We start from the raw sequence: 70,870 nt of genomic DNA on the forward strand, positions 1-70,870 counted from the left end.
GTGTGCCCAACGTGGATACTGAGCCTGGATTTGGGCTATAGTGGTGCTGGCCACTCACAGTCAGCACAAGACAGAAAACGTCCACTGTATGGAAGGACTGAGTGAAGACCCAGACAGAAATATCATCCCCCTGCCTGACATTGTGCCAAATGCACTTACCAATGAGGGACCAGTAAAGAGCTGGTGGAAAGGGGAGAAAGAGGGAAGGAGAAAGGAAAAGAAGAAGAGGAGGGCAGAGGGAGTGAGACAGGATCGCTGAGACTTGTGGGTTCAAGGCACTGTTCGCCACAGAACTCAACCTGAGGCCACTTGAGTAAGAGACCTGGGGCCTGTGGTGGACACATGTGCAGGTGGCAATGGTGGCAGTGGTTTGAGCTATTCATTCCTCCTCCGATTCAGCAAATATTGATGCAGCCATGACCATGGGCCACTGGCATGGTACCCCTGCAACGCTCATTCAATGTGAGAAGATCCTTCTTACCAGCCTATGGGCTATGCCCATCTGAACAGCTTAACACAGGTTGCCTGGGGGAAAGCCCAGCCCAAGCCACCGAGCCACCATTGTTGGTTGTTGGTAAGTAATCAGGTACTTGGAAAATACACTGAGGATGATAAAAGTGTATGGGCTGATGCTGGGGCTAGCCTAGGATTTCTTCCGGCTGAGATTGGTGGTTCCAAGTTCCCTAAGGAAGCCTGAGTCATGGGCTATAAGCCCAGCCAGGTTCCAGGGGCTATGAGCCGTGTACCTTGGCATGTATAATAGCAAAAGACGCACTTATTCATAGAAAAGGAAAATATCTTCTCCTGCCACCCTCCTCCCTCAGAAAACAAACTTTGGGTTTATCTCTCCCTGGGGCATGGGAACCAGCACTGGGTGGAGAATGCATTCATCGGACAAAGGACAGACTGGCTCAGATCAAGAACACAGAATGAGAACAGCACCTGCCAGTAAGTTTGACCAGATAACTCTGCAGCCATGCTCAGGCCCCACTTCAGGCCAACAGGAAAGGTAAGGGGATGGCAGAGGACAGTAGAAGACCCACACTGATGGACACTCTTCGAAATAACACCAGAACCAGCTATGAGGCCTCCACAATCCAATACCTTCCTGAAGTGGATTCCAGAGGAAATGTGACTCGACTTCTGTCCTTTACCTCTGGAGAGTCTTAGGTCTCTTCTGAACCCATGAGAGAATGATGGACCAGACATAGGGTCATTCTCTGCTGTTTCCTGAACTAGAGACCAATGGCTCTGCTTAATTGCCTGAGGACATCTGGTATCATTAACACCTTCCTGACCCTAAAGACATGCTACAGTGCTAGGACCATGCCTGGAGCTTGGGGTGCAGGTATGAGAGAGGGGCCAGCCCTCAGTTCACAGGAGGGGACAGCCAGCACATCTAGTGACCACACAAGGTGAGGAGTGTGTAAGTAAAACTGATGGTGGAGGGGGATTTTCTGGCCCTTGGAGGTGGAGGGTATAACTTAGCTACCATGGGTAAAAGAAGGCGGCCAAATGACAGCAGGAAATATGGGGCAGCTGAGAAAACAGAGTAGGGGCAAGTCCTGAGCCATGGGCAGCATCTTCCCTCGGGGCTCTGACTAGGAGCATGTCAAAAGCTGCATGAGCTGAGGGTTTATAACTGGCCCATATTTAGTTCCACAGTCCCCACAGTATCCCAACAGTCCCCACAGTACTCCCACAGTCCCCACAGTACTCCCACAGTCCCACAGTACTCCCACAGTCCCCACAGTACTCACACAGTCCCCACAGTACTCCCACAGTCCCCACAGTACTCCCACAGTCCCCACAGTACTCCCACAGTCCCACAGTACTCCTACAGTCCCCACAGTACTCACACAGTCCCCACAGTACTCCTACAGTCCCCACAGTACTCCCACAGTCCCCACAGTACTCCCACAGTCCCCCACAGTTCTCCCACAGCCCCACAGTACTCCCACAGTCCCCACAGTACTCCCACAGCCCCACAGTACTCCCACAGTCCCCACAGTCCTCCCACAGTCCCACAGTACTCCTACAGTCCCCACAGTACTCCTACAGTCCCCACAGTACTCCCACAGTCCCCACAGTACTCCCACAGTCCCACAGTACTCCCACAGTCCCACAGTACTCCCACAGTCCCACAGTACTCCTACAGTCCCACAGTACTCCCACAGTCCCACAGTACTCCTACAGTCCCACAGTACTCCCACAGTCCCACAGTACTCCTACAGTCCCCACAGTACTCCCACAGTCCCCACAGTACTCCCACAGTCCCCACAATACTCCTACAGTCCCCACAGTACTCCCACAGTCCCCACAGTACTCCCACAGTCCCACAGTATTCCTACAGTCCCCACAGTACTCCCACAGTCCCCACAGTACTCCCACAGTCCCACAGTACTCCTACAGTCCCCACAGTATTCCCACAGTCCCCATAGTACTCCCACAGTCCCACAGTACTCCCACAGTCCCACCGTACTCCTACAGTCCCCACAGTACTCCCACAGTCCCACAGTACTCCTACAGTCCCCACAGTATTCCCACAGTCCCCACAGTACTCCCACAGTCCCACCGTACTCCTACAGTCCCCACAGTACTCCCACAGTCCCCACAGTACTCCCACAGTCCCCACAATACTCCTACAGTCACCACAGTACTCCCACAGTCCCACAGTACTCCCACAGTCCCACAGTATTCCTACAGTCCCCACAGTACTCCCACAGTCCCCACAGTACTCCCACAGTCCCACAGTACTCCTACAGTCCCACAGTACTCCCACAGTCCCACAGTACTCCTACAGTCCCCACAGTATTCCCACAGTCCCCACAGTACTCCCACAGTCCCCATAGTACTCCCACAGTCCCACAGTACTCCCACAGTCCCACCGTACTCCTACAGTCCCCACAGTATTCCCACAGTCCCCACAGTACTCCCACAGTCCCCATAGTACTCCCACAGTCCCACAGTACTCCCACAGTCCCACCGTACTCCTACAGTCCCCACAGTACTCCCACAGTCCCACAGTACTCCTACAGTCCCCACAGTATTCCCACAGTCCCCACAGTACTCCCACAGTCCCACCGTACTCCTACAGTCCCCACAGTACTCCCACAGTCCCCACAGTACTCCCACAGTCCCCACAATACTCCTACAGTCCCCACAGTACTCCTACAGGCCCCACAGTACTCCCACAGTCCCACAGTACTCCTACAGGCCCCACAGTACTCTCACAGTCCCACAGTACTCCCACAGTCCCCACAGTACTCCTACAGGCCCCACAGTACTCCCACAGTCCCACAGTACTCCCACAGTCCCACAGTACTCCCACAGTCCCACAGTACTCCCACAGTCCCCACAGTACTCACACAGTCCCACAGTACTCCCACTGTCCCACAGTACTCCTACAGTCCCCACAGTACTCCCACAGTCCCACAGTACTCCCACAGTCCCCACAGTACTCCCACAGTCCCCACAGTACTCCCACAGTCCCCACAGTACTCCCACAGTCCCACCGTACTCCTACAGTCCCCACAGTACTCCCACAGTCCCACAGTACTCCTACAGTCCCCACAGTATTCCCACAGTCCCCACAGTACTCCCACAGTCCCACCGTACTCCTACAGTCCCCACAGTACTCCCACAGTCCCCACAGTACTCCCACAGTCCCCACAATACTCCTACAGTCACCACAGTACCCCCACAGTCCCACAGTACTCCCACAGTCCCACAGTATTCCTACAGTCCCCACAGTACTCCCACAGTCCCCACAGTACTCCCACAGTCCCACAGTACTCCTACAGTCCCACAGTACTCCCACAGTCCCACAGTACTCCTACAGTCCCCACAGTATTCCCACAGTCCCCACAGTACTCCCACAGTCCCCATAGTACTCCCACAGTCCCACAGTACTCCCACAGTCCCACCGTACTCCTACAGTCCCCACAGTACTCCCACAGTCCCACAGTACTCCTACAGTCCCCACAGTATTCCCACAGTCCCCACAGTACTCCCACAGTCCCACCGTACTCCTACAGTCCCCACAGTACTCCCACAGTCCCCACAGTACTCCCACAGTCCCCACAATACTCCTACAGTCCCCACAGTACTCCTACAGGCCCCACAGTACTCCCACAGTCCCACAGTACTCCTACAGGCCCCACAGTACTCTCACAGTCCCACAGTACTCCCACAGTCCCCACAGTACTCCCACAGTCCCACAGTACTCCTACAGTCCCCACAGTACTCCCACAGTCCCCACAGTACTCCCACAGTCCCACAGTACTCCTACAGTCCCCACAGTATTCCCACAGTCCCCACAGTACTCCCACAGTCCCACAGTACTCCCACAGTCCCACAGTACTCCCACAGTCCCCACAGTACTCACACAGTCCCACAGTACTCCCACTGTCCCACAGTACTCCTACAGTCCCCACAGTACTCCCACAGTCCCACAGTACTCCCACAGTCCCCACAGTACTCCCACAGTCCCCACAGTACTCCCACAGTCTCCACAGTACTCCCACAGTCCCCACAGTATTCCCACAGTCCCACAGTACTCCCACAGTCCCACAGTACTCCCACAGTCCCACAGTACTCCCACAGTCCCACAGTACTCCCACAGTCCCACAGTACTCCTACAGTCCCCACAGTACTCCTACAGTCCCCACAGTACTCCCACAGTCCCACAGTACTCCTACAGTCCCACAGTACTCACACAGTCCCCACAGTACTCCTACAGTCCCCACAGTACTCACACAGTCCCACAGTACTCCTACAGTCCCCACAGTACTCCTACAGTCCCCACAGTACTCCTACAGTCCCCACAGTACTCCCACAGTCCCACAGTACTCCTACAGTCCCACAGTACTCACACAGTCCCCACAGTACTCCTACAGTCCGCACAGTACTCCCACAGTCCCACAGTACTCCTACAGTCCCCACAGTACTCCCACAGTCCCACAGTACTTCTACAGTCCCCACAGTATTCCCACAGTCCCCACAGTACTCCCACAGTCCCACAGTACTCCTACAGTCCCACAGTACTCACACAGTCCCCACAGTACTCACACAGTGTCACAGTACTCCCACAGTCCCACAGTACTCCTACAGTCCCCACAGTACTCCCACAGTCCCACAGTACTCCCACAGTCCCCACAGTACTCCCACAGTCCCCCACAGTACTCACACAGTCCCCACAGTACTCCCACAGTCCCCACAGTTCTCCCAGCATCCCACAATACTTCCCTGGTGCCTATGGTACTCCCATGGCCTCTTGCACAACACACCATACCTGCCTTAGAATTCAATGTGGATGCCATAAATCCATCTCCTCAGGCAGTGGTCCACTCATACCTTGCTACCTATCACTCTGTATGGCTGCCACACCATTAATTCAAGCTGCTGATGTGTGCACTCTGCATTCCACAACCAAACAGGAGCAGAGTCACAAGCAGAAGACAGGACTCCTGACAGCCATGGCCAAGGCCCCAACCAAGGACCCAATACCACAGTGCAGGTCTGGAGTAGGTCAGCCTGATGTGGGGTCCCCAGACACATCCTCTTTGGGGACCCTTAAGGCCCAAGCCCAGTCCCCTCCTGTGGCTGTCCTGCATTCTCCTCAATGAGAGCAGCTATGAACTGGCTCTTGGGTACACTGTCACTCTTCTGGTCTGAGAGGACTCTCAGAACTAAGCCGTGTCAGGATGTGGCTTGAAGAGAAAGTGCCAGAGCTCTAGGTACTGAGACAGTCAAGGAAAGAGAGGAGAATCTCTGTTCCCACAAACAATGGGGTAAGGTTGCCGGATGTATCATGTTTGTACTCAGGGTAAACCAGCGGCCTTATGTAAAATTTGTTGGGTTTAGCCAGGTATGGTGGCACACGCCTTTAATCCCAGCACTTGGGAAGCAGAGACAAGTGGATCACTGTGAGTTCGAGGCCAGTCTGGTCTACAAAGTGAGTCCAGGACAGCCAAGGCTACACAGAGAAACTCTGTCTTGAAAAACCAAAAATACAAACAAAACAAAACAAAACAAAAGATTGGGTTTTAATTAAGCCATGTCTGGTGGTGCCCTCCCCATTAGATGCTCAGCATGGTGGGACATGATCCCATGTTCCCTGGAAACTCCAAGTGCCCAGCAAGCCTCCTCGCCTCCAGATTCTAGCCCTCTAGAACCAAGGTCTGAGCTCACAGACTACTAGCAGGTCCCCTAAGTGCTTAGTCTACTTAAAAGAGCCTTTCAAAGTTCCAAGTATCTAGCGCTCTCCTCCTGCCACCCCCTACCACAACTCTATCTATCTTCTCTCAGCCAAGATCCTTCCAGAAACACGGCCTCCGCCTTCCGCTTCCACTTCACTGATAGACCCTTCATTTGACCTAGCCCAGCTGGACAGCCAGTGGCCCTCACCCTGACACCCATCCCCCTCCTCCGGTGAACCTTTTCACCACTCTCATCCACCAATCTCATCCCTATGCTCGTCTGACAAGGTCTGCCCCAGGTCCAGACCTCCCTGTTCCTCCTGGGCCTCTGCGTCACCAGGCTTGCCCACCTAAGGAGACTACAGGACTCTGATCAAGAACAGTGATGAGAGTAGGCTGGAAGCCTTGCTTCTCAGACACCAAACATCCTTATCTTCCGGCCAGACCCACTGGCCAGGGAGTGGTTAGGCTGTGTGGGCTGATCTGGGGTGAGCTTAGAAAAGGGGTTCCCCGTGAAGTGTCTATAAAAGACAAGTAATAGGCTGGAGACAGTCATCTGTGCCTAGGTTACGCCTGTGTCCAGGTTATTCCCTCACAAGGCAAGAGGGAGAGTCAGCTGGACCTAAAGGCAGGTTACCCCCTTCACACTTGGCATTGAGGGGACCCTGTGGCACATCTGACATCCTGTCCATTCCTAAACTTTTACCATCCAGAAGAGCACATAGCAGTAGGGCAGCCCAGGAATGGGGGACTCCTGTGTGGGCCATGCAGGTATCATCCTGGTGGCTCCCTTGAATGTGATCACACTGTTCGTCTTTTCCATAGCTCAGGGTAGATATTAGTGTGAGGTAGCAGACAGCTGATTTTCACCCTGGCAGCACCTGCACCTGAGAGGTCAGAGCAGCTACCAGAGCCTACAGTGTGCCTCACCCCAGAAATCCAAACACTCAAGGCTCTGTGTGGTGGTGGAGAGGCTGTCTGTGTGGAGAGGCTGTCTGTGTGGAGAGGCTGTCTGTGTGGAGAGGCTGTCTGTGTGGTGGTGGAGAGGCTGTCTGTCTGTGTGGAGAGGCTGTCTGTCTGTGTGGAGAGGCTGTCTGTGTGGTGGTGGAGAGGCTGTCTGTGTGGTGGTGGAGAGGCTGTCTGTCTGTGTGGAGAGGCTGTCTGTGTGGTGGTGGAGAGGCTGTCTGTGTGGAGAGGCTGTCTGTGTGGAGAGGCTGTCTGTGTGGTGGTGGAGAGGCTGTCTGTGTGGAGAGGCTGTCTGTGTGGAGAGGCTGTCTGTGTGGTGGTGGAGAGGCTGTCTGTGTGGAGAGGCTGTCTGTGTGGTGGTGGAGAGGCTGTCTGTCTGTGTGGCTTTGGAGAGGCTGTCTGTCTGTGTGGTAGTGGAGAGGCTGTCTAGCTAGCTCTGATTCCAGAGGAACCCACAGGACCCTGCAGGTGGTTGATGAATGACAATCCCATGTGGGCTCCCACACCAAGGGGCTTAATTCCTCCAAGGTTAAGAAGACAGGCTTCCTGACCCCACCACATCCTCTGTCAGCCCCAGCAGGACAAAGAAGCAAGTCTAAACCTGTTTGTATCTAGGCCCCAGGGAAGAAGGGCTTTAAGACCCTAGGGCCAAGGTGGAGCCTTCTGGTACCCCAGGAACCAGAGCTGCTTAGCTACAGTGATCTGCAGAGACCGTGGCTCCCAGTCGGCAGCCCACTCTAGGGTTCCAGAACGGGCTGGGGCCCAGGATCATACAAGGAGGGCAGGCAGGGCACACCCACAACTCAGTAGTCACAATGAGGGCTCCCTCAAGGAAGCTGAGTCCTAAAGCCTGAAGCTAGGCCTGGTGAGACCAGGGGGAAAACATGGAAGAACACCCTTGACCCTCCACCATGCCTACGCTGCAGAAAGAAGTGGTGTGGGGAAAGACAAACACCAGGAGTGAGATAGACAGGAACACACAGACAGGCAGAAATACGACACAGTGGAAGAGATGGAAACAAAACAGAGACAGGGATACAGGGAGGCACAGAGATGATGATGATGATGATGATGATGATGATGATGATGATGATGATGAAGAAGAAGAACAAAAACAACAACACAGCAACAGAGACGAAAGACACAGAGATCGAAAGCTAAGGAGACATAGAAGGAGAGTAGCACAGACAGAGAGACGGACAGACATAAGGAGAGACACAAACGGAGACATATAGAAAAATAAAGAGACAGAGATAGTTGTGAGGATCTAGAGTCAGAGAGACAAGAGGAAAGAGAGAGACACAGAGGCTGAAAAGTAAAGAGGGCCACGGAGAACTGGGAGCAGACAGACAAAAGCAGGCAAAGTCAAAGAAAGGGGAGATGCAGAGATTGTGCAGCGGGTCCCCAGCATTCACACTGACATCACTGGCTGAGGCCGGAAGGTGGTGGTGAGGGCGGCAGGAGGAACCAATGCAGAGAAGACCTGCGTCTCTCCTGGAGTTCTGCTAGACAAGCAGGGTTCTGGGGAAGATGTGTTGGCCTCACACAACATGGCTGCCCCAAACAGTTGCATTGGGAGCGTCTGTTGCATGTTTTACCACCGTTTCAAGTTGTCCAGTTTTAATGGAGTAGAAAACGTTAAAGTCATAACGGAGATGGTTTCCCCAAGGGCAAAGGGGGCTCCAATGAGGGCTTGAGAAAGGTAAGCAGGAAAGATGCCCATGCATGACACCACATTGAGACTCTGGGAGCCAGTCTGAGGAGCTTCTACCAGCACCCCAGACTGTGTTATGTGTGTCCAAATATGTGGGCACAGCTCTTCATAAAAGCATTTGGCCTACATAGGACCCTACCCCACACTCTCAGTTTCCTTGAGCAAGCAGTCCAACCCACTCGAACCACATGTGTGGACATTATAGCCACCACGCCCCTAACAACCAAGAACTATGCATGTCGGCCTGCCAGCCCATGGGACACAGTGCCTCAGACCCACGCCTTCAACCACAGAAACAGGTAGTCTCAGGTGGCAAGCAGGATCCTGAGCTCCAGGTGGGGTGGCTGGTCCTTCCCAGGCTGTGAAGGAATATGTCCGGCCACGCAAGCTCCTGGTCATGGAACCATGAACTGCCTCTGCCTTTCCCCTTTCATGGCACCTTCCCTGACCATGACTTTCTATGACGATGGCGGTCTGTCTTAAGGTTCCTGTTGCTGTACTCACACACCATGACCAAAAGCAACATAGGGAGGAAGGGTAGTCTCCATTTTACAGATTGTAGTCTGCCGTCCAGGGAAGTAAGGACAGAGACTCAGGCCAGGAGCCTGGAGGCAAGAGCTGATGCAGAGGTCACGGAGGAGTGCTCACTGAGTTGTTTGTTTTGTTACACACCCAAGGACCACTTACCCTCGGATGACACCACCCGTAATGGCCTAGGCCCTCCCATATCAATCACTAATTAAAATGCCCCAGAAGCTTGCCTACATCCGATCTTATGGAGGCATTTTCTCAGCCGTGTTTTCCTCTTCTCAGATGACTTTAGCTTGGGACAAGTTGACAAGTGTAAATATCACACAGACAGACTGGGTTAGGACTCACCCTCCTGGCCTTATTTTAATATATTGACCTCTACAAAGATCTATCTCCAAGTAAAGTGCCATTCTGAGGTTCCCGAGGATTCCCACACCAACATATGAATGTAGGGAGAGGAGACAGCTTGAGCACCACAGTGGGAATAACAAAAATAACAACAGTAGAAAGAATAAATCACTATGATAGGAGCATACAGTGTGATACCAATGGGGTCTGCACTTACGATTTAGAAAACAGGAAACATACAAAAGGGGAGAGAACCAGGGTGGCTTCAGCAGATGTCTGGGTTCTCGGACTGTTCTGGATCTCACCTGGACTTGGTCACATATGTGCACCTGTGCAGATGCTCACACCACGCCATGCATCTCAGATGCCTGTGAATTACAAGGCTCAATTCAATTCATTGCTTCATTTCTGTTGCTGTGATAAAAAAAAAAAACGCTTTAGGAGATACAATGGTTCATTTCAGCTTTTCACTTCAAATTACAGTCCACAATTGAGAAACAATCAAAGCAGGAACTTAAAACAGCTGGCCATATCACACCCGCAGCCAAGAGTCATGAATTCGTGTGTGCTCAGCTCCATTTCCCCACTCATACATTTCATAATCCTCTGATAAAAGAATGGTGCTGCCCACAGTGGGCTGAATTGTCCCACATTGATTAACTTAGTTAAGACACGCCCCCCAACAGACCTGCCCATAGGCCAACCAAATTTAGACAGTTTTTTGGGGTTTTTTATTTTTTGTTGTTTGTTTGTTTGTTTGTTTTTTGGTTTTTTGAGACAGGGTTTCTCTGTGGTGTAGCCTTGGCTGTCCTATACTCACTTTGTAGACCAGGCTGGCCTCGAACTCACAGTGCTCCGCCTGCCTCTGCTGCTGGAATTAAAGGTGTGAGCCACAGCACCTGCCTAGACAATCCCTCTTAAAACTCTTTTCCCAGATGATTCTATGCTGTTTGGTTGACAGTAAAAGCCAGCCACCAGAGAGACCTATCAACATGATCAACTCAAGTGCCTATAGTCTGGAGAGACAAGAGGAAACGTTTTTCAAGTACTGAAACAAAGAAATTGATAACAGCATTCTAAAGTCAGATGAATTGTTTCTTTTTCTCATTGCTATGGCAAAATACCTGATGGAAGCAAGTTAAAGGAAGAGGAAGATTTTGTTTTCTGTTTTTTGTTTTCTGTTTTTTGAGACAGGGTTTCTCTTTACACACAGCCTTGGCTGTCCTGGACTCCTGTAGATCAGGCTGGCCTCGAACTCACAGAGATCAGCCTGCCTCTGCCTCCCGAGGGCTGGTATTAGAAGTGTGTGCCACCACACCTGGCTTGAGGAGGGTTTTTAATCACAGACTCGAAGCTACAGCTCATCACAGGAGGGAAGCATGGTAACTAGGATAGCTCATCCGTGGGAGAAGGCGTTTACAAACCAACTTGTTTGCCTCTTGAGTAAGCAGAGAGCTTAGAGACCAGAAGAGGCTCCACCGTTAACACCCACCCTCAGTGACTCACTTATGGTCCAAAAAGTGCCATAACCTCCTAGAATAGAGCCATAAACTAAGGACCGCTTGTCAAAACACACAAGCCTGTGGGGGCCATTTCACATTCGACACACATCAGCCTAACGGTGTTCACAAAAGACACAAGACACAAAACTGGCCCCTCGTCTCTGAGGCCGAGGAGGGTTTGGCAGAGGGCTGAAAGGCCATGAGGCGAAGCATACCCTAACGCCTTGCAGATGTGTAACAGGCAGAGTGGAGAAGATGCCTCCCCAATTGGCTACCATTTCCTCTGAAAAGGGAGACCTCGGAGAGCTGACTCCAGAACTCATGATGCATCCATCAGCCTCTCAGAGGCACTAAGGGTGGGTCAAAGGTCAGAGGCAGTAAGAGTGGGTCAAAGGGCTTGGAAACACTTCTTCCAAGGAAAGAAAGCAATGTGCTGTCCCCAGACTTCCTTGGCTGCTGCTACTGGAACCCATGTCCAGCCCTTAGGATTCCCCACCTGCTCTGTATGTAAAGGTACCCCTGGGGTTCTGGGCAGCACAGCCACATGGTCATCTGTGGAGTTAGCTTGGCCACATTGGAATAAGTGGCAGCCACACCTCTCTCAAGTCGGAAGGGTGTGACTGGCCCTAGGAGAGGGCCTTGTGGGCTCCAAGAGTGAACCCAGCACCCCGAGTCCTTCCTGTGGACTCTGACCTAGCTTATCACTAGGCTCTACCACAAGAGGGGGGGACAGAAAGCCCTCTCTGTTCCTAGATAAATTTCTGTGGCCTGGAGCATGGCCCACTACACACACACACACACACACACACACACACACACACACGCACGCACCTGGCCAGCGCTCTGAGGTCCTGTGATATGGTTGAGCTCTGCTGTTTTAAGTCTGTGTTCAATTTAGCCTCTGATCTCATGGACAGGAGCATCTGGGAATGCTGCTGTTCCAGTACAGCATGTGCCTCCTTTGCCTGGCACCTGTGACCTAGTCTCAGCAAGGAGGAGCACATACCTTATCCAGAGCACAACATGAAGGAGAGCCACAGCGCAGCCCCTGCAAACAGACTCAAGCTCAGTTTGCCCTGGAGCCCTCTGTCCTGACCGTGGGGAGTCCAGGCAGCATAAGCTTGCTGACCAGGCCACATTCCAGGTTTCCCTAGGGCTTTCTGTGAAATGGAAGCCCCATCTAAGCTGAAGCCACTACACAGAAGCAGGGTGGCCAGTAGAGCACCAGTGTATCCAGCAGTGTCCCGTGCAAGGCAGGCAGGGAACCACAGCAAACCAGAGAGGCCAAAGGGAAGACTCTGTATTCCTTCCGATAACCCGGCAGAAACTGGTCTCCGGTCCCCTCCTGTAGGACTGGCCATACACTCATCCTGTGAATGCGTTTCCTGGTGTCCGTGTGGGGAGCCTGCTGCAGGGACACTGTGCTGACCAAAACTGGCTGATGCTAAATCAACTGAGTCAGCAGTGGTGGGAGGGGCCCTAGTTACAACTGCCTTAGCTCGGGATCAAACCACGGGGCCCAGGATCAAGGGGTCAGATGACTTCAGAACCCTGTCTCTCTCTGGAGAGCAAAGATCACGGGTGCAGAGTGACAACCAAGCTCTCTGCATCCCTGGGGCTAGCAGGGACCCCCTTCATCTGCACAGTGAGTGTGAAGACAGTTCGGTGACTCATGGACCTTGGAAACTGCCAAGTCCTGATAAGCAGCATTTTGTGTCCTGGGGACAGCCCCTGAGATGAGAGGAGGCCCCCAGGCTTGCAACCGAAAGGACACCTTTCAACAATGGGCAAGGGGAGCCATCTTGTCGGGGACTTCTTGGACAAGCCCGTGGAGAGAAGGAGGCTGTGTGAGAGTGCCTGAATTGCTAGGATCACGCCAGGGTCAGACTTGGCTTTGGGCCTGAAATAGTCAAGTGACCCCCAGATTCATGAGGTGGACATGGTCCTGATCACAACCCCATCTATGCGGTGGGGTACAGCTGGATCAGCCTGAAGCTATGAGCAATGAAATGACACCTCCAGCTTCCTCGTGCGCAGTGGAATAAGACCATAGGCTTCCACAGCACACCCAGGCTTTCGAGGACCATCAGGCGTCTGGGAACAATAGTGACCCCTGAAGCAGGGTGGCCAAGCAGTCCCTGCCATCTTCCAGCCCAATGCCAGGGTATCATGGGGTTGCTGGTCCATCCATCCAGTCTTGTATCTGTGACAACCCCCCTGGACACTGCTGAGAAGGCAGTGAACACTTTGAGTATTGCGTCCTCAGCATGGGATCTGGATACAGTCCCCCCCTTTTAAAGACCACTCCCATTGTCTCTTCTAGCTCCTCAGGGGGTACAGTTTCCCCCATAGGAGTCCTTATGGCATCGAGTCAGCTCAGGGACCTGTGGTAAAGCTGCAGCCAGGGTGGCATCACAGGGCTGGCTCTTCCTGAGGCCTCACTCCTTGTCTTAGAGTGTCCTTGTGTGGTCATACTGTGTGTCCGTGTTCTGAACCTCCTTAATCAGTTAGATTAGGCCCCATCATAATGGCTTCATTGTGATTTATCTCTTTAAAGACCATTAAACGGTTCCTGCAGAGGAGCAGGGGTTCAGTTCCCATCCCACACATGGTGTCCAGTTCAGGGGACTCCAGTGTCCTCTTCTGACATCGGAGAGCACAGGGCATGCAAAAAGTGCACATACGTACACTCAGGCAAAACACTCATACACAAAAAACTAAAAAATAAACACGGTCATGTGGAGAGTGGGGACTGACTCTGACATGAACTCTGGTGCCCCATATTTAACCACTTCCTCTTGGTGGGGAGGCCTGGTGACACTCAGAAAAAGAACAGGAAGGCTACCTAGATGAGACTTGACAGGCTGTGACCATATGGTGGGGGAGGAGGTCCCCTCTGTCACAGACCTAGGGGAGGGGAATAGGGTGTAAGAGGGAGGGAGGGAGGAATGGGAGGAGACAAGCAAGGGGATAACAACTGAGATGTAATCTGAATAAATTAATTTTTAAAGAAAGACCTTCTTTCTAAACCACCACTCAGAGGTGTTAGAAGTTCAATGCATTTCCACATATCCAATTCGTACAGTTCAGCCTAAAGTGGACATGAGCCAAAGCAAGAAACGGCCTGAAGTCACAGGGAAAACCTGTGTCTCTCAGGGCCTCAGAAAGAGGATGGGCTGCTGGTGTGGCTGACAGAACCCTGCACAGACTAGGTCTGACTGGACCTCATTCCTTCTGCAGTTTGGGGGGTTCTCTCCATGGTCTGGCAGCAGCGTGAAGTTTTCAAAGCCTATTTCTACCACACGGGTCCCTACTTATCTCGGTGTCTGGTCATCCGTGTTTGACTCAGTCTGGGCAGCTCAGGCCATGGAGGAGTTATCCATAGAGGCAAAAAAGACTAGAGTGACAAGACCTTGCCAAGCAGAGAAGAAAGGCAAAGGGCTGGAGACCACGTGGCCTCAGGATCACCTGCTGGTGGCCCAGTACACACTCACTGGCTCCTCAGCTGGCTTATTTGGTTTGGTTTGGGTTAGGTTGGGTTGGTTTTTTGTTTTTTGTGTTTTTTGTTTTTGTTTTTGTTTTTTGTTTTGTTTTGTTTTGTTGAGACAGGACTTCTCTACATAGCCCTGGTTGTCCTGGACTCACTTTGTAGACCGGGCTGGCCTTGACTCTGTGAGAGTGCTGGGATTAAAGGTGTGCGCCAACCCCCACCCGGCTCCCCCAGCTGTTTTTATGAAGAGATACTTTAAACCTCACCACCCCCTCAGATTAGCATGTAGTCAGTTTTACTTTCAAATGTTCTTCCAGTAGGGAACACGACGTCACAGTCTGTCACACGGACGTCAATCCTGCCGCAGATGCAGCCATGGTCCTGAATGTAGTGTTTCTCAAGTTTTCATCACATTTATTTGTCTGCGTGTTTGTTTCCGTGTGTGTGTGTGTGTGTGTGTGTGTGTGTGTGTGTGTGTGTGTGTGTGTGTGTGTGTGTACACAGGCGTGCATATGTGCCACAACACACGTTTCAAGCTCACAGGACAATGCCTAGAGGTCAGTGCTCTCCTTCCACTATGTGGGTCCCAGGGAGGTAATCACAGGCTGTCAGGCTTGGTGGCAACTGACTTTACTCCCTGAGACATCTTTTTTGTTTTGTTGTGTTTTGTTTATTTGTTTGTTTGTTTGAGGGGATTTTGTTGTTGTTTTTCAAGACAGGTTTCTCCGTGCAGGCTTTGTTCTGGACTCACTTTGTAGATCAGGCTGGCCTCAGACTCAAAGAGATCTACTTGCCTCTGCTTTCCTGAGCGCTGGGACTACAGGCGTGTGCCACCCGTGCCTGGCTTGCCCTGAGCCATTTTACTGAACCTCAAGTGTTTTGTGTTTGTTGCATTTGCAAATCATCAAGTAATGTGCTACTGTTTTACCTTTGTAGAAGCTAACAGACACCGCCACCATCGGAGAGGTGGCTCAGTCAGTAAAGCTTGTATACCAAGCATGAGGACCTTTACTTGATCCCCAGAACACATGTACAAAAAGCGGGGAAACAGAGAAGGAAGATCCCTGAAATCCGCTGCCCAGCTAGCCTAGCCCCATCAGTTCAGTGAAGAGACTCTGCCTCAAACATAAGGTGGACACCACCTAAAGAATGACACTCAATCTGGGCGCAGTGGCACATGCCTGTACTCCCAGCATTTGGGGAGGCAGAGGCAGGTGGATCTCTGTGAGTTCGAGGCCAACCTAGTCTATGGAGTGAGTTCCGGACAGCCAAGGCTACACAGAGAAACCTTGTTTAGAAAAACAAAAACAAAAACAAACAAACAAACAAAAAGAATAACACCAAAGACTGACCTCTGCCCTCCATGTGCACCCACACATGTGTACACACACATACACACAACACAAACACAGACACATATATACAACTATCTGTAATTCCTGCTCCAAGAAATTTAATACTCCCGTCTTGTCTCTGTACAAACACACACACACACACACACACACACACACACACACACACACACACACACACACACACACACACACACACACACACACACACACTTTCTTTTCTTGAAAGAAAAGGTTTGATTTTTCTTGCATCCAAGAGGCAGCACTGGAATCACTGGACAGCCACCAAGTGTCTCTGGCTCCCCCAGCTGTCCAATGGTGGTATTACAATCTCAGCACCCAATGTGTGCTGAGTGGGGCCAGTTGAGTGAAGGGTGGATTCTGAGAAGACCCCCTAGGCTGGCTTTAGCCACCGCAACAGAAGAGACCTTGGAGATGAGAGCTTCCCTACCATCCCAGGTTCTAGGCATCTCAAGCATGCAGTCTGATGCCAGCCAAGCTGCAGCAATCAGGAAGTGTGAAAGAGGATGGGCCGCACGCTGTTGTAAGCCTCCGACGCTTGCCAGTTTTTGTCATTGCTGCATGACAGAGTCCATCCTGACCAACACACATTTAAATTTTTCCTGTAGATAAACCATATTCATGATCATTGGGACTCTGGATAGGAGACGGAGCTTCATAGCATCATCCCTGCGCCCCTCGGTATTTGAACCAATACAAGCGCAAGCTAAGGGAGTTGACATATTCCCAAAGGCCCACATAAGCTCATGCTGGTAGATCCATGTGGTTTGAAAACTCTGTCCAGCAGTCTTTGAGAAGCCATGTTATGGTTTGTGTATGGAATACGCCACCCCCCCCCCAAAAAAGGGCGTACAGATTGAAAGGATGTTATTTGGGGAGGCTCAGAAACCTCAGAGGTGAGACCTGGCTAAAGGCCCTGAAGGGCTGAGTCCTTGGAGGATCCCTGGCCTTTTCCAGGCATGCTCAGTCAGATTCCTGCCAGCCATGCTGGGAGCAGCTTGTCTCTGTCCCATGTCCCTGCTTTGGTCCGCTTCTTAAATGCATGGGGTCAAGCAATCAGGGCTTGAGCCCTCAAAACCCTGAGCAGTGTTTCTAATCAGGTATATTTATCACAGTGACACGGATGCAAACAACCCAGTTTTCCTATTGTTTCAGTTTGCAGCAGAAGCCAATGCCCTGGCCCCTGTCTGCAGCCTGAGACAGTCTCAGGGACATGCTCACACCTCACAGGCATAGACCCACGGTAACACACCCGTGTACTCACACCTGCACACACTCACACTGTCCACATAGCACTTGGACAAAGTTCTCTCCCACAGCAGAGAACTCTGGGGAGGAACTTGCGGGCCTTTTCCCTCATGGTGATGAGGGGGCTTCACCCAGCCAGGGCTCTGAACAGACAGAGTCTGTTGATGGCAGAGTCACATTGTGTCTGGTCTCCAAAATCCAGTAACTGCACCCCGGGGGTCCCTGAAGAACCCTGTCCAAACGATCTGGCCCAATTCCCAGAAGCCATCCACATACATAGTGGCCAGCTCAGACTACTGCCGAACCGATTTAAACCACAGCACCAGAATGGCTATGCCTGAGTTTATTATGAGAAAGCAAAAGAGGAAAACAGAAACACTGAAAATAAATATCTTCAGAGCAGAAGGCAAACTAGGGTGGAGAAAGCTCAGAGAGTTAGCAGGATGGTGCAGGCTCTACATGCACAGTAGAAACCATTCACTTCCTTCCCGGGAGCCGGGGACTAGAACGCCTGACGCGGCCTTGCTGGACCTGTGGGAGCCCGCAGACGGAGTCCTGGCACAGACAGCTATCAATGTGTGTGTAGGTATGGATCAGTTCGCTGCCATCTGGGCATTCCAGGGTCACCTTGCGTTCACTGGTCCTCTCCTCTTTACAGCAAGAACACCTGTGATCCAGATCCTGGGCCTGGGCAGAGTACCTGGGGACGACGGGAAGGGCAGAATATGAGTGCCAGCCTCCCTGGGACCAGCATCAGTGTCCCTCCCTCCTTGGGGCCCCGCCCTTGAGCTCCTCCACCCCTCCATCTCTCACATTGGCAGCCTAGGACTCACATGGCAAAAGTCCCACAGGACCCAGAGCAGTAGTTCATAGAGACGTTCTTGGTGCAGCCATTGTGGGAAATCTCCTTCATGACAGGGATGGCAGAACAGTGGATGTTGCTGGTGTTTGTGATGCCTGTGGAAGGAGATGCAGGTGCAGGGGGTTGTCTAAGACTGGCACTCAAGCACTCTCTCTCTCCCCCTTCCTCTCTCTCCCCCTTCCCTTCCCCTTCCCTACTCCCTCCCTCTCTCCCCCTTCCCCTCCCTTCTCCAAGCAGTTCCGCTTCCCTTTTAGGAAATGAGGCCCAGCATGCAGCTGGGCTCCACCCAGCCTCTTCCTGGAAGAGAACTCAGATCCCCATACACCCACAGGAGTGTAGGAAACACAGCAGGGACAGGAGTCCTGAAGCACCCTGCCCGTGTGTTTTCCTGTCAAAGGTAAAGCCCACCCACCACCCACCACATCCCCAGCTGTACTCACATGTCTTACAGCAGCCGTTAGGCGTGTACGTGATGGAGCCCTGAAGAAAAAGAGGAGTGAGAAGGGAGCCCAGAGCATCCCCAGCAGGGGAGTGTCCCTTCTTGCCATGGGGGGGGGGGCGGGGTATAAGGACTGTCCTACAGGACGGTATGGAACACCTGGAACCAGGCAGCTGATGCTTCAGGGTCCCTGCTCCTGGCAGAGCGCACATGGCCAGCACCTGCCACAGAGGTCCCACTCACCGGAACACAGGCACTGGGGTCGAAGTCGGGGCAGGTGATGTTGGAGACTGAGGAGATGAGCTGGTTGTTGATTTTCATGCAGCTGAAGAAGGTGCACATGTCGTTGGGGTTTTTCTGTATGTCCCCAGGCTGTGGACACAACACGGTTAGGATGAGGGTGAGCAAGTGCACCCCAGAGGCCATCCCAGGAAGACGGCTTCACAGACAGGAAGGAGGCTAGCCTTTAGGACCGGAGTCACTGGGCAATTGACACCCATAAGAGGGTCTTGGAGACAGATATTTATCTGCCTGTGGTCACGTAACACAAAAATCTCTAACCTAGGTCTAATCTGTGAACGAGGAAGTGACTCTCAATGGGAAAAGGATCTTGGAAAAGTTCAAAATTAGAATCTGGAGATGACATCATCCTCCATCAAGAAGGTCCTAACTCCAAGGACGAGCATCCTTGTAAGAGACAGAAGGGGAGCCAGGCTCAGACAGAAGGGAGGCTGCTACATAGAGACTGCTACATCAGAGGTGATGCAGACACACCAGCCAGTGCTACCTGGAGCCCAAAGAGGAGGAGGCAGGCAGGACTCCCCACTGCTGCTGCCAGCCTTGACCCTGAACTTCAGAGCTCCGTAAGTGGAGCAGCCACACATGTTGGTCACTCACACCAGACTGTGTGGGACATGGGATGACTCAAACCCAAAGTCATCCTAGCCTTGCCCTCAGTGGCTGACAAGCTCATGGGTGGAGCCTGGAGCACTGCCCACCGCCTGTGCACACACACACACACACACACACACACACACCTTCAGAATGAGGTACTGCTGGTTGGGCCTCTCGATGATACAGTGGGTCTGCTGGCACTTCTTGCAGCACTCCCCAGGGGCCTCCACAAGTTCAAAGCCCTGTGGACACAGAAGAAGATAAAGCTGAGATTAAAGACTTGTCCCCACACCCAACCAGACCATAGGGGAGGCTGCATATAAAACAAGACCCATGGTGGGAGGGAGAGACAGGCACAGTTTGACAAGGAAGACTTTTTAAACTGAAGGCAAATCATGGAAATTAACATGAAACCAACCATGTGCCCCTTAGAAGATGGGAAGAGGGTAAACTGAGGCAGAAAGAGGGGGAGAAGAGAGAAGCCACACTTACAGCGCTGCAGGAGATGTTGCAGGGCACGTGGGTACAGGAGATGACGTTGATCTGGGTGCTGTTGTCCATGATGTTGGTACATACACAGTCCTGGCACTTGTTGGAATACACTGGAGATCCGGGCTTTGGAAACAGGCAGAAGTAAGGGAGCCGCGTGCACCGTCACCCATGCATACTCCATCTTCAGGAGACAGACAAGGGCAATGCCACCCATCCTCCCTGTCCCCTCCCAGCTCAGAACTCACCTGGTATTCAGCGTTCTGGTGCACGCACACACCCTTGGGCACTTGGGAGAAAAAGTGGGAAAAGCCATCAGCAGCCATCCTGAGCCTTAGCCTGCCATACACATCTGAGTAGATGCTCAGGGTGGGGTGGATGCATAGCCGTAGCCATGATAAAGAAGCCCAGGGAAAGAATATGTTCCCTCTACTGGCCCTTGTGCACTGTCCTGCCTGTGGCCTTCCCTTGCCCTACTGGCCTCACTTACCACAGGAGTAAACCGGACAGCATCTTCCAGGAACGTGTTCACTCTTCGCTTCAAATCCCAGCAAACATGAGGGGCGCTCTGCTTTGCATCGTTTGGGGTCACACTCTGAAGGCAGAGAGGGAGTGTGGTGACCAGGATGGATCCCACAGGCAATGCCCCACCCCCATCTGCAGAGCACGGGTCCAGGCCTCTGTGGATCCCACTAGGGCCATACCTGCAGCAGGGGCTCCCAGCCCGATCCAACACCCACTACCACCACCCTCTCGAGTGAGCTCACCAACGAGGGAGTGGTGGGAAGCCTCACACACAGTAGGCATGCTTGGTCACACTAGAACCCTCAGCAGGACATGGCCCCAGTGGTTTGAGAATGACGCCCATGCCCGGGGGGTGGGGGTGTCTTACTGCATGAGTTAAGGGTGCAGCACTTGTCTTCTGGGTCGGGCTCCACAACAAGGTAAGTGCCATCCTCCTCGCAGGTGGTCTGGTTCCCCCCAATACATGTCTTTGGTTTGCAGACAATACCGCTTCCACCCTCCATGCAAACACAGTCCTTGCAGTCAAACTCAAAGCGCTCTCCAAACTGCAAAGATGAAGGATTAGTTAGCATCAGGCTAACCCTACTACTGTAGCACATCCACGGCCAGCCAGGGAGAAAAGGGCTGGACCAGGTAGCCAGATGAGGGGTCAAGTGAGAAAACCCTGTCTCTCACCACCTCTGAGCTCACAGGGCAGGCTAAGGGACAGACCAGCAGCTGTTCACTCAAGGCCACCAATGATATTACCCAGATGTGCCCTCCTCACCAGCATCCATCTGGTACACAACAGACACACCATAAATTGTCTATTGAGGGTTTTTTTTTTTAATTGAGCTAAAGAGGACTAGAGAGATGGATCAAGTAGTTAAGAACACTGGCTGTTTTTCCAGAGGACCCGGGTTCAATTCCCAGTCATCCACCTGACAGCTCACAACTATCTATAACTCCAGTTACAGGGGATCCAATACCCTCAGGCAAAAAAAAACCCAATGCATATGAAATAAAAGTAAATAAATTACTTTTTTAAAATTGAGCTAAAGAGTCAACTAATGGCTGTGAGCACACACAAGAAATAAGACTGAAGTAGTCAATGTGCCATCTCACACTTCGTCAGAATAGTATGTGACTGGTGGGTACATAGCTGAATACATGAATATAGGGTCTGTCAACAGATGGTTGGATAGATAGAAGAATGGGTGGGTGGTGGATTGGTGGTTGGTGGCATGGATAGATCGTGGATGAGTAGTTAGATGGACGGACGGACGGACGGATGGATGGATGGATGGATGGATAAATGATAGACAGATAGATGCTGGGGGAAAGAATGGACAGATTATGGTTAGGTTTTTGGATGGGTGAATAATGAATAGATGGATGGGTGGGTGGATGATGGATGGATGGAGGGCAGGCAAATGGATGAATGAGCAAAAGATGAATGACAGGTGGGCGGTTAGATGAATGAATCGCAGATGGGCAGATGGAGCATGAATGGTTCAGATGGGCGGGTGGTTAGAGAAATTAATGGGTAAAGAATAAGTGGGTGAATGAATGAATGAGCGGGTGATGCGTAGATGGATGAAGGATAACGAATGAAGACTTAATGAATGGATGGATGGATGGTTGCGGATGGATGGAGGACAAATGAATAATGGATGGGTGACTGGATTGATGTGGTTGGATGTATGGGCAAAGGTATGGCTTGAATGGATAGATGATGAGTGGGCGGGTAGTGGATGGATAGATGGCTGTTGGACGGATGGTGGGCAGACGGAGAGATAAAGGATAGATGAATGATGGACAGGTGGTTATGTGGATGGCTAATAGTTATGTGGATTTACAGATGGATAGCTTGGATGGGTGGATGGATTATAGGTGAGTTTTAAGCAGACTAATGGGTAGTCAGATGGGTAGGTGAGTGGAAGGAAGGATGGATGGATGATGGATGATGGATGATGGATAGATTGATGGGCATATGCACCAATGGGCAGGTGGATGAGTGGGTAGATCTCACCCAGGACTTGCATGACTTATGACTCAGTCCTTGGGACGCCCAGACTGCTGCTGTACCACTCCACCCCCCTCATTCCCCAAAGGTCAGGGTTTTGGGAAGAATTCTCCCAGCACAAGGCAGAACCTACCTCTCTGGGCACATTGTCAGGTCCCACACATCCTAAGAAGAGAGGAAACAAACCGGGTTAACACTGTCATGATATTCTAGGGAACTGGGATCAGCCTCCCGGCCTTGCCTCTGTAGACGCGGAGGAAGCAGGAAGGAGGTGACAGACATAGGAAGCCTACCGCATGTCTTCACACAGACGTCATAGGCAGGGGCAAACTTTGTGGTGCCTTCAGGACAGAAGCAGCCTTCCACCAAGAGTGTGGAATTCTGGGAGGAGCTAGAATGGCAAAACACATGTTCAGAAGGAAGTGGGGGTGGGGGAGGGGTAGACATAGGTTGGGGCACAGCTCTGGGAGTGGGGCTAGAGCTGACTGGGCCACATGAGCAGGACTAAGGATCCAGAAGGACTCTTCAGGCAGCATACCTGGACTGGCAGGTGGGTTCTTCTGCGGGGCCGCAGGCCTGGTACTCCCTGTGAGATGGGCACTTCACAGCTGCAGAGAAGCACAGGGATCAAGAAGGTCATATCCAGAAAGAGAAGCCTGCCCCTCCCTGCAGCAGCAGAGCTACCCAGCCTTTCCCACACAGGACTTCACCCTATGCCAGCAGAGGAGGTGTAACTGCCCTGTACCCTTGCCTGACCCACAGGCCCCAGCACAGGCCGGTACATGGGGAGAGGTGAGTGGCACTTACAGCAGGCCCCCTGGGTACGATTCCGCCAGTCAACGCAGACACCTTCCTTGGCACAGAGGGAAGCATAGGCCTGTACGCTGGCACACTCCATACCAGAGCCAGGCACATAGCAGCTATCAAAGAGGCAAGCTTCATAGTAGTGCTTGGGAGGCACAAAGGGGTGACACTGGGAGAACAGGCTGTGGGGGGAAGGGGGGGGATGGGTCACACTCTGGTCAGCACCCAAGCCTCTCCACATGCTCTCCTTGCCTCCCCCTGCCCTACTAGAGCTTTCTCAGAGGCACGTGCCAAAGAGGAACTATGGTTACCACCAGCAGAAGACGGAAAGGGCTGGCCTCTAGGAAAGGAAAGACATACGCGTCTGTGGCATCAGGCATATATAGACGTACTGTGCACACCTGAAAGGTCGCTAGTTGCCAGAATGTCCCCTTCGAAAAATCCTGCCTCACCTACCTTTGACATCACCCAAACACCTCCAGGGACAGGGAAAGACCCTACTGTAGCTACCAGATTTATGAGTCCCTGGCCTGTGTCCAAGCCCAGGTCTGCCTCCCTGCTGTGCGCATGCCTTCTGGTCAGCTGATCTACACAGAGTCTCCAGCTCAGCTGAGCCTGCCCCTGGCAGAAATGTAAGAGACGTCTGAGAAGAAAGAAGAGTGCTGGGCTAGAGGGTGTCAGAGGGTGTCAGAGATAATAGCTAGGGGCTTGGGAAACAGAAGCCAAGTCCTGGAGCCCCTAAGACCCAATCAGTGACATAGCCTCGGCTCTTCCAGCCCCACAGAGGGGCTGCTCTTTGCCTGCTTGGTAGACAGCAGGGACATTAGAGAGCTGAGACTCCTTGAGACTCTGCTTTTTTTTTTTTTTTTTTTGAGATAGGATCTCATTAGCCCAGGCTTGTCCTGATCCTCTTGCTCCACTTCTCCACTTCCCACAGGTTACCTGTCCATGATGAGCTGGCAGACAGGAGATTCGGTGCAGTTACTAAGCAGGTGCCCTGATGTTGTGATGGTCGGGCGCTTGGTGGTGAAGCCTCTGTGGGGACAGTGTGGCTTCGAAGGGTCATTCACCAGCCACTCGTCAGCAGCAACCTCACAGTCGGAGATGATCTTCCCATTGGGTAGGATGCAGTCATCCGCAGTATTGTTGGTGCAGGTGCCTGTGTACAGAGAAGCCACCCATCAAGACAGCACCCAGCCCACAATATCAGACTCAGGTCAAGCCCTTGGCACCTCTCCTTCTCCAGTCCAGGCTCTGTGTGTCCCACGGGTCAGGCCAGAGAGCAAAACCAAGGCCAAGCCAACATCTGGTGGCTTCTCACAGAGAGCAAACACAAGACAATGCCACAGTGACTGTCCACAGAGGAGCAGAGCACCCACAGCTGGGCAGAAGGTGCTTGCACCCATGCTTGCCCTCCAAGAAAAGAGGCTGGGGAGACTCACCACACTGGCCCTTCGTGTTGTTGCCGAACAGTTCGTAGGGCAGCCGGATGGAGAAAGACAGGCCGTTGTAGGAGATCTGGGCCCTCAGATCGGGGATGTCCACCACAAAGTTGATGCCAGACTCATACACCTGGAGCCCGTACTTCTTGTAGGGCAAAGCCACTGACTGCTTGTTCACTAGAACCTGTGATCAGCACGTCTGAGTCAGGAAGGGTCTCTGAGACAAGAGCCAAAGCCTGCCACCTCTTAGAGGCTTGCCTTCCTCTGTCCTGTCCCAGCATGGTTCTCTCTGGAAGCCACATAGCTAACCAAGAAGGCCAAAGTGCACCTTGGGATAGCACTGGGGATATCTCCACTCTTATCTGAAAAGGGGAGCCTTCCTGTCCCTCACCTCCTTCTCTTCCCTTCTTGCTTCCTTTCCACCACACTGGGACAGACCTTTGTCCCAGCTCATCCCAGGAGAAGGCAAAGACTTCCCAGAGTCTTTGAAGCTCCTTAATAAGGTCAGGGCTCCTCAGCTGTTTCCATCAGCATCACCAATGACCCCAGAAGATAAAGAAGACTCAGCTGGACAGTCACCTCCTGTTTGCCTATCCTCAGAGAGGGAGCATCTGTGCTCATTTAGAGAGCCTATGAGAAGAGCTGACATGACCCTAAGGAGCCCTAACATGTGCCATGGATCCAGCCTGGTCCAATGGACATGCAGCCTAGGCCTCTGTTGCTGGAGCCCACAGTGTAAGGCCATGACAGACATACATGGATGCCCAGTCCAAACCACATACCTGCACCTCAATGGGCATCAACTGCACAGTCTTGATCTGCACTTCCTGGGTCTCATGGCGCACAATAAGCGTGCGGGGGCAGGACACCTTGTCATTGACATCACAGTGGTAGTTGTCAATGTAGACCCCGAAGTTGTCCACTGTGGGGTTAATCTCCTCCATCAACGCATACGTGCAGTTACCCTGGAAACTGTAGTAGAGCCCATCGAAGGTGACAAAGTGTGGGTCCCCCCAGCCAGTGCAGTAGCCTGTGGAAGAAGTTCCATAAGTTGATGTCACCAAGCCAAAACCACTGGAATCAAGTCATTGTCAGGATTCAAGGGATAGGCTGGAAACACTAGCAGTAATTAAAGGAGTCTAAAAACAATCTGGTCTCTAGGTTGAGCCTCTAGGGGTATCCATGCTGGAACAGATCTTTCAAAATCATCTTCCCATTTGGTACACACACACACACACACACACACACACACACACACACACACATACACACACACACTTCTGCAGGACGAGTCCATGCTTTAGATCCAGAAGCTCAGTCCTAATCTCAGAAACATTCTTGCTCTGAAAGGTACCTCTGCCCCACCAAACAAGGCTTCTGCCTGCCCAGCCTTCTACTCGGGGAAACATAAGGAATGTTGGGAAGTCCCTAAGACTGTGTGCCCAGCCTTCATCAGGTGCTTAGAAATCAAGGTCTATTCCCGGGAAGCTGGCCCTGCAGCCATGAATACCATAGAAGAAAGGACCCTGGCAGGTACATCCCCAGATAGCTAAGGGTCTTACAGTCACACTCCCAGTGCCAGCAGCAGCCATCAGGGTCCACGACACGCACAGGCTTGAGGCCGTTGGAACAGGTGGGCATGGGTGGGGGGTTGCACTCCAGCTCCACAATCTCCACTACGTTGTCGTACTTGCAAATGGCCATGGTACAGTTACACAGCCACCAGGTCTCATTCACCTGCAGGAGGGGTGGTATGGAACAGTCAACACGCAGCCCAGCTTAGCTTCCCTGGTCTACACAGGAGGACATTGTCTATACCCAGGACATGCCCAGGGCTGGAGCTGAGGACAGCTAGGAGAAGGAGAAGGAAAGGAAAGATAGGAGAGAGAGAGAGAGAGAGAGAGAGAGAGAGAGAGAGAGAGAGAGAGAGAGAAGAGCGCCATCATAACGTATGCTCATGATACTTTGGAAAGCATCAGCCTCCACTGGGGAGGGTGCAGGGTGTGAGAATATGGGCAACTTGGACAACCAGGAAGAGTGTCATTCAGACGATGAGCTGCCTGGACATGGGTTCAGTGCCAGGGTAACAAAGCCACATACCTGTCTGGGAGGATCAAAATCAAGGCATCCAAAGGAGGTGGTTTTGGTTGGTGTACTGGCTGTTGATGGCGTGGAGGGTGTAGACTTTGAAGATGTGGTAGATGGTGTGGAGGGTGTGGTCGTCTGGGAGGATGTAGGAGTTGAGGGTGTGGGAGTTGCCGGAGTAGATGGACAGGACCAGTTGAAGACCTGGATTCGGCAGTCCACAGAGCAGTTCACAAAATAACAGGTGTCCTTATAGGTATTGTTGTAGACCAGTTCACCTACAAGAGAAGAGAAAGACACAGTCTTTACACTGTCCAGAGGCAGAAATGGCCACTAGAATACACTGGTAGACCCCATCCATGGAGGCCAATAGGGAGAGACTCACTGTATTGGCGTAGGGACTTTAGTGAGGATAACTTAGGGTTAGATGAGTTATGAGGTTGAGGCCCATAGCACAGCATTAGTGGCATTACAACAAAAGAGAGACCAGAGCCAGCCCATTTGTGCCGTATGCCTGTGCCATGTTTTGATTCAGAATGAGGAACTCATCAGATGCCAGTGGCATGTTTCTGTACGTCCTAGCCTCCAGAACTGCCAGCCAAAGGACCCTCTATTATTTATAAAGCATCTGGCCTCAAGCATTTCGTTACAATAGAAAATGAACCAGTCCCCACTTTTACTTGTTCTCCAAGCCTTGGAAGAGCCCTGGCCTCTGGTTCATGTTCTCAGCAAGGGGAAGCTGGCCACAAAAAAAAAATACATTCACCCATGACCAGCTTCCAGCCTTCACCCTCCTGATCAAGCTTCAAGTTGGGGTCTGACCCAGGTTCTACCAACTGGTAAGAGTAGGGTCCAACCTGAGCTTTGTGAACGCTAGACATGAACACCGTGGATACCTGGGCCATAGAACGTGTCATTCAGAACGCAGCAGGTCACCAAGGTTTCAGTAGTGATCCATTCGGTAGTGGGAGAGGTGAGTGGGGAGACTGAGGAGGCTGTTCCCCAAGACGAGGTCCTGGTGGTTTCCAAAGTAGTTGGTGCGGTTGATGAGGGCCTTGTCTGGGTGATGGGTTCCGAGGTGGACATTGGCACAGTGGAGGGTGAAGGAGATGTGGAGGGGGTTCTTGTGGTAGGTGAAGGTGGCCCTGTTGTGGTCCCTGATGAGGTGGGCATGCCTGTAAGAACAGTTACATTGTGGGCTGGAAGCACTGTTCCTCTCAAGTGCTACCGAGCTCCACCTGCAGGACCCACCACTGTGAGAACACAGCTAGCTCAAGCCATGGCGAAGAGTCAAAGCCTTCTATCCTCTCACCAAGACTTGACGTCACCATGCACACTGTGTGACTGTCGCACTGGACACTGGATATCTGCCAGTGCCAGACTAGCTACTCTCCAAGGCCTCCTGTGCCATGCCCAACCAAGAGTGGCCCTTTGCTCCACACCAGCCCTGGCCCCATACAGCCCAGAATATCCCTGAGAGAGCTGTCCCCATAGGTTCCCATCAGTGTTGGGATGCAAAAATCTCTGCTGAAGTAGCTCAGTAGCTCTGCCTGAGCAAAGCTTATCTACAGAATGAGAGTGGCTTTGTTTCCTGCCAATTCCTCACTCCAGGAATCTGACTCAGTAGGCAGAGAAGGCCCACTTAGCCTGACTCAAACCTTCCAGGGGACTGGCCTCACTGGACAAAAGCAGGGTCATGAAGTGATGACCCCAGGCTTAGGTCTCGAGCCTGCAAAGTTTCTCTTTCAAATAGAAGCTCTTCTAAGAGAGGAGGAATGGGGGTGGTTTCACACGCTTGCTTACCTGTAGGAGGTGGAGTAGGTCCTGGAGGGGAAGAGGGAGTGCTGCCCACTGACAAAGTGATGAGCGGTGATGTTGTTCCAGGCGATGATGCTGTGCTGGATGTTGTGGTGGTGGTTACAGGGGTGCTTGGAAGAGTGGTGGATTCCGTGGGTGGGGAAGAAGTAGACTGAGAGGTCACAGGCATTGAGGACTCAGCTGGAGGCTTGGAGGAAGTTGATCCTGTGGTAGGTACTGTGTGGGGGGTGGTAGGGGTTTCTTTCGTCGTGGTCGTGGCTGTTGGGGTAGAAGAACCTGAGGGGGATGTAGTGGTAATAGGAGGGGTTGGGGTAGAGATCTCTGTGGTACTAGACGTTGGGACTGGTGTCTCGGAGGTAGTGGGGGTGGAAGTTATGCTCACTATGGTGGAAGGTGTAGGAGTTGGACTCTCTGAGACTCTGGTGGTAGATATGGGGGTTACAGTTAGTGTGGTACTGGGAGTTGAGCTTGAAGTCTGGATAGTGGTAGATCTGGGAGGAGAGGTCTCTATGATAGATACTGGAGTTGTGGTCTGTGTGGTAATAAAGGTTGAGGTCTCAATAATGGTAGACGTTGGGGTTGGAGTCACTATAGTGGATGTAGGAGTTGGGCTTGTGGTCTGTGTGGTAGTAGATGTTATGGGTGAGGTCTCTGTGGGAGTAGGTGTTGGGCTTGGTGTCTGTGTGGTAGTAGATGTTATGGGTGAGGTCTCTGTGGGAGTAGGTGTTGGGCTTGGTGTCTGTGTGGTAGTAGATGTTATGGGTGAGGTCTCTGTGGGAGTAGGTGTTGGGCTTGGTGTCTGTGTGGTAGTAGATGTTATGGGTGAGGTCTCTGTGGGAGTAGGTGTTGGGCTTGTGGTCTGTGTGGTAGTAGATGTTATGGGTGAGGTCTCTGTGGGAGTAGGTGTTGGGCTTGTGGTCTGTGTGGTAGTAGATGTTATGGGTGAGGTCTCTGTGGGAGTAGGTGTTGGGCTTGGTGTCTGTGTGGTGGTAGATGTTATGGGTGAGGTCTCTGTGGGAGTAGGTGTTGGGCTTGTGGTCTGTGTGGTAGTAGATGTTATGGGTAAGGTCTCTGTGGGAGTAGGTGTTGGGCTTGGTGTCTGTGTGGTAGTAGATGTTATGGGTGAGGTCTCTGTGGGAGTAGGTGTTGGGCTTGGTGTCTGTGTGGTAGTAGATGTTATGGGTGAGGTCTCTGTGGGAGTAGGTGTTGGGCTTGGTGTCTGTGTGGTAGTAGATGTTATGGGTGAGGTCTCTGTGGGAGTAGGTGTTGGGCTTGGTGTCTGTGTGGTAGTAGATGTTATGGGTGAGGTCTCTGTGGGAGTAGGTGTTGGGCTTGGTGTCTGTGTGGTGGTAGATGTTATGGGTGAGGTCTCTGTGGGAGTAGATGTTGGGCTTGTGGTCTGTGTGGTAGTAGATGTTATGGGTGAGGTCTCTGTGGGAGTAGGTGTTGGGCTTGTGGTCTGTGTGGTAGATGTTATGGGTGAGGTCTCTGTGGGAGTAGGTGTTGGGCTTGGTGTCTGTGTGGTAGTAGATGTTATGGGTGAGGTCTCTGTGGGAGTAGGTGTTGGGCTTGGTGTCTGTGTGGTGGTAGATGTTATGGGTGAGGTCTCTGTGGGAGTAGGTGTTGGGCTTGTGGTCTGTGTGGTAGTAGATGTTATGGGTGAGGTCTCTGTGGGAGTAGGTGTTGGGCTTGGTGTCTGTGTGGTGGTAGATGTTATGGGTGAGGTCTCTGTGGGAGTAGGTGTTGGGCTTGTGGTCTGTGTGGTAGTAGATGTTATGGGTGAGGTCTCTGTGGGAGTAGGTGTTGGGCTTGGTGTCTGTGTGGTAGTAGATGTTATGGGTGAGGTCTCTGTGGGAGTAAGTGTTGGGCTTGGTGTCTGTGTGGTAGTAGATGTTATAGGTGAGGTCTCTGTGGGAGTAGGTGTTGGGCTTGGTGTCTGTGTGGTAGTAGATGTTATGGGTGAGGTCTCTGTGGGAGTAGGTGTTGGGCTTGTGGTCTGTGTGGTAGTAGATGTTATGGGTGAGGTCTCTGTGGGAGTAGGTGTTGGGCTTGGTGTCTGTGTGGTGGTAGATGTTACGGGTGAGGTCTCTGTGGGAGTAGGTGTTGGGCTTGTGGTCTGTGTGGTAGTAGATGTTATGGGTGAGGTCTCTGTGGGAGTAGGTGTTGGGCTTGGTGTCTGTGTGGTAGTAGATGTTATGGGTGAGGTCTCTGTGGGAGTAGGTGTTGGGCTTGTGGTCTGTGTGGTAGTAGATGTTATGGGTGAGGTCTCTGTGGGAGTAGATGTTGGGCTTGGTGTCTGTGTGGTGGTAGATGTTATGGGTGAGGTCTCTGTGGGAGTAGGTGTTGGGCTTGTGGTCTGTGTGGTAGTAGATGTTATGGGTGAGGTCTCTGTGGGAGTAGGTGTTGGGCGTGTGGTCTGTGTGGTAGTAGATGTTATGGGTAAGGTCTCTGTGGGAGTAGGTGTTGGGCGTGTGGTCTGTGTGGTGGTAGATGTTATGGGTGAGGTCTCTGTGGGAGTAGGTTTTGGGCTTGGTGTCTGTGTGGTGGTAGATGTTATGGGTGAGGTCTCTGTGGGAGTAGGTTCTGGGCTTGTGGTCTGTGTGGTAGTAGATGTTATGGGTGAGGTCTCTGTGGGAGTAGATGTTGGGCTTGTGGTCTGTGTGGTAGTAGATGTTATGGGTGAGGTCTCTGTGGGAGTAGGTGTTGGGCTTGTGGTCTGTGTGGTAGTAGATGTTATGGGTGAGGTCTCTGTGGGAGTAGGTTCTGGGCTTGTGGTCTGTGTGGTAGTAGATGTTATGGGTGAGGTCTCTGTGGGAGTAGATGTTGGGCTTGTGGTCTGTGTGGTAGTAGATGTTATGGGTGAGGTCTGTGTGGGAGTAGGTGTTGAAGTTGGGGTGACTGTCGTGGTAGGTGTTGGGCTTGGTGTCTGTGTGGTAGTAGAGGTTGGAGTGGGGGTCTCTCTGGTTGATGTTAGAGTTGTAGTCTGTGTGGTGCTAGTTGATGGGGTTGAAGAAACCCCACAGCCCGTGGGATCACAGCAATAAACATTGATCTCATAGTTGTGACACATGGGCGTGAGGTTCATCCCTCCTATTTGCTGTTCCGAATTTTTGCACACTAGCCCAACTTTTAGGTCACAAACCACTTTTTGTCCAAGCTGATCGAGTGGAACATTGGAATGCATCACAGATCTGCAAGAGATGTTGTCTGCTCTCCAGCCTGGTTCACAGATCCCTTCAATTGATTCAAAATCTCCATTTTCTGGACCGTAGGTGGGTTTTCCAGAATCATGCCAGCCAGTCCACTTGCATTCCTCAGTGCAGGTGGTGGATACTGGTGTTGTGGTGGGTAGAGTCGTCACGGTGGCTGAGGCAGTAGGTGAGGTGCTTGGTGATGTGGCCGTGGAGGTTGTTGGTGAAGTGGTTGGTGACGTTGTAGCAGGTGTGGTTGGTGAACTCTCAGGAGAGGTGACTGATGTAGATGTTTGGGAAGTGGTAAACGAAGTCACTGGCGTAGCGGTAGTTGAGATGGTTGGTGTTGAGGGTGGAGTCACTGTGCTAGTAGGAGTTAGGCTTGGTGTCTGGGGAGTGGTAGACCTAGGAGTGGAGGTCTCTGTGACAGGTGTTGGACTTATGGTCAGTGTGGTAGTAGAGGTTGAGGTTGAGGTCTTTGTGGGTGTAGATGTTGGGGTTGGAGTCACAATGGTGGTAGAGGCTGGGCTTGGTGTCTGGGGAGTAGTAGATCCAGGGGTAAAGGTCTCTGTTCCTGTAGGTGTTGGGCTTGTGGTCTGTGTGGTAGTAGATGTTATGGTTGAGGTCTCTGTGGTGGTTGGTATTGGAGTTGGAGTGACTGTAGTGGTAGGTGTTGGACTTGGTGTCTGTGTGGTAGTAGATGTTGGAGTGGGGGTCTCTGTTCCTGTAGATGTTGGGCTTGTGGTCTGTGTGGTAGTAGATGTTATGGGTGAGGTCTCTGTGGGAGTAGGTGTTGAAGTTGGGGTGACTGTCGTGGTAGGTGTTGGGCTTGGTGTCTGTGTGGTAGTAGAGGTTGGAGTGGGGGTCTCTGTTCCTGTAGGTGTTGGGCTTGTGGTCTGTGTGGTAGTAGATGTTATGGGTGAGGTCTCTGTGGGAGTAGGTGTTGAAGTTGGGGTGACTGTCGTGGTAGGTGTTGGGCTTGGTGTCTGTGTGGTAGTAGATGTTGGAGTGGGGGTCTCTGTTCCTGTAGGTGTTGGGCTTGGTGTCTGTGTGGTAGTAGATGTTATGGGTGAGGTCTCTGTGGGAGTAGATGCTGGGCTTGTGGTCTGTGTGGTAGTAGATGTTATGGGTGAGGTCTGTGTGGGAGTAGGTGTTGAAGTTGGGGTGACTGTCGTGGTAGGTGTTGGGCTTGGTGTCTGTGTGGTAGTAGAGGTTGGAGTGGGGGTCTCTGTTCCTGTAGGTGTTGGGCTTGTGGTCTGTGTGGTAGTAGATGTTATGGGTGAGGTCTCTGTGGGAGTAGGTGTTGAAGTTGGGGTGACTGTCGTGGTAGGTGTTGGGCTTGGTGTCTGTGTGGTAGTAGATGTTGGAGTGGGGGTCTCTGTTCCTGTAGGTGTTGGGCTTGGTGTCTGTGTGGTAGTAGATGTTATGGGTGAGGTCTCTGTGGGAGTAGATGCTGGGCTTGTGGTCTGTGTGGTAGTAGATGTTATGGGTGAGGTCTCTGTGGGAGTAGGTGTTGAAGTTGGGGTGACTGTCGTGGTAGGTGTTGGGCTTGGTGTCTGTGTGGTAGTAGAGGTTGGAGTGGGGGTCTCTGTTCCTGTAGGTGTTGGGCTTGTGGTCTGTGTGGTAGTAGATGTTATGGGTGAGGTCTCTGTGGGAGTAGGTGTTGAAGTTGGGGTGACTGTCGTGGTAGGTGTTGGGCTTGGTGTCTGTGTGGTAGTAGATGTTGGAGTGGGGGTCTCTGTTCCTGTAGATGTTGGGCTTGTGGTCTGTGTGGTAGTAGATGTTATGGGTGAGGTCTCTGTGGGAGTAGGTGTTGAAGTTGGGGTGACTGTCGTGGTAGGTGTTGGGCTTGGTGTCTGTGTGGTAGTAGAGGTTGGAGTGGGGGTCTCTGTTCCTGTAGGTGTTGGGCTTGTGGTCTGTGTGGTAGTAGATGTTATGGGTGAGGTCTCTGTGGGAGTAGGTGTTGAAGTTGGGGTGACTGTCGTGGTAGGTGTTGGGCTTGGTGTCTGTGTGGTAGTAGATGTTGGAGTGGGGGTCTCTGTTCCTGTAGGTGTTGGGCTTGGTGTCTGTGTGGTAGTAGATGTTATGGGTGAGGTCTCTGTGGGAGTAGATGCTGGGCTTGTGGTCTGTGTGGTAGTAGATGTTATGGGTGAGGTCTGTGTGGGAGTAGGTGTTGAAGTTGGGGTGACTGTCGTGGTAGGTGTTGGGCTTGGTGTCTGTGTGGTAGTAGAGGTTGGAGTGGGGGTCTCTGTTCCTGTAGGTGTTGGGCTTGTGGTCTGTGTGGTAGTAGATGTTATGGGTGAGGTCTCTGTGGGAGTAGGTGTTGAAGTTGGGGTGACTGTCGTGGTAGGTGTTGGGCTTGGTGTCTGTGTGGTAGTAGATGTTGGAGTGGGGGTCTCTGTTCCTGTAGATGTTGGGCTTGTGGTCTGTGTGGTAGTAGATGTTATGGGTGAGGTCTCTGTGGGAGTAGGTGTTGAAGTTGGGGTGACTGTCGTGGTAGGTGTTGGGCTTGGTGTCTGTGTGGTAGTAGATGTTGGAGTGGGGGTCTCTGTTCCTGTAGGTGTTGGGCTTGTGGTCTGTGTGGTAGTAGATGTTATGGGTGAGGTCTCTGTGGGAGTAGGTGTTGAAGTTGGGGTGACTGTCGTGGTAGGTGTTGGGCTTGGTGTCTGTGTGGTAGTAGAGGTTGGAGTGGGGGTCTCTGTTCCTGTAGGTGTTGGGCTTGTGGTCTGTGTGGTAGTAGATGTTATGGGTGAGGTCTCTGTGGGAGTAGGTGTTGAAGTTGGGGTGACTGTCGTGGTAGGTGTTGGGCTTGGTGTCTGTGTGGTAGTAGATGTTGGAGTGGGGGTCTCTGTTCCTGTAGGTGTTGGGCTTGGTGTCTGTGTGGTAGTAGATGTTATGGGTGAGGTCTCTGTGGGAGTAGATGCTGGGCTTGTGGTCTGTGTGGTAGTAGATGTTATGGGTGAGGTCTCTGTGGGAGTAGGTGTTGAAGTTGGGGTGACTGTCGTGGTAGGTGTTGGGCTTGGTGTCTGTGTGGTAGTAGAGGTTGGAGTGGGGGTCTCTGTTCCTGTAGGTGTTGGGCTTGTGGTCTGTGTGGTAGTAGATGTTATGGGTGAGGTCTCTGTGGGAGTAGGTGTTGAAGTTGGGGTGACTGTCGTGGTAGGTGTTGGGCTTGGTGTCTGTGTGGTAGTAGATGTTGGAGTGGGGGTCTTTGTTCCTGTAGATGTTGGGCTTGTGGTCTGTGTGGTAGTAGATGTTATGGGTGAGGTCTCTGTGGGAGTAGGTGTTGAAGTTGGGGTGACTGTCGTGGTAAGTGTTGGGCTTGGTGTCTGTGTGGTAGTAGAGGTTGGAGTGGGGGTCTCTGTTCCTGTAGGTGTTGGGCTTGGTGTCTGTGTGGTAGTAGATGTTATGGGTGAGGTCTCTGTGGGAGTAGATGCTGGGCTTGTGGTCTGTGTGGTAGTAGATGTTATGGGTGAGGTCTCTGTGGGAGTAGGTGTTGAAGTTGGGGTGACTGTCGTGGTAGGTGTTGGGCTTGGTGTCTGTGTGGTAGTAGAGGTTGGAGTGGGGGTCTCTGTTCCTGTAGGTGTTGGGCTTGTGGTCTGTGTGGTAGTAGATGTTATGGGTGAGGTCTCTGTGGGAGTAGGTGTTGAAGTTGGGGTGACTGTCGTGGTAGGTGTTGGGCTTGGTGTCTGTGTGGTAGTAGATGTTGGAGTGGGGGTCTTTGTTCCTGTAGATGTTGGGCTTGTGGTCTGTGTGGTAGTAGATGTTATGGGTGAGGTCTCTGTGGGAGTAGGTGTTGAAGTTGGGGTGACTGTCGTGGTAGGAGTTGGGCTTGGTGTCTGTGTGGTAGTAGATGTTGGAGTGGAGGTCTCTCTGGTTGATGGTAGAGTTGTAGTCTGTGTGGTGCTAGTTGATGGGGTTGAAGGAACCCCACAGTCCATGGGATCACAGCAATAAACATTGATCTCATAGTTGTGACACATGGGCAAGAGGTTCATCCCTCCTGTTTGCTGTTCCGAATTTTTGCACACTAGCCCAACTTTTAGGTCACAAACCACTTTTTGTCCAAGCTGATCGAGTGGAACATTGGAATGCATCACAGATCTGCAAGAGATGTTGTCTGCTCTCCAGCCTGGATCACAGATCCCTTCAATTGATTCAAAATCTCCATTTCCTGGACCGTAGGTGGGTTTTCCAGAATCATGCCAGCCACTCCACTTGCATTTCTCAGTGCAGGTGGTGGATACTGGTGTTGTGGTGGATAGAGTAGTCACGGTAGCTGAGGCAGTAGGTGAGGTGCTTGGTGATGTGGCCGTGGAGGTTGTTGGTGAAGTGGTTGGTGACGTTGTAGCAGGTGTGGTTGGTGAACTCTCAGGAGGGGTGGCTGATGTAGATGTTTGGGAAGTGGTAAACGAAGTCACTGGCGTAGCGGTAGTTGAGATGGTGGGCGTGGCGGTTGGTGAGGTGGTCGGTGAAGTGGTTGATGTAGTAGTAGGCCAGCTTGTTGGTGAAGAGGGAGCTGCAGTAGTTGGTGAAACTGTTGAAGTGATAGGCGAGCTTGTTGGGGAAGTAGCCGATGACGTCAGTGGGGAAGTTGTAGGTGAGGAGGTTGGTGAAGAGGTGGGTGGTGTGGTAGACGCGGTTGTTGGAGAGGCTGTAGGTGTGACGGTTGGCGTAGTACAGTATTCTCTTGGATAGCAACAGTTGACTCGTATCTCATAGTCATAGCAAAGTTCAAATGCTCCAATCCCGTACTGCTCCTCATTTTTGCAAATGAGCCCATGTGTGACATTACAGTGGACCTTCTGGCCCAGCTCCTCCCAGCTGAGTTTGGGCTCTGTCACTGACCTGCACTCAATGTCCTTAGGAGCACTGCAGATACCGTTAAAGGTCTCTCGATCGCCACCATTGCCAGTGCTAGGATGATTGTCATTGATCCAATCAGACCAGAAGCAGCACGGTCCTAGTGAAGCAAAATTACACGTAGCCATTAGTGCCTGAGAGGCCAGGAAGGCTCAGAGTCCTCGATGACCTCTGCACCTCACAGATACACTTGCGCCCCCTCCCGTCATGGCCAAGGGACCAGTTTAATAGGGTCAGAGTTCAAAACAAACCCATTTCCACCTTTTTTGCAGCCAAAAGACTGAGGCTAAGAGGGAGTGGGGCCACCAAGGTGGAACATTCCCTGGTCTTAAAGCCTGAGCTCAATACCCCTTCCCTGTCTATGCTGAAGCTTCATGAGAGAAAAATAGAGTTAACAAGAGCTCCATCCCTAAGGAAGAGTGTGAAAGGGGCCTTTTCCACTCCTGACAAGAAGATGGTCCTCCACACAGGTCAGGTCCCACCTCTGTGACCATGGACTTGGCAAACGGTGAATAAATATGATTATGAGCCTCAAGAGAAGCCCAGGAGTCATTTTGAAAAATTTCTCTTCTTGGCCCTTCTGATCATGGGAAAGTATCATCAATGTCACTAGGAGTCGTTGATGGAACTTCCATCAGGGAAAAAAGAAGGATATTACTGCGCAATTTAAGACTTTTTTTTTCAACCACAGTCTTTCTATACAGCCCTAGCCAGCATGGAGCCTCTAAATATACTATAGGCCTCCAACCATGGCCATCTTCCTGCTTCTACCTCCCAAGTGCTGCTTCTAAGTGTGCACTACCATGCTTAGTCTGCATAGTATTTCTGCATGCATCTGTGTGTGTGCATGTTAGGGTGTGTACAGCTATACATGTATATGCAGATGTGCATGCACATGTGTATATGTAAGTGCAGAAACCAAAGGACAATCTCCAGTGTCATCCTCAAGAATGCCATCTACTTCCTTTCAGAGGTCTCCCATCATCCTAGAACTTGACAATTAAGTTATGCTGGCTTGACTGATTACCCCAAGAATCCTGCCATCTCCGTGTCCCTAACGATGTGATTACAGGTGTGCACCCCAATGCCTGGCATATTAACCTGGGCTCTGGGGCTCAAACCCATGTCCTCATGCTTATAAAACAAGTGCTTTGCCCACTGAGCAGAAGCCCAGCCCAGGTCTCAAATGTACAGGTGTTCTCCCCTGTGCCTGTCATACCCCTGACAGCTCACTCATCACAGATGGTTCAAACTGGAACAAATGCTGAGGAATGTAAGGATATCCTCCAAATGTCCTCTGGGTTGAAGGAAATGCCAATACGACCTAAATTATCTGTTGATTTGCAGAACAGAGGCTGGATACATAGACCTGGCTCTGGTCCCCAGAAAGGGCTCTCTGTGTTGGATTCTCAAGATGACAAAAGGCTCAGAAAAACCCTCACCTTTGCTGGTGGTCATCATACCTTGGGTGGTGGCTGTGATGGTGGTGGCACTGGAAGTGGCAGTGGCTGTGGTGGCTGAAGCAGTAGCTGTGGTGGCGCTGGCGGTGGCCGTGGCTGTGGTGGCGCTGGCGGTGGCAGTGGCTGTGGTAGCGCTGGCAGTGGCAGTGCTGGTGGCAGTGGCTGTGGTGGCAGTGGCAGTGGTGGCAGTGGCGGTGGTGGTGGTGGTGGTGGTGGAGATGGGGGTGGAGATTGTGGTGAAGCTTGTCAGGGTGGTTGGGATCGGTGTGGAGGAGACACAAATATTGAAGTGTTCCTCCACTGTCCCATTGGGGCCGCAGATCTCCTCGTAGCAGAAAACACCATCCTGAGTCTGGTTAATAATCTTCCCTGCACAGAGGGTAGAGGGCCATCAACCCAACAGGAAAGACATTCTTTCAAGGCTTCCCCAGACTGGAGGCACATTCCGACAAGACTGCATACCCAGAACCTCTCGTTTTGAAGAAGGAGCCTCATTGGAACCCATAGGTGATGAGGCCAGAACCCAGATGAGTGATGCACTCGAAATTCCCCATAGGGTACCACTTCCATTAGAGAAAGGGAACAAAGATGTAGTCCCCCTCGGGCCTGCTGTACAGCTCAGCAAGTGGAAGCTAGAGAGCACTTGGGCAACAAAGAAACAGCCCAGGAGGAAACCAATGCCCACCCGAGGCCAGGTCCCATGAGTACAAGAACAGCTCAGCCCACAGGCTCCCTGGGGTGGGACCCCTGATCCTCTACCTCCAGGGTCCCAGCAGAGGACAGCTTACCTACATCTGGACGGCAGATGATTTCTGAGGTGTTGGTGCACGTGCTGCAAAGCAAACGTAGATGCTACAGGTCCTCCCCGTACCCTCCCTGCTCACAGACACCACATGTCCATCTTCCTGTGCCACGGCCCAAAGCCCCAGTACTGTCCCCAAATACAAGATACAAAGGAGCCCACCAGTGAGGTAAAGCAAGCTAAGAAAAAGCTGGGCCAAGAGGACGGGGTGAGATCAAAAGGCCTCTATACCCTCCCCAAGAACAAGAACTACCACCTCCGTACTCTGGCTCCTATGATCATGTGTGTACATGTGTGTACATGTGTGATTGGCTGTGGCTGTGTCCATGTATATACATACATACATTGAATGAGCTGTGCATGCATGTGAATGTGGCTATTAGCCACATGTGTGTTTGCATATGCGTATGCACCTAACTGAAGTGACCACTTCCATGCATAATGGACATGGTGCATATGTGCATGTGTGTGTGTGTGTGTGTGTGTGTGTGTGTGTGACCCTGTACAATGTAGACTCAGTACCAATTCATGCAGATATCCTTAGTGGGAACATCTCCTCCAGGTGGGTAGCGAGTGTCCTCAATATAGCAGCCACACTTGTCCCCAGAGACACATTTCTTCAGGTCCTCATCATAGATGGGCCTGTCCTCAGGGCACCGAGGGTAGCAACCTAGTAGGTATAGTAAATAAGGCTCAGACCACAATGGAGGATCCCAGGTCCACCAGACCTTCCTCATCAGCCTCCCCCTATCTGGTGTTTTGCTTAGAGATGTTCATGTATGAAGACAGGGTTTGTGTCTCCCCTGCCACTAGGGTGTTGTGCTCCCCACACACCCCAACCCGTGACTTAGCCTCCTCCACTGCCACCTCTTCAGGAGGCAGGACTTTAGCTGGGTTCCTTGGACTCAGTTCAGTAAACAGACTGTGAAGAAAAGAACCTTTTTCCCTGAGCCAAGCCTCTCCTGCCCTTGGACCCCCCTCTCAAACATCCCCGTGTGTCTCCAGCTGATGGTAGCCCTCAGCGTGACAGGGACCTTCCTCTTGGTGGCTCCATCCCTGGAGGGCCCTGCCTGCTCACCCTCCAGGTAGGACACGGAGATGTTGGAGTGGATGCCGTTGAGGGTCCTGCAGGTCTCAAAGCTGCGGTTCCCACAGGGCTCATAGTGCCATTCACACTCGTCTGGGGGGTTGTAGTAATCACAGAATATGGCTAGAGGGAGGGAGGATGGAGACGTGGTCAGGCGTGGGAGCATACAAGTGGGTGCCAAGGGACAGCTAAGGCAGGGCATGTGAGCAAGAGCAGGACCGCTCCCACCAACACGAGTCTCGCTATAGCCCAAGAAGGGACGCCTGGGGGCAGGTATGAGACGGTTAACATTCAGTCATCACTTGGGTGGGGACAGAAGGTGCTGTCTGCCACAGGCACTCACGGCATAGGTCCGGCGTCCTCCAGAACACACAGGCCTCCTCCTTGGTGCACTCTTGAGCGTAGGAGGCCACAGCGGAACAGAAACACTCACAGTCACCCCCCGTGTCACAGGAGCAAGAGTCGTGCACACAGGCCTCATAGAAGACCGTAGGGTCCACCTAGGAAGAAGACTCCAGTGAGCCCTAGGTCTACACTGCCCTTAGAGCGTCTGGAACTCAGGACACTGAGGCCCAGGACCCCAGGGTGGCTGATGAAGGGAGAACACTCACATTCAGACCACCCTGGCCAACAGCTCTGTCACCTATACCCTGAGTGCCTCGAGATGACCATCCTAAAACTGGCCTTCCCCCTGCTGTCCTCTAGGCACTAACAAAATAAGTCCTTCATCTCCGTCCCTGGTGATCAGGGCAGAGGAGGTCAGCATCCTGCCAGGAACCGCAGAGATAAAGGCCGATCATCTAATTACCGACTCAAAGAACAGAGTGTACAGAGCTGGAGAGCAAACATCCCATGGTGATGCAGCATCCTGCCTCCAAGTGTCCTTAGCCTTCTTGGAGAGACCAGGTACCCCAAAAGCAACTGTAGTAAAACTAATAGGCCACACCCCCTCTCGTGGCCACCGGCAAGCTCACCAATCTCAGTGGCCCCAACCATGCCCCTAACCTACAACACACCTAGAATGGGACTCCGCCTACAGAGCCCTCTGCCCATGCCCACAGTCCACCCACACCTGTGCCCCTGCCCACACTTGTTTGGACCTGCCTAAGATTCACCTACAACTGTGCACCTGCCCACGCTTCTGGCCCCTCCCATGCCTGCAGCCCCAACCTACCTTGCTGTGACCCCGCCCATGGCTGCAGCCCCAACCTACCTTGCTGTGGCACACTCGGAATACACTACTCTTGATAATGCTGCACTGCTTCTCCGCCCAGGAGCGACGGTGTGGGTTCAGGCTGCAGGGGTCTGGGGTGTGGCTCACATCTGGGCAAGTGGGAGCTTCCTTCCAGCTATTCCCAAAGTCCAGCTCGCTGGTCACCACCATGTGGTCCCGAGTGGTGAAGTCATTTTTAGTCTGGTCATCAAAGTTCCCACACAGACCACATACAGTGCCCTGCAGGAGGAGAGACAAGAATTTTCTGCTTGAGAAGGTCTGAAATTAGGTGCTGGCGGCGTCCACAGTGCCTGTGCTGGGGACAGGTCCAAGGCACAACTGGCGTGTTGGTGGCCCACCTTGTAAGACGGAGCCAGCTTGATGAAGATGGTGGTCTTCTTGTCCCAGATAACGATGATCCCAGAGCTGGCCTCCACCACCAGGTACTGGCCCACCTCCCGTGTGATATAGGGCACGTGGTGGTCCTCTTCCAGTTGCTTTACTACGCGGTGTTTATCCTCCAACTTCAGCTCTGTCCCCTATCCAGAGGAAAGGATGGTCACTGACTGCATCCTAGGGTTCCCAAGGGAACTCCTGTCCCAGGAACCAGCAGTACTCACCCCTATAAAGATCTTTATGGCCTTGGAGCAGGTAACACCTGTGGTGCCGCAGGGGACATTCTCGGTGATGATGCTGAAGGAGCCGGTAGAGTTCTGGCCACAGTAGTCCTGGGGGCCAGCAAGACAGTGTCAGTCAAGAAGGCCACAGCACAGATGCCTGTCCCAGCTGGCAAGGTTACTACAGCCACCCCTCTCAGTAGGAAATGCTCTGCCTTTCCCCATCCGAGATGGGAGGCCCTAACTCAAACCTCATCTGTTGTGTAGGGATAATGATGCCAGAGAGAGAGAGAGAGAGAGAGAGAGAGAGAGAGAGAGAGAGAGAGAGAGAGAGAGAGAGAGCTTTCTCAATACCCTCCATCCCTGATGCATAGATGGGGTGTCGGAGGGAGAAGAGGGGGGTTACCATGTGTTACAGTATTTTGTATCCGTTCCGCCTACAAAGCAAATAACTGACACAGGGAGACTAAAACGTACTTTAAGGCTGCCAGCACTTCGCCGGGCAGAGTCTGAACTGATTCTAATCTACTCGTAAACTAAACAAACTGCTCTAAACCTTATAACATACATATATTCCAAACACTTGCCACTATGACCCCGGGGCCAGTCTGTGTCAAGTTCCCACCGTCCTCCTCCAACTGTCCAAAACTCCCCCTCCCTCTCCAACCATCAAACTTTTCTTCTCTCCTCCAGGAAGTCCCACCTTCCACTTCCTGTCCTTCTGCCCAGCTGATTGGCTAAATGGCGCTTTATTGACGGTTGATACATTCACTTAGCATTCCTCCACAACCACGCTCTCTCTGTTCATTACTGGGAGACCAAATCCTGACAGTGTGGGTTCCAGGATGAGGAAGTGACAGCCCTTCCCACCCCAGGACCGTCTTTCCTATCTCAGCGCTGGCCTCTTCCTGGAGGGGTCCACAATCGCACCTGGACAGCCACGTAGGAGCAGTGTCCATCAAAGTCATAGTGCTTCCCGTCGAAGGTGATGTAGTGGCCGCTCCCATAGATAGAGCAGGTGCTGTGGCAAGCGTACCGGGTGCACTCCCAGCGTCCTTTCTGGCAAGTACTGAGGAGAGAAGTAAAGAAGCCTGAAGGGGCCTGAAACCAAGACTCCCATATGCTCTTGGGGAGCAGCTTGTGCCCTGGACACCATGGAAGTAGTTCCTGAGGCACCCCATATGGGAAACCTACAAGCACCTATACTGGCCTAAAAGTGACCTCCAGGGCAAGGGGTAGACATAAAACTTGCTCCATCAACAGAGTGGGGAACCACCTTGTACCCTCTGAAAGCCAGCCCAGTCCTTCCAGTGCAGCCCAACTGGGCCAGCTCACCAGGTGTTGTTACAGTCCAGTTTGATCTTCTGCCCAGGAGGATATAGGTCCTTGTTGTGGATGCAAGGACACTCCTCCTCCACCACACAGCCACCTTGGCCGTCATCCAGCAGACCATCGGGACACACACAGCCACTGACACACTCTGTGTGGTACTGCAATAAGAGGGGCTCAGATGACGGCCACGCCCTCCTTGAGGAGTCAAGTGTAGATGCCCACGTGAGAAGATCTGTGTCCTGGACCACCACCACCACCACCCCCCAATTTCTTTTCCTCTCTCCTAAGATCCTTTCCTTCAAGCTCATCTTAATCAGGGAGAGCAGGTAGGGTTGCTGGTCAAGACCCCTAGGCTGACCTCTGCGCTGACACAGGCTGCCTCTTCTCTTCCAGGGTCATAGGGGCTATCATTAGACCCAGGAGTTTGTAAGACTCACTGACAGTGTGGGAGTGGGCCTTTTCCCTCCACAATGGACTCAGGCATCCACAGCACCCTCAAACAGCCTCCCCCTGCCCCAGCAGCCCTTCCCTGGCACTCACATAGCCAGCCACCAGTGTCTGGCAGCTAGTGGGACGGGGTTTCCGGGTGGCTAGGGCAGTCAAGTTGTTGCAGTCCACAAGGATTTTGGGCTCCTTACAGCCTGTGAGGTGAAGGAGTCTGTCTTAGCTCCAGGTGAAGTCAGGGGACCAGGTGAGTAGGGAGGGGAAACAAGACACACTGGGGGCCATATATGCGCAGCATCCACTTACTGTGGCCTATCAGTTTGACCTGGGTGCACTGCAGCCTCCCGTTCCGGCAAGTACTACGAGAGAGAAGTGGGAAGAGATGATCAGGGCCCAGGTCTGTCCCCACGCAGGACAGATGCCAGCTGGGCCACTCTCAGAATCTCACCCCTGGCACCTCTGCACCATTTGAGAACCTCAGGTCCCACAGATAGAGCCCCCATTTTTTTCCACTAGGGGTAGAGCTTCGAGAGCAACCCCCTCCTCTCTGTGTGGGCCCCTCACCAAGTCCAGGACACTCACCAGCGTTCCTCCTGCCGCAGAATCACATCCCCTGCCTCCAGATACAGACCGTGGTGGTAGCAGGAGCATTTAGACAAGGGCACACAGCGGCCCTTCTCATCCATGAAGGTATGGTCAGGGCAGCCACAGCCTTCCACGGGGGCAAACCCCTTGAGGCAGTGGGTGTCACCCTCTGAGAGCGAGCGGCAGGTCTGCTGGCAAGTGGTCAGGTTGTACAGGAAGATCTGTGAGCTGGGGCAAGCGTGCACATCTTTGTCTGCAGAGGAAAACACAGGAGTAAGGGGCCGAAGGACTGGCCTCCGACTACTGTCCCTATAGGCTGTTCCTGAGTTTCTCCCTCCACTAGAGCCTAAAGGCCAGAAGGGCAGACACTGTGGAAACCCTTCCCAGCCCCCCCCCCTCCAAACTAGGCTTCCACAGCTGTGGTTATCCCATGCTCCCGTATCTGCAGAATTCTGCTCCTCGGAGCAAGCGGAGAGCCTAAAAGGGCCAGGTAAATCTGCTGTTGCTCCTGGCAGAAGCCGGGTGGAAGCTACAAGGAACTGGCCCTTCCCCCTGGACTGACTGCACCCAGGACACTCCCATCCTGCGGAGTTCTGTCTCAGGAAGCAGCCCATGGGGGAGCACTCACTGCAGACTCGCTCCCGCCAGCCCCACAGCATGACGCCCTTGGCTGCGCAGGCACGAGCATAGGAAGAAAGCGCTGCGCACATGCAGTCCTCGTTGTTCTGACAGTTGCACGTGTCATATTTGCACCTCTAGGAGGCAAACCAAAGGCACAGACGGTGAGGTGGGGAGGCCCCTCGCACACAAGTGAGCATACTTGCGCACACATGCCAGCACTCAGTCACACACACACACACACACACACACACACACACACGCACGCACGCACACACACACACACGCACGCACACACACATGCCCAGCCACTCACAGGCTCAGCCAGGTGCCCCAGCACACTTGGCTGGCCCTGAGGACACTGCATGCACCATTTGAGTATGCAGAGTTGGTTGGGGGGGGGGGGTGAACTCACCTTATAGTATTCAGTGGGATCCACAGCCAGGTGACACCTGGCAAAGGGAGTCTCCGACCTCTTCAGAAGGGAACACCAGTGCTCAGCGTAATTGGCTGGGGAGTGGAGCAGAACCTTAGCATGGGCCAGGTGCCCTTTCACATACCCTGAGCCAAAAGTCTGATAACCCGGGATGGAGGTGACATGGCCTCCTATGTGACCAAAGCCAGACCCCTTCCTCCCTCCCTTCATCACTCCAGTCAGCTATGAGCAAGATGAGGCCTCTCTGCATAACCCTCACTTCTCCTTTTCTCAACCCCAAGGGGCTAGAGGCCCCCCAAATATGATGGAGACGTGAATAGAAAGGGCCACTTAGCGTTAGGCCAGGCCTAGATGATATCCACCACCTTGCAGTTAGCCTGCCCAGCCCATCCGCTCTGTCACTGGGAAGCTGCCCCCATAGGAGCACCATAACCTAGCTGAAACAGCCGGTGAATGTGTTGATGTCCAGCACCACGGGCCACGTGACCTCCACCCACACGGGCCACGTGACCTCCACCCACACCTCAGCCACATACCATGTCCCCATCAGGAGCTCCTTCTACTCTGAGGCTGTACTGGTCAGGATTGTGTGCCCTAGCCAAGCCGGTGGACGGCGACCAGCTTCCCCTGAGCCTTACCGCTCTCGATGTTGAGGGAACAGGGGTCATCTAGCCAGTCCAGTTTGTCGTGGCAGCTTGACTGGGCCTTCCAGGTATTGGCGAAGCCGGCACCCGTGGCCTCCACCAGCCCACCAGATGTCATGAAGTCATCACTTTCTAGGCCGTTGAAGTTCCCACAGAGACCTAAAGGGCCAAGAACAGGATTAGGAAGGATCTGGGCCGGGGGATTGGGGTGGGGGGTTGGCCAGGGGCGGGACCCTCATGGGGCTTTTTCAGGCACAGGACAAGAGGGACCACTCACCCTGCACCTGTCCCTGGGCAGCCTGGTCCACAGTCACAAAAAGTTGCATGACTGGGACCAACTGGACCTGCAGCCGCAGCCCAAACACGGTGTTCACAACAATGTGGTAGGAGGAGGGTTGGAAGATGGAGAAGCTCGCTGTAAGACAAGGACACAGTGAGAGGCAGCAGGGCCCCTCGGTCCCACCTTACTATGACGTGGCATGCTCCCCATCCCCCTACCACCAGCGTGGACCCAGCCTGCCTGAGGACACAAGTCCCCTCCCTGGCCCAGCCTCTCAGGCTGTCTGAATCCCATCTGTGTCTGTGGACTGGCAGCAGATCAGGATCCCTCCCCGAGCCCTCAGGATCCCTCCCCGAGCCCTCACTCACCTGCTACATGGGGCAAGGTCACCTCCATCTCATTGAGCAACACGCTGCCACCTGATTTGAAGGCCACCACCTGCAGGAAATGACAAGGGTGCATAGAGTGGAGGCGGGGGGGCCTGCATGCAGGACCCAGAAATGCTGGAAAGGGAGGGAGTCGGGGCACTCACGCTCTTCTTGTTGTCAGTCAGCAGCACTACAGTCTTCAGGCAGGTCTGCTTGTCTGTAGAGCCACAGGGGGCCAGCTCACCCAGAACGGCGTAGGAGTCATTATGGTCACCCTGTGCGGGAAAGGGTGGTAAAGTTACTGAGGATCCAACAGCCTCCTGCACCCTAAGCCCCCACTTTTCATCCTGTTCTAAGAGCAGCATCACCAAGGAACAGCCTTCTCCAGCAGTGCCCTCCCCAGAAGACAGAGGGCTCCCAGCTCCATCCAGGTAGCCTGGCTGGCCTACCTTGGTCAGGACATAGTAGCAGTCCCCATGAAAGGTAAACTTTTTCCCATCGAAGGTGGTGATGTGGGAGCCACCTTCCAGCGCACAGGTCTCAGGGCAAGGCAGGTCTTTACACACCCAGCGACCGGCATTGCAGACACTGCCGGGAAGCAAGGCACAGGGTCAAGACTCGGTAACACCCCCGTCTATCTGATCCCCGCCCCCCAACCTCTATGCCCTGAGACTTACCACTGCTCACACTCATTGGTAATCTCCTGGCCTGGCATATAGAGATGTCCATGCAGCTTGCAATGACACTGGCTCACAGGGATGCAGCCGCTGCCCGTGATGTCATCATATACCGTGCCTGCAATAGTCAGAGATGCAAACTTACCCTAGAAACCTCAGGAAGGGCCAGTCTCCGCCCCCCGCCCCCCAAGGTGAGGCTGGACCCCTGTCCTGTCAATGAAGATTCTCATCTCCCCACCCCTAGGGCTCACAGGAGGGAAGGGCCCCACCCCCTCCCTGCCCCACCCAGTCTCTAGGACCAGTGTCTTCCAGAGCACGTACCTTCTGGGCAGAAACAGCCATCCATGTAGTGTTCTTCACACAAGCTACTGACCTCCAGATGTGAGCAGGTGTCGACGCAGGGCGAGCTGCTCTCCAGGTACACCATGTTACCAGGGCATTTCTTGGCTAGAAGCAAAGTCCACTCCATCAGTCCACACATAAGGAACTAGCAGAGCACCAAGGCCACAGCGTGTCTGGGTGCTGGGTACAGACACGGCTCCCACCAGGGACACTAACGCTGAGCACCATGTGCCCCACCCCACCCCCACCCCACCCCGCCGCACGCACCCCACAGGTCGCCAGCTACTTACGGCACAGTGAGGCAGTCCTCCAGTTCTCGGGTCGGCCACCCGCGTGGGAGCACTGGCGGGAGAACTCAGCGAGGGTGCTGCACTCGCAAGCGCTGCCTTGAGGACACTGGCAGCGGTCTTGCATGCAGGCAAGCACATACAGCTCCACAGGCACCCGGGCCTGGCAGTCCTCGAAGGCTGTGGAGGTCAGCAGCCTCTCACATTCAGCTCGCTGAAGAGAAGGGTATGAACGTGAACCGCTGACCACACCCCTTTCCCCTCCCCTTCATAGGGACACCGCCCCCAACAAAGGCCAGCAAGTACAGGTTTCCTGAGAGCCTTGGGTTTCCCAGTGGTGACTCACATGCTCAGAGCAGGATGCTGGCTGTTGCACATCCTCGGGGTCATCACATTGAACCTCCGGTTTATTGATCTTCTGCATGTTCCCAAAATCAATGGGTCTGAGGTGTACGCCTAGGGACACAGCTGGTCAGCAGTGGTCCTTGGAAGCCGGGGAGCCTGTAGCCACACTCCTGCCTCCCTCCCAACAAGGCCAGCTTAGCACTCACCATCAGAGAGGAACTCGTTATAGATCTGCATGCCATTGAAGTCCCCACAGAGACCACAAGTGTGGTTCTGGAACCTGCTGTCCAGCTCGAGCTGTTGGGGGGAGGGGAGCAGGCCTCAGGGCCCCGGAACAGCTTCCAGAGCCCCTAAGCCAAGGCAGCTTGTAGCGCGGGAGGCCAGGGATGTCGGCCACCAGGAAGGACAGCTTAGAGACAGCTCACTGCACCTATAGCCCTGCAAGCCTCTCCCAGGCCAGGCTGATAGAGACTCTGGTGCCAACCACTGTCTCCAAGAGCCTTCACCACCACACAGGATCTTATGCCAATTATGAGGTATGGGTACCTTCTATGGAGCCATCACACCTCTGGCCACATAGAGGAGCCCCACCACCTCAGCGCCCAGGATACTGGTACCCACCATGAGTGCATCTTCCCGGTTCCACATGAGGGAGAGGCCAGCCCGGGAGTAGACCTTGGTGTATGCATCGTTCTTCTCGATGAGCAGCCCGGAGCTGTAGTGTGGGGTGCTGACCCTGTGTGTGTGGGGGGGGTCACAATGGGGTCACTCACCAACCCACCTTGCCAGAACCCACTCACTTGTCCTCCTGAGGCTGTCCATCGTGTGCTGAGGCCACAGGGCACTATCTGTGTGAAGGCTGTCCCAGCCTGGCCCCTTGCCTGGCTAGTCTGTTCTCATCTGGAGTCACAAACTGAGTTGGCTGAGCTCCAGGAGGAGGCCAGAGATCCCTTGTCCTGGGCTCGGTGGATCTCCTTGGGGCAGGGGCAGACCCTTCTGCCTTCCCATAAGTCCTAAATGCAATGGGTCTGGAATGTGTTGGAGACTGAGGCCCCATCCTTCTCTCCAGGCCCTCTGTTCTGAGGTATTCTCATAGAATCCGCCAGGGTGGGACCTTCAACCCATGCCCAGCCCATCACTCTGGGGTTGTCCTTATGCCAGGACCCCATCCCACTCCTGTGCTGGCCTGGAACTGCCACACCCCAGCCCCTGAGCTGATATCCCTAGGGACCTCTGCCAAACCCAACCCACACATGACATCATGACCCAGGCTGACCAAGCAAGGTAAGGGAACACTAGGAGAGCCCGAAGCAGGAAAAGAGCAAATCCCCAGGGGGGTGAACCTGCAGGACAGGAATGCATTTAAGAGGACCTCATTGTTACAGAGACAATGCCAGGGAACAATAGGGCTGGGCAAGCAGCCTTTCCCTTCTGAGCTGTGGCAGCCACCAGCCTGTCTCACATGGCTCCCAGGGGAGGTCTGCAAGGGGCTCAGAGGGGACTCGTCAGTGTTGAATGAATCCATGACTTAGCTGAAACCTCAAAGCTTTCCTATTAGCCATGTACCAGGGCAGAAGAGAAGAGGGCATCCGGGAGGCTGGCTAGTTTGGCGAACATGCCCTGAGGAGCCAGAAGCATCCCCTCTGGCTGCTGGGACATGGGAAGAGAATACGTATTGCACTCACATGGCCCCATTCACCACTGCCAGCTTGTGGGTGAGGTAGATGGTGTCATCCTTGATGGTGATCAGGATGGACTCTATCTGGGAATGACCCCCAGCCTCGCCCGGGCCCCGCTTCAGGTGTACAGCAAATTCCTTGTAGGAGTCTCGGCAGTCAGACGCAAAGTTATAGTCACAAAGGCCGGGGAATCGGAAGACGTCGCCGTCAAAGGTTTTGTAGTGGAAGTCACCCCAGGTGCTGCAGACATGGTTTCGGGATCTGGCTTCTGGGAGAACAGTGGGGACACAAGGTGAGACACCCAGGTTCAAGGAGGGCTTTCCCTGAGCCCACTCCCCTCCTGGGGTACCCATCTGGGGCTCCTGACCAGGGCTTCTGGCCAAGCTTCCCCACCCCCACTCCCCTACAGAAGCAGTCTCTGATAAATATTGGCCACTCTGCAGAGACTCTCAAGACAAGGTGCTAGCTAGTGTGGAGTGTAAGCAGGGAATTGGAGCAGAGGGGCCTTCAGGCAACCTGGTCACTTTGTCCTCTGTCCACCTGGCCAGCGTACACCAACTTGTCACTGCCTGAGCCCATCTTCAGTTTCATGGTGCAGCGGCACTGTAGTTTCCTGTCTAAATTCCTCTGTCTGTGACTGAGTGTTTTTCTTATTTTCATTTATAAGTCTTTCTAAGGCTTGTATCTTATCAATCTGCTCTCCATATTTGGCACACACACACACACACACACACACACACAAACCTCAACTGATGCTCCACTTAGCCCCCCTCCCAGCAAGTGGCTGGGCTGGGTCCCTCAGCCTTCAGGAGTCCCCACTGAGACACTGCACATCCACAGCTTTGTCCCGATGGGACGGAAGAGTCCCATGTAGATCTTCAGCCCATTCTCCAGAGGCGCTGTCTTGCCGGAGGTCCCCTACACCTGGAACTGTCCTAAGACCGGCTTCTTCTAGACACCCAAGGCTTTCCCCGACTCGCAGGGACACAGTCCCTCAGGGACTCAGCTTCTCATCCACCTGGTACGGGACCCTCAGCTTTCAACCTCAGAGTGTGGTGAAATACCTAAGATCCAGTCCAGCTGGAGTGGCTCTGACTGGGGACCCCCTTCTATTCCAGGAGCCCCTTACTACCTGCTCTGGGCTGCCCAGACTTCTGACCGCTCGTGTGCTCTGCCTCTCCGCTTGCCCAGATCACCCAGCCCCTTACCTTTCTGGAGCTCCGAGCCCTCGGCTAAGGCCAGGACTAGGCACACAGCCACCAGGCGAGCTAGTGGCAGCCCCATGGTGGCTCAGGAGGGTGGCACAGGAGAGCATCCTGGGGCAGGGGTCCAGGACTTATATGCCTAGCCGGCATCTGAGGGCGGGAGGACAAGGGAGGTGCAAAGGGTGGGTGGGGCATTTGCCGAGTTATCAGGAAAACAGCTGTGGGGGCTCCATGGGTCCCAGTGAGGAAATATTGATTCAGGTTATCTGAGATTATCTTTATATGACTCCCCGGGTAAACTTGGCCTTCCTCAGGATGTCACAGCCCCAATTATCCTAATGCTAGCACACACCCCGGGTGAACTCCATTCCTTTAAACTATAAGCCAGGCCAGTCTCAGGTTGGGAGAGGCAGGAGGTCCCTGCTGGAATTACATCCCACAAGCTCTGCCGTGCCCCTCTAAATGCCCCCCTGGGCCTGCCTCCCCCCCAACACACACACATACCCCACCCCGTCTCCAACATAGCCCAGGTAGAGTAAGGAGCTTTCAGGTGTCTCTCAACGTCTCCAAGTCTATTTCTCTATGAGCCTTGTGAGCTGAAACAAACATGATTCCTGAAGCACCTCAGTTCGTGTCATCTGGGGGAGACAAGTGTGGCAGGAAATCAAGACTCCAGAGCGGGATGTCTGACCCCATTTCACGATCCACCTCCAGCAGGCAGGGAGCAGTGGGGACCCAGGAGCCACCTGTCTCCGTGGAGCCTTCTGTACCCTACCAAGCCCAGCTAAGTCTGCTCTCTAATCCCCTTATTTTCCCAAGCTCTGCCAGTCTCTGGGATTACATGTAATTAGAACTTGGGCAGCCCTCAGCCCAGGCAACAACTCTTGTTGGAATCATGTCCTTTGGGTGCAAGAGGAAGTAGCTTGAGGCCTGGAGTGGCCTCTCTGTGGGAATGAGGTCTGAACAGAGAGGTTAGCCCCAAAACCCCAGCAGGTCCTGACCCTGCAGAGTGTCCCGAGGCTTCTCCTAAGGACAGCCTGTCCTGTTCCCTAGCCACAGCTGTTACTCAAAGGACGTGGTCCTACCCTAGAAAGAACAGTGATTCTAATGACCCTCAGTCCCCCCTGAGTTTAGCCCAAAGCTGTAGCTGCCCCACTAGTGTCTGGAAATGCCCCCCCCTCCCCCCCTGCCGGGAATCAGCGTGCAGAATCAGAGCTGGTTAAAAACCACAAACATGAGCCTGCAAGAGACACCAGTTCCCAAGGTCCACACAGGGTGGAGAGTCACAGGCCGCCACCCGCCCTGGAGCTGGAGCTTAAGCTAAGACCTAGAGAATGCCCTCTCCCATGTTTTCCCCTTGCTGAAAACAAGGATGGGTCCTCACTTTGCCCAGAGTACACACAGGGAATTTGGTCACAAGGTGCCTCAAGCTCCATTTGGATCCCCAACTTCCAGAGGTAAACGAGGAAAAATGCATTGATGGTCACAGACTCCCTAAATGGGGAGTGGCATCCCCTTCCCTTGGGTACCATGCTGCACAAAAGCCGTATGTTTTTCTTCTTCTTCTTCTTCTTCTTCTTCTTCTTCTTCTTCTTCTTCTTCTTCTTCTTCTTCTTCTTTTGGTTTTTCAAGACAGGGTTTCTCTGTGGATCCTTGTCTGTCCTGGACTCACTTCATAGACCAGGCTGGCCTCGAACTCACAGCGATCCGCCTGCCTCTGCCTCCCGAGTGCTGGGATTAAAGACGTGCGCCACCACCGCCCAGCACAAAAGCCATATCCTAGGCTAGAGAGACAGCACTGCTGGCCATAGCACCTGTCCTTTGAAGCTACCCCCTGGGACCGCCATGCCATCTCAACTGGAGCCAGAAAGGGTTCCCGTGCACTACAAAGACACCAAAGAGAAAAATGACCAGCAGCCTGGGCGTGCGTCAAAGCCGCTCTTCCCATCTCACTGCGTCCGTCGGCTCCAGCCGTGTCCTGTCCTCCCTGCTGTGGCTCAGGCACGTGGGAGAACCTGAGTGTGGCCTGAGCCCCAGAAAAAAAAAAGACACCCAGGGATTAGGGAACCAGAAGCAGCTGGGCCAAGGAACCCATTGTTTGGCTTCCCTACGTGGGCCCCTCAGGCTGGCACAGTGCCCTGCAGAAACCCAAGGATGGACCTGGCCCCAAGAACCTGTGCTTTTCCATTCTGTGCTCTCTCTCTCTCTCTCTCTCTCTCTCTCTCTCTCTCTCTCTCTCTCTCTCTCTCTGCTATGCTGGGAATCAGAGGAATCCCAGCCAGACTCATGATGCCCAGCACAGACCTCTGAGCTGAGCTCTGAGAAGCTGGGTCCTCTCTACATGGAAGGTAAGTCTTCCTGGCTGGAGGGAGTAGGTCCTCCCTGGAGGACGCTGGAGTCTCCCTGGGTAGAGAAGGTCGCCACCGCGTTCCTATTGGATGGAACAGTGGTGATGACCCCCAAGCTGAGTGACTATGTGACTCTAACAGACTTCTTTGCCCATTGCAGCATCTCAAGTGGCTTCTATGTCCGGCAGCCCAGCACATGGCTGGACATTGTGGTCAAACTGCCACCCTAGCGGTGGAGGGTAAGGGCAAATGGCGACGAAGGCTCTACCGGCTTTGGACTTGGCAGTGCCCTGCTGAAAGCTTAGGTGGGAAGCCAAGGCTCTGCAACAAAATAAACATGAGCTGGAAAGCACTGCGTGGCCACACTGAGGACAACACACATGTGGGCAGATTCTCGGACCACGCTGAATGTGGCAGACACACAGAGGATGGCTTTATCCGCTTGATCAACCCTCCTCTGTGCTGGAGTCCGATGGGACAGCGACCTCAAAGCTCAGGTTTCCATTCTCATCTCCAGAGGCCTCTACTCCACCTCCTTGCACCTTTTCCCCAGGAAGTGAAAGACTGATGGAGGGTGAGGAGACGTCAATACTTTGAGGAAGCTGATGGGCAGTGCCACTGTCTGCAACAAGGATGTGGTGGCCGAGGAGAGAAGGATTGCCCCACCCAGTCACAGGTGGACCCTGCTGGGCATCAGGCTGCCTGCCCGAGGCCTTAAGTTAGACTAGAACAGAAACCAAGAGTGGACAGGGTCCCAGGCACCCTGGGCCTTTTCCTGCTGGCCCCATGCCCTGCAGTATTTACCGGGACAAGATACTGTTCCTAGGGACAGCACAGAATTTACTGCCCTGACTGCAGGGAGGAGGCAGCAAAGACGTCACAGGCTCCTAAAGCGAATGTTCCGCTCTGTCCACACACTGACTCATCCGGAAGCTGGAGGGGAGGGGAGCAGGGACTACACAGGAGGAGAAGGGAGAGAGAGAGGCAGAAGAAAGGACGAGATGAGGGAAGGGAGAAGAGGGAGCCCCACACCCATTCTCTGCGGCCTCCCGCGATGGGGTTCCGTTGTCTGTCAACGTGGCTGAGCCGCAGTAGCCAGCGTTTGGTCAGACACTAGTCCTGATACTGCCATGAAGGTAGTTTTCAAATGTGAGCCAACAATCCCTGGAGTCGGGGGTAAGAGCTTGCGAGAAGAAGCTAAGGTCTACAAGGCTGAGTCTCCCACTTGCTGGCTTCTGTGCAGGTTTCAGACTTGCAGCCCCAACGTTTCACGAGCCAACACCTTAAAGTAACACTTGTCCATATGTGTGCACACACACACACGCCCTGGCTGCTTCAATTTCCCTGAAGAACCCTGACTAACGCGTCTTGCACAACACAAGCCCTCCTCACTCAGGGTGAGTGGCCGCCGTACAGCCCGTCCCTACTGCAGCTTTCTGAGCTCCCTACCCGAGTCAGCCCCTCTCTCTTCCTTTCCTACCCCGTTTGACCTCGGTGACCTTCACTATGTCAGCCACATGTAATGGTCTCAGGCCAGTCCCCCATGATGCTCCAACACTGCGAATGGGCCCCCTCACCTGGGCCTTCAAAGGCTTGCGAAGACAGAGAACAGACAGACCTGGCCACACTTCCCCTTACGTGAATTTCCAAGAAGGAAGTCAGCTCAGCACAGGATGTGAAGGCTGAGAGAGGAAGCAAAGAGGGCTTGGTAGGCCCCGCTGGGCAGGTACATCCTGGAGGGAGCTGTCTTTGCCCTCTCTCACCCCGTCTGTCAGACAGGCCATTACCTTTCAAGAGTTCCGCCATTCTAGGGCAAGCCCTCACTTCTCCCCTCAAAACTGGACTCAGTGGTCACCCTCACAGAGGCCACTGTCCTCATCATCCTGGCCATACTGTGTGACCATTTCTGACGTACGTCAAGGACAACATGGGACACCCTGGCAACATATGCACCCACTGAGCGTTGTTTCTGGACTGGGGCAGGGAGTATTGAGTATGGGAGGGTGGGCCGGTGTATGAGTGGTTGGTTGATGGGTTGGGTGAGTGGTGGGTAGATGTCTGAAGGACTGAATAGCAGCAGTGGATGGATGAGTGAGAGGTGGGTGGTGGGTGAGTATATAAGGGTTTTTTTTATGTTTTAAATTGGAAAGGATTTTGATTGAGATTGCATTGAACACGTAGGCAGCTTGATCAGTCTTCTGGCCTGTGACTCTGCCTAGATCTCGCCTTCCACCTTGGTTCTCTCAGCAATACTTTGTAGCTTTTAATGCGCTACTCTTGTATCTTGTCAGATTTTCCCTCTCAGTACCTCATATATCTGATACTTTTGTGATGGGTATTTTTTTTTTATTCCTTTATCAAATTGCTTGGTGCTCGTATATAGAGACATCAATCAATTTGTATTGAAATAGAAAACATGTAACATAACATTTCCCATCTTTGCTATTTTTAGATACACAACTCAGTGGTATTGAATATCCTGACCATGCTGTGAGGCTGTCACCACCACTCACCCTGAGAACTCTTTTCATCTTGAAAACTCTAAATTCTACTCTGGAGAAATGGCACGGCAGTTAAGAGCACACAGTTTTTGCAGCGGACCTGAGTTGGGCTCCCAGCAGTAAGTCAATCAGCAGTAACTCCAGCTCCAGGGGATGTCACGCCCTCTTCTGGCCTTTGTGAGCACTGCACTCACACAGGTATATATCCAACACAGACACACACATACACATACATTTAAAATAAATGTAAAATATCTTGCTGGGCAGTGGTGGCCTATGCTTTTTACCCCAGCACTCCAAAGGCAGAGGCAGGTGAATCTCTGAGTCCAAGGCAGCCTGGCCTACAGACTGAGGCCAGGACATCAGGGCACATCCCCTCCCACCAGCCCCAGGCAACTGTCATTCTGCCTTCCTGCCTCCTTTCTCTTGACAACTCTAGGGATTTCTGTAAGTGGGGTCATGCAGTGTCTGTTCATCTTCTGACTTATTTCACTGACTACAGTGGCCTTAGCAGCCATCCATGCTGTGACACACATCAGAACTGCCCTCCTTTGTAGGGCTGGATAATGGTCCATTGTATGCATAAGCTACATTTTTCTTATCTGTTCACCTATTGATGAATACTAGACTTGATCCCACCAGTCAGCTGTCACTGTTCCTGCTGTTTTCTTTCTTTCTTGTTTTTTGTTTGTTTGTTTGTTGTTTGTTTGTTTTTCGAGACAAGGTTTCTCTGTTTAGCCTTGGCTGTCCTGGACTCCCTTTGTAGATCAGGCTGGCCTTGAACTCACAGCGATCTGCCTGCCTCTGCCTCCCAAGTGCTGGGATTACAGGTGTGCGCCACCACACCCGGCCATTTCTGCTGTTTTCAACATCAGTGTACAAATATCTCAAGGCTTTGCTTTGGATTCTTCTAATGAAATACTAGAATTTCTGTATTATATAGGGATTCTATGCTTAACTTTCTGAAGGGCTGCTGTTGGCTCAATCTTCTTAACAATTATATTTTATTATGAACTTATTAAACAAGCCTATCTCCCTTACAACCCAGTTGACCCAAACTATAGGAAAAGGAAATTAAAGAACACTATAATGAAACTTTAAGGATATTAGTTCCGAGAAACGATTCTCCTGGCGTAGTCAGCAGGACCTCAGCAAACCAGCAATCCCACCAAAGTTGCTGCTGGAACCTGGAGCAACCGGAACCTGAAGCCTTAGCTGGAGTCCAGAGCCTTGAAGATTTCCCAGGAGCAGTTCTCTGTAGGTAGGAAGCTCTCTCTCTCTCTCTCTCTCTCTCTCTCTCTCTCTCTCTCTCTCTCTCCTCTTGTTTTGGAGAGAGAGAGAGAGAGAGAGAGAGAGAGAGAGAGAGAGAGTGTGTGTGTGTGTGTGTGTGTGTGTGTGTGTGTGTGTATACATACTCTGAGAGTCTCTACTAGGATGTTTTCAGCTGGCAACATCTGAGCTCCCCCACAAAGTGGTTCGACTTCTAAGGGGATAAACATCCTGCTCACTCACTAGTCTGTTCCTCATCCCACACTTGGGATCAACACAAAAACATGTTTATCTCCTCTTCATTTAGGGATTCTATGCCTAACTTTTTGAAGGGCTGCCATACTACTCTTGTCGTTTTTATACCCTCACCAGGGTGTACAACAGTTCCACTTTGTTTTGTTTTGTTTTGTTTTTCCTTTCTTCTCTGGCCCCAACCTCCAGGTGTCCTGGAACTCAATCTGTAGACCAGACCACCTCTGCCTCCCAAGTGCTGGTACTAAAGGCGTGCACCTCTACCACATGGAAGTTCCAATTTCTTAACATCCTTGACATCCTTGCCACTACTTTGTTTTTCTGTGTCTGTCTGTCTGTCTTCCTGCCTGCCTGCCTGTGTGTATATGACAGAGGCCAGATTCCGTGTCAGTGGAGTCATGAGTGGTTGTGAGGCACCTATGTGAGTGCTGTGAACTGAACCTGGGTCCTCAGCAAGAGCAGCACATACTCCGAACTGCTGAGCCATATCCCCAGCCTGATTTCCTATTCTTCTTTATAGCATACACCTCAATGTATGGCATTCATTATGTTTTCTAAATTTGTGTTTGTGTGTGAAATATACATGCATGTATGTGTGTGCAGTTACACACATACACACACACACACACACACACATGCAGCAAGAGGACAACACCAAGTGTCTTTCTCTATTGCCCACCATCTTTTTTTTTTCTTGGTTTTTCAAGACAGAGTTTCTCTGTGTAGCCTTGGCTGTCCTGGACTCATTTGTGGACCAGACTGTCCTCAAACTCACAGAGATCTGCCTTCCTCTGCCTCCCCAAGTGCTAGGATAACAGGCGTGTGCCACCGTGCCCAGGTTCTCCATCGTATCTGTTTGAGACAGTCTCCCTCACCGAGCCTGGAACTCACCATTTCAGGGAGGCTGGTTGGGCAGGGAGCCAGGGGTGTCCTCCAGGCTCTGCTCTCTCACACACGTGCCGCCACATCTGGATTTCACATGGGACCTAGAGGCCCAGGCTCAGATTCTCATGCTTGCTCGGCAGGCGCCTCGCTCACCAAGTCATCTCCCCAGCCCTCGCTGTGCCTCTGATGCATGCTTCTCTGAGAGAAATGGTACTGGGGGTCTCTTCTGTACTTTCTGGCTGTGGACACGTACTCTCCAGGTCTCAGACAATCACAGAAGAAATGTCTATTCGAACTCTTTGCCGATTTCCAACAACCAGTGTTTGTGAACTGATCTTAGGACCCCTGCAACCTTGATCACCTCACCCAGTCATTACAAATTTTCTGTTGTCCGAGATGGATAATCATGTCATCTGCGAATGGTGGTGGCCTCTCAGCCTTTCTGCTCAGTTATCTGTATGTATGTCCCTTTGTGGGTACGCTGTGCTGGCTGTGATTTCCAGCACGGTGCTGATGAGACGTGAGGAAAGTAGATCTCCCGGCCTTGCCCCTGATTTCAGGGAAACTACCCAGTCTTTTAATGTAATGGCAACTCTGTTGATACCGTTTACCTGAATAAGGAAGTTCTTTCCTAAATTTAGCTAGTGAGTTTTAACAAGGAATGCGGATTGGATTTATTCAAGAGTGCTTTTCTGCCCTGTGTACCTTTGATCTGTCAGTATGTTAAATCACACTGACTGGTTGTGAGCATTAAGTCATTATGCCTTCCTGAACAAACTATATCTGATTACTTTTTTGTTGCTGTTGTTTTTGAGACAGGGTTTCTCTGTGTAGCCTTGGCTGTCCTGGACTCACTTTGTAGACCAGGCTGGCCTCAAACTCACAGTGATCCACCTGCCTCTGCCTCCTGAGTGTGCCACCATGCCCAGCTCTGATTATATTTTTAAATTTATTTTATTAATTGAATTTGTTTTGTTTTCTTTTTCAATTTTTTTTAAAGATTTATTTATTAAGTATACAGTGTTCTTGCCTGGATGTATACCTGCACACCAGAAGAGGACACCAAATCTCATTATAAATGGTTGTGAAACACCAAGTGGTTGCTGGGAACTGAACTCAGGACCTTTGGAAGAGCAGCCAATGCTCTTAACCGCTGCTCTCCAGCCCCTTGAATTTGTTTTTTTAGACCATTTCACACGTATTCAACTCATACTGACCATTTTAACCCTCCCCCATCATATTTTAACAGTGTTGGATTTAATTTGTCAACATTTAGAGTTTTTGCCTCTGTGCTCATTGGAGAGATCCTGGTCCAGTTTTTTCATCTTAATTCTTTTACACTTCACGATTACATGTGTGTGTGCCTGTTTACATGTGCATTATGCACGTCCGGTGCCCATGAAGGCCAGGAGAGGGTGTCAGATCCCCTGGAACTGGACTTACAGGCAGTCATAAGCCGTCGTGCGTGGGTGCTCGGCACAGAGCTCCAGCCCTCTGCAGGAGCACGGAGCACTCCTTATCTTCGTGCCATCATTTTTTTTCTCTTCTTATAACATGTTTGTGTGCTACTGAAATTGGGGTAATACTTGCCTCAGAGAAAGAATTGAAAGGATTCCAATTGAATTGTTTGATCTCTTTCCCAAACATTCAGTAGAATTCACCAATGACCCCATCTGAGCCTTGAAATTTCCTTGTGAGAGAGGTTTTTGTTGTTGTTTTGATTTTATTTGATTTGATTTGACTAACAATTCAATTCCTTTGAAATCTAGCCTTATTCTGGTTCTTTGACAGACTGTGTCTTCCCAGAACTCTCAGGTTCCATCTAAGTTGCTAAATTTATTGTCATGAGGCCGTTGGCGTTAGTCCCTTAGTGTCCTTCACTGACTGCAGTCTGAGTGATGTTGCCACTCCTTTGTCTTCTCTCTCTTCTAGCAGTGTGGCTAGAGGCTAATCATGTTTGTTAATTGTTTAAGGAACTTGATTTGGGTTCTAGAGACCTTTCTCTGTTTTGTCAGTTTATCAAGGATTTCTCTTTTTCTGCTACTTTGGAGTACTTTGGCACTGTTGTCCTTTCCTGGTCTGTAAGGTAGAAGGCCACAGGTGAGAGAGAGACCTCGCTGCTGTTCTAAGGCAGCAGTTAATGCTGTAAGTCTCCCCCAACACCGCTTCAGGGACACCCCGCAAGTCACCACACTGTATGGCCCACCCAGGGTCCAGTGCTTTCCAGTCAGGAAAGAAACCCTCATCAAGTGGGAGCTAGTGAGGAAAATGACTGCCCAGATGCTGGAAGAGCAGAGTTGGCTCTGAGGTACCTGGCAAGGTGAGCAGACAAAAATAACTTCTGTTCCCAGTTCCTGGAAAACAAATGAAAGCTGTGGGGCTACTAGATTTAAGGGATAAAGGGTAAGGAGGGGCCTCCGTGAGGGTTTAGCAGAATTGGCTCAGGCGGTTTCAAAAGAAGTTTCCTTCCCTAGCCAGAAGGTCTCTGAAAGAAGTAAAAATAAAAATAAAATGTAAAACATCCTCTCTCTCCACCTCTCAACATTGCCTTCTAGGATGCCATCAGCTAGGGAGACTGGAAATGTGTAAAGTCCTAGCTAGCCATGTGCATCAGTCAGCTACCACTGTGTAACAAAGTTGTCACCAATGGTTTCAAACATTTAGCAGTAAATACTTGAAAAATAGGTGGACACAGGACAGATGATGTGAGTGTGTGTGTACTATGTGAAGAAACATATATGTACAAATGTTTTATAGTTTCTAGCTATATCTTGGAACCAGATTATCCTCCTAGGGGAGGAACCAGAACTCTTTGGAGAAGCCTCGTACCTCTGAAAAAGGAAATGACTCTGGAGTATTGCATAGTGTCAGAAAATGAGGACATGCTCAGAATAGGATGTCAAAGGAAGCCTGGGCCCAGGTGAAGGGGCTCCCAGTGGTCAAAGCTACAGTCTGAACCAGAAAACAAAGTCAGCCCAAAGGATAAAATAAATACCTATAAATCCAAACTGATATAAATAATTGCACCAACAACTGAGAAAAGAAATGGTGTATTTTATGTAAGAATTCCAACTGGTCCCTGCAGGAGAAATGAAGGTGACAGAAATTCATCATTGGTGTTAACAGTAACAGTTGCTCTGGGTGACAACTACTGCAGGATCCTAAAAGCAGTGGGTCATTGTTTGAAGGGGAAGAAGCTTTTCAGGAATATAAGCATGGTCCCAGAGGTGTTAATTAATTGATTACAAAGTAGCAAAATAGTGGCTTGTGGGAGCTGTGAAGGTTGTCCAAAGGTAAAGCGCTTGCTGGGCAAGCCTAAAGACCTGAGTTCAGATCCCTAGTGCCCACATAAAAGACACACAAGGTCATGGAGTTTTGTATCCTTGGCTAGGGGAGGAGGAGATAGGCAGAGCCCTGGAGCTCGCTGGCTAGCCAACCTAGCTAATCAGTAAGCTCCAAGTTCAGTGAGATAACTCTGTCTCAAAAACTAGAATGGAGGGGCTGGGGACACGGCTCCGTGGATAAGATGTCATACTGCTGTTGCAGAAGATCCGGGTTCGGTTCCCAGCACCCACACCAGGAAGCTCATGACCATCTGCAATTCTAGCTCCAAGGGATCAACTGACACCTAAACCCATGTCACATTCCCCACATACAGTTAAACACATATACATATCATTAAAAATAATAAAAAGACAGCCAGGTGTCATGGCACGTGTCTTTAATTCCAGCATTCAAGGAAGCCAGCCTGGTCTATATAACAAGCTCCAGGACCGCCAGGAGCTACACAGGCAAATAGATAAATAAATAAATATTGATTTTAAATCTATAGTAATTGAGGAAGAGAGTCTGCCTCCACATGACAATGCCATGTCATATACTCTAACACAGGACACTGAGACGAGCACCTGGCTTCCATGCACTCTTGTAAAAAGTTGCCCAACTACAACTTAATTATTTTTTCCTTTTTTTTTTTTTTTGGTTTGGTTTTTCAAGACAAGGTTTCTCTTGGCTGTCCTGGACTTGCTTTGTAGACCAGGCTGGCCTCGAACTCACGGCGATCCGCCTGCCTCTGCCTCCCGAGTGCTGGGATTAAAGGCGTGCGCCACCAGGCCGGCTTTTATTTTTCACTGTTTAATTTACTGGCTGGAGTATGACTGTATGCCACTGTCGGTGTGTAGCTATCAGAGGGCAGCTTGTGGGAATTCATTCTCTCCTACTATATAGTTTCCAAGGATCAGCCTTGGCTCATCAGCCTTGCCCTCTGGGCCCCTCCCTCACTACTGCTCCAGTTTCAACCATGGGCAAAGTCCTGGGCTTGCTTTGTAGACCAGGCTGGCCTCGAACTCACAGCAATCCACCTGCCTCTGCCTCCCAAATGCTGGGATTAAAGGCATGCACCACCACGCCAGGCTGCAGACTTTCTTCTTAAATAAAATATCTTTTATTTATTCTTTGACAATTTCATGCATACATATAAACAATGTATCTTTATCATAGCCACCTCATCTACTCTCCCACTCCCTCAGATACCCCTGATGAGAGATGCAGGGAGCAAAACTGTCAGTAAACTGGTCCCGAGGCTGTAGATTGTAAGAAAGGAATCTATGACAGGTGGGGTGGTGCAGGCCTATAATCCCAGCCCTCAGTGTGCAAAGGCAGGTGGATCTCTGAGTTTGAGGCCAGCCTGGTCTACAAAGTGAGTTCAAGAAAGCCAGGGCTACACAGGGAAACCCTATCTTGAAAACCAAAACAAAAGAAAGAAAGAAGAAAGGAAAAAGAAAAAGAAGCAAATCTATGCTCCATTTTCAGTGTAGGATACACTTAGAGGTCACCAGAAAGTCACAGAGAAGCAGGAGGCACCAGGCCCCTGTCCTTCCTAGCTGGCAGCTGCCACCTGCTTGTGTAGGCTCTCAGTTCATCCCAGGGTTGAAAAGTTACAGGCAACCAGGTGGTGGTGGCACACACCTTTAATCCCAGCACTTGGTAAGCAGAAGCCAGGAAGTCTCTGTGAGTTCAAACCCAGCCTGGTCTACATTGTGATTTTTCAGGACAGCAGAGCTGCAAAGTAAGACTTTGTTTCAAAAATAAAGGAAAGAAGGAAGGAAGGAAGGAAAAAAGGAAGAGTCACAGGTAATCTGCTATAGGATGAGAACCCTAAGACATATTCTGTGAGGCTTTGTGTCTTGAACTAACAGGGTGGGCATCTGGGGATGGGGCACACTAGACACTGGGAATGCTGTGCCACCCTGAAAAGCTCAGCCAGTGGAGGGTTGCGGGGGGCGCAGGGAAATGTGATTAGGAATTTAAAACATCTGTTTTGTGCCAACAGCGGTGTGCCAGCTGTTTCTGTCTTCACTCTAAGCTGCTGCGCAACTCTGCAAAGTAGAAAAATAAAATGCCCCACTTTCCATCTCTGAGTCCCCAGGGCTCTTATTATGAAGTGAAGGTCATTGTTTCTCACAAACTAAACTCAGAGTTAGTCAGATGGGGCCTCTCAAAGAAAATTCCAGAATGACACTGGAAGTATTGTTAGTTTTCCTCGGGTCTTCCCAACACTCTAGGATAACTGTGTGTGCTGTCAGAGCTCTTGAGGCTCACCAGGCTTGGCTCTGGACACCTCACACATTGTAGCTCAGGGCACAAAGCATTATGGAGCTCAGTGCAGGTTCACATTGCAGCAATGCATCCCTGGATGTCACCCTTTTCTGCAGTGCATCCTGGGAGAAGGCAGTGCATGGTCAACCTCTCCCCCTTCCCTCTCACAATGGCCAAGTGGCACTTACCCAAAAACCAAAAGCACACCCCCAAGTTCCCAAGGTTTAATCAAGAAAATACAAAGTAAAATGAGACCCTGAGTTTGCCCCCTAGATTTGCAAAGTCATTTTTTTTTAAAAGATGGGGGTATCTGGTCTCAAACTCATGACAATTCTCCTGCTTCAGACTCCCAAGTGAAGAGCTGTGCTCACAGGCGTGTGTCGCCAGGCTTAGATGCAATGGCTTTAACAAAGGTTGTTTCTAGAGTGTTTCCCTTGGGGTACAGAGGAGCATGGTCTCAGGGGCAAGACAGTAGCGACGGCCAGCACTGTAGAATGGCACTGGGTATGCCAGTGACTCTCTAAAGCTGTCACACTAGGAAGTGAGCAACCAGAAGTGGCCTGAAGCCTTTCTAATCCGCCGCCACCCAGCTGTCCAGCTGCCCAGCCAAAGGCCCTGCATGAATGAAGAGCCATGCAGCTGTGCCATGGAATATTCCAGAGCCATTAAAATCATGTTCCCAGTGAATTTGCTATTGGGGGAAAAAGGCTATAAAGCAATCTAAGGCAATAATTAGTATGGCTTCCGCGCCAGTGGAGAAAGGATTCACAAACACAAACCGTCTTTGCCACCCGGGCAGGTGCACCCATCATTAGCCACTGTGCCTCCCCGGAACAAAGCCGCATTGCCCAAGTGGTCAGCAGCAGCACTAGAACCCAATCCTACCAGACCAGAACATTATCACCACCAGAAGGGACCCCAGGTTGCTGCCTGGAGACCGACCGCAGTGCAGGATGACGAGATACAGCCTCCCTGTGCTCCACGCAGTGCTCTGGTGCATTTGAGATCCTGTAGACTCAGAAAGTGATGTTACCTATAGGGAGAGTCAGGATGCGAAGCAATCCCTAAGTTAGCAGAGAAGGCAACTCCCTTCTCCCTGTGCCCTGCATTGTCCAGCTCCTGCGATGAGCACAGCGTTCTACGCAATATAGTGCCATGTCTTGCATCTCTGTCTACTCCTGGTCTGTGGATTAATGGCCCCCGAGCATCGCAGCTGTGAAGAGGGCACCACAGGCATCACTCACAAAAAAAGATGAGGAGGTCCAGCCTCCTCTCAGGGGTCACCTGAGGCCACAGGCTCCTGAATCTCACATCTTGATCCTACTTAATACAATTCAATAGTACGATAAAGAAAGAAGACCATAAAGATGGTAAATGCCTGCCCGGAGGCCTGGCACAGCTGCCGCATCCCAACCAGCTGAACGGCAAGGCTTCCAGAAGTCCTGCTTCCTGGGCCCTGCATCCAGCCTGGAACTGAACTTGGAGTGAAATTGTGAGACCGCACCCTGTATTCCTACCAGCCCTCTAGACTTCGTTCAGGACTTGATTGAGAGAGATGGGGTCCATAGAACCGCTGGGCCCTGGAGAGCTCACAGTAGGCTGTGAGTGCCCTTCTAAGGCAAAGTAGCAGGTTCTCATGCCTCAGACATGATGACATCCAGGGACATGACTCCCTGGAGTAAAGGGACATGGCTCCCCAGGAATAAAGGAGGTAACAAGTGGGGGCAGAAACCTGAGGGGCAGGCCTTCACTTGAGGCAGCAATTGAGGCCTCACCTTCAAACCCCCTTTGGGATCCAGGACATCTAGGCCAAGGGTGAACTCCAAGCTAGAAGGCCACAGGTCATACACTAATCATCAGCTGTTGGGGAGGCTGAGAAGATGGCTGGGAATCTGAGGCCAACCTGGGTTACATAGTGAGTTCTGGGCCAACTAGGGCTACAGTGAGGCCCAAGAAAAGAAAAGAGAGACAGAGAGATGAGACAGAAGCAGAGAGAGAGAGAGAGAGAGAGAGAGAGAGAGAGAGAGAGAGAGGGATGAGGTACCAGGACTGAAGTCAGTGTTGAATAGAAGGAGGTGAGTTTCAGCCTGGGACGGTGGAATGTTCTAGAAGTAGATGGTAGGGATAGTTCTATGGCATTGTGAGTGTGCTTTATGATAAGTGTCACTGAGGTGTGCACTTCAGCATAATGAACAAAAAAGAATTTGAGACAGGGTTAAACGATGTATCCCTGCTGACCTCTTGCTCATTACTCCTTATGCCTTTCCCTGCTGGGCCTATAGGTGTAGTCACCACACCTGAGAAAAACTGAAAAAAAAAATTTTTTTTTTGGTGGTGTAGGTGGTGTACACCTTTTTTTGGTTTTGTTCTTGGTTTTTTGTTTGTTTGTTTTGTTTTTTAATTATTTTATTTTTGTACATATATATTTATATTATTACACATATATACAATAGATTATCTACGGCAAGAAGAACTGTGACACGATCAGGAATTATATAAATGTTACATTCTTAGCATTTTGGCTATTTGTATTTGAAGAAGACATCTTTCCTACCTTGGTGCATCTAAATTTCTGAATGAAAATCAATTCCATCACATACTGTCATTATCAACTGAAATTTTAATATTTAAGTGTTTTGTTTTTATGTATGTCTGAGTGTGGATGTGTGTGTGTGTGTGTGTGTGTGTGTGTGTGTGTGTGTGTGTGTGTGTATGTACCTGCAGTGGCCAGAAGAGGACATCTGGTCCCCCGGAGCTAGAAGTTATGTATGGGCTGTTGTGATCCACGCAGTGTGGGTGCTGGGAACTAAACTTGGATCCTCTGTAAGAGCAGTATGTGCTCGTAACCACTGAGTCTTCTCCCCAGGCGCCAAAAGTAAAAATCTGAAAGAGAGAAAAGCCATTTAAAATAATTAATAAATACATAAAATGCAAAGTGGCCATGAAGGAAACACACAGACAAGGGCAGTTCTGTCACATGGGCACTATAAGGGGCCCAGTCCAGCTCCCTAAGATGGAGTCGGACAACGTGGCTTATATACTCTTCTCCACCTCAGGACCCTGGGCCACTCTACAGAGCACTGGTCTTTGGAGTACATGGGTAAGCCCTTAACATTTTCCCTATTGGATGCAAAACCAGAAAACCACAAAATGTGTCATTCACTTTAACTAATAACAAGCATGTTGTATATCAGCACACATAAAACACTTTCACGGAAATAAAAATAGTTCTGGGCCTGGGAGTCCTGCTCAAAGTATGGCACCAGCCAAGGACAATACGTACAGTAAACTTCGAACCCCTACCCAGATCTAGCCAATGGACAGGACATTCTCCACAGTTGAGTAGAGAGTGAGGTCTGACTTTCACACGAACTCTGGTGCCCCATATTTGACCAAGTCCCCTTGATAGAGAGGCCTGGGGGCCCTCAGAGGAAGGATAGCAGGCTACCAAGAAGAGACTTGGTACCCTATGAGCATATACAGGGGGAGGAGGTTCCCCTCAGCCACAGACATAGGGGAGAGGAGTAGGGGGAAAGCAGGAGGGAGGGAGGGATGGGAGGATACAAGAGATAGGCTAACAATTGAGATATAATATGAATAAATTAATAAAATATATGTAAAAAGAAAATAAGAACAGTTTTATTTTCCAAGACAAGAATGTTGAGGAGCTGAGAGGCTGATATTACTCTTGTTTTGTTTTGGAGTTTTGCATTTCCAAGGCCAGGCTCCCTGCCAGGCTGCTGGGCTCTTTTCTCAGCACCTATTCCATCAACCGGAACTTGGAGGAGGGATGGCCCTGGGGGAGGGGTGAGGAGGAAGACCACTTCACCCAGGTCTGCAGTGGGAAAGACCACCTTAAACACCTCCCAACCTAGGAGAGGGCCCATGGAATCACATGCCTGATCTTCCAAATATTAACAGCACCTAATGTGGACTGCTCAGAGTCACCAACACCATCACTTCTCTCCTCAGAAAGTCTTCAGGCCGGGAAGCCACCTTGGTGTGGAATCCATATTTTCTCTAGAAAGCATGGGTTTATTGTAATCACTAAGCCTATCAGTTGTCTTCACTTAGTCCACTGTGAGAACGATTTCTGCCAAGAAGCTGGACACAAGCAATTACACACACACACACACACACACACACACACACACACACACCAGCAAGAGGCCCTTTCAGCCAACCCAGTCCCATGAACACCAGGCCACTGAACATGGTGTTCAGGGACCAACCAAAGCAGAATGCAAAAACCCAATGACTTGCTGAGCCACCAAGACATCCCACCTTCCTGTGTCCTGTCCCTATAACTGTGGGAAGTCAAGGAATCTGCCTTGTAGGGGGAACACAGGGTCTGTGCAGGTATCAGGCCAATGGTTTTTCAACCTTGAAAGCAATGTGATGCTCAAGACCTTCCCTGAAGTCTGAGAGCTGTGGAGGCAACGTATCACTCCAGAGGTGATCAGTGTCATCAGGTGAATGTCTGTCCTTAGGTGGAGACTCGGCCCAGTTGTAGCCAGGAGGGAGCCAGAAAAATAAATAAATAAATAAACACTGTAAGTTCCCCCACTCTGGCCCTCTTTCACAAAACTGAAGCCAGCAAGGGTGGCCCTGGTGGCCACCCTATACTTCATGTCCAACATGAGCCACTGGCTCCTGGTCTCACCTTAGAGAACTACCCTTTTTGACCTCACCAGTCTCTGGGAGCCTCTCTAGGCTGGTACCCATGTCTAGAGGGAGAGGGGCAGGTACAGCCCCCAGGCTCATGAAGGAGCTTGAGGACTGGCAGGCAACACCACCAGCTCTTTCAAGGAACAAACAAGGCCAACAGCTGCGGGCTAGGCCGGGAGGAAAGTTCACCAGGAGGGTCAGCTTTCCACACCAGGGCTTCACCCCACCCAAGTTTATGGCCAGGTCCGGTTGCAGGCACAGGTCCAGCACCACCACCCTTCCTCCTGCTGGCATCTTTAAGGAACCATAGGGCATGAGGCACCAGGACCTGGGAGCCAGGAGGACTGATAGGAAAGGGAATTTATTCCTCAGCAGACCTAAGAGCTGGGGCAACAGGGAAGAGAGTGGGACTATGAATTAACCCCTAACATATGTCCCTCCCGTTCTGGGCTCTCTGGATGTCTTCTGGACAGAGCAAATGTGCCAGGAATGATGAAAGTGGCTGAAGGGGACTAGACCCCTGATTGTGTGGCTGTCCATCAGTCCTGGGGATGTAGTCTGCTACCCTCTCTCCAGCAGGAGAGAGAAAGGATGCACATGTGAGGATGACTTAGGGAATTGCCAGGGGACTTTATTTTTGGAGACAGGGTCTCTCTATTAGGTAGCCCTGGCTGTCCTGGAAGTTGGAAGGCCAGGTTGGCCTTGAACTCACAGAGATCCACCTGCCCCTGCCTCCTGAGTGCTGGAGTTAGAGGTGTGCACCAACACCCAGCTTGCCAGGGGACCTCAGGCATGGATGTGAGAATAAGGTTGTGAGTCAATGGTCTGTGCTTGGAGTACAAGGTAGACCTGAGGACTGGAAAGTTGAGGTCAGGAAGTCTATTTAGGATATGTTTTCTTCTGGTTTGTTTGTTTGTTTGGGGGTTGTTTGTTTGGGGGTTGCTTGTTTGTTGAGACAGGATTTCTCTCTGTAGCCTTGGCTGTCCTAGACTCACCCTGTAGACCAGGCTGGCCTGGAACTCACAACGATCTGTCTGCCTCTGCCTCCCGAGTGCTAGGGTTAAAGGCGTGCGCCACCACTGCCCGGCTTGAGTTGAGCTGATCTGTAAGAGTAAGGACTTGGGCTCAGAAGTCTGGGGAGACACTGGCACCTGGGATGCTGGAGATGCAGGACAAGGCCCTGAATGGCGCAAACCGAGAGCTGGGCCACTGGGCATCCATCGCTACGCCTGCAGGGTTGTCCCATACCTCAAAAAAACTCTGCCTGCTGCTTCCCAACCCTGGAGGGCAGTGGTCTCAGCCTTTAGTCCTTCTCCCTGGACAAGTGTCAGTGACTACATGCAGCTGTTGACTCCGCTCACTGGGAGCCTTCAGGGTCACCACTGGAGACCAGCTACCTTGAAAACAGCCAGATCAGGTACTAAGTGTCTAGCTAGCCTCTCCTGGTCCTGCCCAGGTGGCATCCATTAGGCATTGGAAATACTGTTAAGACATCACTGCCAAGCCAATCTCTCTGCTCAGGTAAGGGTACCTCCATGCCAGGGGTCAGTTGCAAGAAGAAAGTGCAGTGTTCACGCTCACCACTACTCACCCTGCTGAGGAGCAAGCACTGCTGGTGGATTAGAGCCACAGGGCCTCAGTGGCTTTTCAAGGCTCTCTCACCCTCAACATGCTGTGATCACTTAGCTCAAGAGGGCTTGCCCAGACTTCTGGCCTGGGGTGAGGGCAGAGGCAACCTGCCCAGAGCACCAGACCTGCTGCTCTGACATCCCCAGATGCACCTTAGTGTTTGAAAAACAGGCAGAGTCCTGAGTCCACAGCCTTGAATGTGGTGCCTGGGAATCTGCCTACCTGGCCAGTACCCCAGTCTCTCAGAAACCTCAATGCCCTCGTGGTAGGCCTGAGCACCCAGCAGGAGTACATCAGGGTTTCCCTGCCCCTGCTGGAGGAGGCAAATGGCTAATTAACATGAGGCCCGTGGCCACAGTTGGAGGCTTGAACAGCAAGGGCTGTGATCTGGTCTGAACAGATAAGATGGGAGGGGAGCAAACAGACTCGGGCGGAGACTGTGTTGGGGTGTGGGTAGCAACAACTATGATGTCGTGTGAGCTCCCAGTGATGCTAAGGAAGTCCTGTCCCTAC

The 70,870-nt window shown here is 51.9% G+C and overlaps 1 protein-coding gene across 1 annotated transcript; it reads right to left on the reverse strand.

Moving 5' to 3' along the window:
* Window positions 1–17,700: 17,700 nt before the first annotated feature.
* Window positions 17,701–51,286, reverse strand: MUC2 (mucin 2, oligomeric mucus/gel-forming; the record flags this gene model as incomplete). The annotated part of the gene is made up of 54 exons (XM_084802842.1): window positions 17,701–18,072; window positions 18,206–18,329; window positions 18,675–18,714; window positions 18,917–19,045; window positions 19,711–19,809; window positions 20,060–20,182; window positions 20,305–20,345; window positions 20,547–20,651; window positions 20,949–21,126; window positions 22,720–22,751; window positions 22,880–22,977; window positions 23,125–23,194; window positions 23,394–23,572; window positions 24,333–24,549; window positions 24,833–25,016; window positions 25,615–25,862; window positions 26,395–26,569; window positions 26,933–27,195; window positions 27,814–28,092; window positions 28,721–29,190; window positions 31,603–35,330; window positions 35,436–35,650; window positions 36,171–36,293; window positions 36,345–36,442; window positions 36,505–36,886; window positions 38,229–38,408; window positions 38,478–38,615; window positions 39,035–39,078; window positions 39,571–39,718; window positions 40,127–40,258; window positions 40,479–40,635; window positions 41,349–41,588; window positions 41,708–41,887; window positions 41,969–42,076; window positions 42,896–43,034; window positions 43,301–43,455; window positions 43,838–43,938; window positions 44,048–44,100; window positions 44,324–44,579; window positions 44,955–45,081; window positions 45,360–45,454; window positions 46,019–46,183; window positions 46,302–46,439; window positions 46,673–46,742; window positions 46,837–46,947; window positions 47,122–47,260; window positions 47,350–47,467; window positions 47,671–47,796; window positions 47,982–48,192; window positions 48,325–48,434; window positions 48,530–48,620; window positions 48,945–49,059; window positions 50,009–50,270; window positions 51,211–51,286. 54 exons carry the CDS (start codon window positions 51,284–51,286, stop codon window positions 17,850–17,852), a joined length of 11,808 nt encoding a protein of 3,935 aa, XP_084658968.1. The 3' UTR covers window positions 17,701–17,849.
* Window positions 51,287–70,870: the final 19,584 nt, after the last annotated feature.

This window comes from Acomys minous (genome assembly GCF_964271855.1).
Source record: "Acomys minous genome assembly, chromosome: 2".
Classification (NCBI taxonomy): domain Eukaryota; kingdom Metazoa; phylum Chordata; class Mammalia; order Rodentia; family Muridae; genus Acomys; species Acomys minous.